The sequence below is a fragment of the Beta vulgaris genome, chromosome 5, assembly GCF_026745355.1.
Source record: "Beta vulgaris subsp. vulgaris cultivar EL10 chromosome 5, EL10.2, whole genome shotgun sequence".
Classification (NCBI taxonomy): Eukaryota; Viridiplantae; Streptophyta; class Magnoliopsida; order Caryophyllales; family Amaranthaceae; genus Beta; species Beta vulgaris.
In genome coordinates this window covers 50,937,636-51,009,724 of record NC_079206.1, presented here as the reverse complement: position 1 = coordinate 51,009,724, position 72,089 = coordinate 50,937,636, and the positions used below count along the sequence as shown (strand labels likewise).

General features: G+C 35.9%; 2 protein-coding genes across 4 annotated transcripts; both read right to left on the bottom strand.

Moving 5' to 3' along the window:
• Positions 1-36,731: 36,731 nt before the first annotated feature.
• On the bottom strand, positions 36,732-38,891 carry LOC130591524 (uncharacterized). The gene is made up of 6 exons (XM_057394865.1): positions 38,589-38,891; positions 38,320-38,499; positions 38,125-38,235; positions 37,974-38,040; positions 37,788-37,886; positions 36,732-36,864 (listed from the first exon to the last, which is right to left on the bottom strand). Exons 1-6 carry the CDS (start codon positions 38,606-38,608, stop codon positions 36,760-36,762), a joined length of 582 nt encoding a protein of 193 aa, XP_057250848.1. The 5' UTR covers positions 38,609-38,891; the 3' UTR covers positions 36,732-36,759.
• Positions 38,892-51,157: 12,266 nt separating this feature from the next.
• On the bottom strand, positions 51,158-61,035 carry LOC104885143 (hypothetical protein). Of its 3 annotated transcripts, XR_007274221.2 has the most exons (6): positions 60,853-61,035; positions 58,253-59,091; positions 57,551-57,709; positions 56,820-57,073; positions 56,347-56,465; positions 51,158-51,399 (listed from the first exon to the last, which is right to left on the bottom strand). XR_007274221.2 is itself a non-coding variant. In XM_010669852.4 (5 exons), the coding sequence occupies exons 2-4, from the start codon at positions 59,084-59,086 to the stop codon at positions 56,825-56,827; spliced, it is 1,242 nt and encodes a 413-aa protein (XP_010668154.1). In that variant the 5' UTR covers positions 60,853-61,034; the 3' UTR covers positions 51,158-51,399; positions 56,820-56,824. The 3 variants fall into 3 exon arrangements, 2 of the variants coding, with proteins under 2 accessions (XP_010668154.1, XP_010668152.1); XM_010669852.4 differs by lacking the exon at positions 56,347-56,465 and having other exon boundaries at positions 58,253-59,086; positions 60,853-61,034; XM_010669850.4 differs by lacking the exon at positions 56,347-56,465 and having other exon boundaries at positions 60,853-61,033.
• Positions 61,036-72,089: the final 11,054 nt, after the last annotated feature.

Here is a 72,089-nt window from a genome sequence, read left to right as displayed (position 1 = left end):
AAGCGGATTTTGAGATCGAGGGGGGTCACCACCGAGCAGAGGGGATTCTCGCCCTAGCCGAGGGGCTTCCGAGAGCAAGGAGTTTGCCTTTGAGCGACATGACCAAGTGCCCGGATTGAAAGCGCTCGCGCACACCAAGCAGTTTAAGGGGGGTCACTCCCGAGCCGAGGGGGTTTCCAAGCTTCCAGCCCTGACCAAGGGGATTCCGAGACCGATGGATGTCACACCCGAGGCGAGGGGGTTCTCACCCTTGCCGAGGGGATTTCGAGAATAAGGAGTTTGCCTTTGAGTGAATGGATGAAGAGTCTAAATCGAGAGCACTCACGAACATCAAGAAATCGAGGTCACGTCTGAGTCAAGGGTTCCAGCCCTAGCCGAGGAGATTCCACGACCGATGGGGGTCATGCGAGCCGACAAGGTTCTCTCCCTATGCCCATTGTAGTAGTGCATGCTCGCTCATCTCTCGTCTCCCATCGCTACCACCAACATTTTGATCTTTATCAACGTGATCTCTTGTTGCCAGCACCACCAATATTTGTCTCATCCCAGCGCGTCTTCATTACTCTTATTAGGATTTTTATATGAATTTTTTGAATTTACAAGGTTCTCGTGAATTTATAGATCTCATTTCTCTGAATTTCCTTTCGTTGGTGTTAGTTTCTTTGTATATTCGTGGCTAATTCCGTTGCTACTTTGTATTTTTTGCTGTTAATTTCTTTGTATTTTTCTATTGGTATTTTTTTTATAATTTCATGGAATTAGTTTTTTTTAATTAGTTTCTTGTGTTATTTTTTGTAGTTTAGTATAAAATTTCTTGTGTTATTCGTTTATCTATGGAGATTAAGAGGTGCCTCCAAATCAAACTCTCGAAAAGTTGAATCTGCTTACCTTGTTCATGGACCTCGATTATTTACTAAAAAATGATTTTGAAAATCATTTTATTCAAATATGATCATTCTATCATTCTACATATCCATATCTTCTAGCATTGCAAGACCCAGGCCTTACATTGCAGTTTTTATCCGTCTTTAGTGTTCAAAGATTCCACAGGGGATTCTTCATTGGGAAGTTGATTTAGCCAAAGTCAGATATCTCTAGAGACCATGGAATTGTTGGAGAGTCCTTGAGAGAAAAGGAGAGTTTGGATCGAAAAATAAAAAGGTTTAAATTTGTGACTTAAATAAATGTAGGTGGGAAAAGGCTTTTACGAGTCTAGGTTCATACTCGAGTCTATGTCAAGATCTAGAAAGAGTATGCTCCTTCATTTCAGAAAGTTAAATCATTAGACCATGACTAATTTGTTTTTATTGAAGTGGTCGGACCTCGAGATGAGGATTCCTACTTATCCTTGTACAATCAGACCATTCATAGTTCTTGATCTAATTTCTTTTTTTTCTTATATATATATATATATATATATATATATTGTGTGGCATATCTTTTGCCTAGGCCGTCCTTTCAGGTTTTCAACCTAGCGGGCTTGGACATACCTTGAAGAAGGAGTTAGGGTTGATGAAAGGTTGAAAGGTTTAATTAGTTGGGCTAATGGAGGATCATGGATTTGGATTATATGGGTTATAGGTTTGATGAATTGAAAAATTATGAGGGGTAGAACTTGGGTGCAAGCCTCCTAGCTTGACTTTTTATTTCTTTGCCTTTAGCTTTTTCTTTTTTTCTTTTCTTTTTTTTCCCGTGCAGTTTATTTTACTTTCACTTTTGCCTTTTCTTTCACACTTTGAATTTTTTTACTTTTCATTTTGGCTGGCATTGATTTATTTTTATATAGCGAGGCTTGCCCACAAGATTTTTGGTTTAGGGTATTGGAAGGTTTGAAGGTTATTTGTAGAGCTTTGATTAGATATGATGGCTTATGGATGATGGAAGAAAGAGGAGAATAATTCTTGAACCAATTTATGTCCTTTTTTTAATTTTTCTTTATTAATTTTTTTCAGATCTCTTTTATTATTATTATTATTATTATTATTATTATTATTATTATTATTATTATTATTATCATTAGTCAAGATCATTAGGTGATACATGTGTCATCATTGAATTAAAAGCATAAATAAAATGACGGAAGGCCAATGAAAATGTGATTATTTTTATTGATTAGAAATAAATAGAACAAGGCTGACATGAAATAAAGTCCTAAATGACATAGACTGGACAGGAAAGGAAATGAAGAAGCTAGGGGAGGGACTCTCATACTCAACCTAGAAAACTAACGTTAAATGACTAAGCCATGGCATTATTTAAGCACTGCCCAAGAGGTTGTTGCTGACTTTTGCTACTGGCGGAATTGGTAGTCTACTATCTTCAACCATGTCCTGTAAGGCGTGCTTCAAAGTCCAGCAGTGCGATGTCATATGTCCATTTCCTTGATGGTACTTGCAGTGGCATTAGAATTCCATTTCTATCTTTTCTCAAGAGCAGGGTCTGGAGTAGGGCCAAAAAGCTGAAGTGCTCCTTTTGCATGAAGCTAAGCCTAGTGAAAGCTTCTTCTAGAGTCATGCCCAATGGAGAGAATGTTCTTTGACGCCCTTGATAACCTTTCTTTTTAGTAGTTAAGGCATTGACGTCGTTGCTTTTAGAACTAGAAGGGTTGTTATTACTCTTAACATAGAAATGTGTAATAATGACACAGAAATAAGACTTTGATAAATAGTATCATAATAGGTTTCAATGATACAAACTTCCTCTATAATGACAAATAGACGAGACTTAATAGTACTGAAATGAGATAAAAACACAAATGAGATATAATGGTATAAAAATGAGCATTAATAGGACCCAAATGAGATATAATGACACTGAAATCAGCAGTTGACAAATAATATCAATTAGGTTTCAATGATATACACTTGCTCTATAATGGCATGATATATAATGACACGGAAATAAAGAGTTGACACATTATATTAACATAGGATTAATGACAAATAAATGATAGATAATGACAACGAAATAAAGAGTTGACAAATAATATTAACATAGCTTAGAAGATACAAGTTTGATCTAGGTTTCAGTGATATTTGGTCGTAGAATTTACCAACCCAAAGTAAAAGCCCAAAATCCATCTGGCAAAAAAAAACAAGCCCCAATATTTGGTCGTAGTAGATGCATTAAAACAACGCATGGTTATAGAATGATAGAAACTGGAGTTATAATGACATATAATGAACTTAACATGACAGGGTTATAGAATGATAGAAACTGGAGTTATAATAACACAGATTTATCAAATAACAACATATCATGGAAACATAATGATACAAAATCAAAATAACATAAACCCATTAAAAATGTCCTAAACTAGAGTTTTAATGACATATATTTCTTCTCTATTATATGTCATTTTCACCATGTTTGTAGTCCACCTTATTCTGAATTGGACCTTAAAATGCGGACTGTAAGTTATTAAATTCTAATTCTGTGTCATTATTTCTCTAGTATAGGTATATTTTTGGAATTTTTGTGACTTTACTACATATCATCAAATTTGTTATTTGTCATTATAACTTCTGTTCTGTTTATTATAAGGTGATTTCAATGTCATGTCATTTTATTGTACGTCATTATATGGGAACAACTCTCTGTCATTTCGTTAACATAGGTTTAAGTATTACAATTTTTCTCTATAATACCATGAAAAAGAGTAATAATGATGTATAATCGCGAAATATTGACACAAAAATATGGAGTTAACAAATAAGGTCAAAAATAGGTTTAAATGATACAAGATTGATCTATAATAACACGAAAATGAGTAATAATGATACAAAATTGAGTAATAATCACAGGGAAATAAGGAGTTTAAAAAGTAATATTAAAATAGCTTAGATGATACAAGTTTGATCTAGGTTTCAGTGATAACCACTTGCTCTATAATGGCATAAATATGAGTAGTAATGACACCGAAATGATAATAATGACATGAAATACTGTAAAAGCCCATAATGCATCTGGCCTTGATAATTTTGGTCATAGTAGAAGAACCGTAACAACGCACGGTGTTTAAATTACTTTGAATCATATGTAAATGAGTAATCATGACAAATAATAATATCAAAATAAGTTTACATTATATAATAGAATGAAAGTGATGGGTTGTTTAATTTGGGCCTAAAATTAGAGGAGGTTCAGTCAGATCCTAGGGTTTCGGTTGAGAAAAATGAATCTTCAACAATCACTACCTGCATTTCAATTAATATTAACATAGGTTTCAATAATATACACTTGCTCTATAATGGCACGAAATTGACTAATAATGGGACAAAAGTGAGATATAATAACACAATAATACGAAGTTGACAAATAATATCAGAATAGGTTTAAATGATACAAGTTTGTTCTATAATAACATAGAAATGTGTAATAATGACACAGAAATAAGGCGTTGACAAATATTATCATAATAGGTTTCAATAATATAAACTTCCTCTATAATGACAAAAAGACGAGAATTAATTGTACCGAAATGAGATATAATGACACCGAAATAAGGAGTTGATAAATAATAACAAAATAGGTTTATATCAACATAGGTTTCAATGATATACACTTGCTCTATAATGCCATGAAATTGACTAATAATGGGACAGAGGTAAGATATAATAACACAACAATAAGGAGTTGACAAATAATATCAAAATAGGTTTAAATGATACAAGTTTGTTCTATAAAAACATAGAAATGTATAATAATGACACAGAAATAAGGCTTTGATAAATAGTATCATAATAGGTTTCAATGATATAAACTTCCTCTATAATGACCAAAAGACGAGACTTAATAGTAATGAAATGAGATATAATGACACCAAAATAAGGAGTTGATAAATAATATCAAAATAGGTTTAAATAACATTAAAACACAAATGAGATATAATGGCATAAAAATGAGCATAAATAGGAGCTAAATAAGATATAATGACACTGAAATCAGCAGTTGACAAATAATATCAAAATAAGTTTCAGTGATATACACTTGCTCTATAATGGCATGAATATGTCTAATAATGAATTGGAAATGATATATAATGACACGGAGATAAAGAGTTGACAAATAATATTAACATAGGATTAATGACACATAAATGATAGATAATGACAACGAAATAAAGAGTTGACAAATAATATTAACATAGCTTAGAAGATACAAGTTTGATCTAGGTTTCAGTGATATTTGGTCGTAGAATTTACCAACCCAAAGTAAAAGCCCAAAATCCATCTGGCCAAAAAAAAACAAGCCCCAATATTTGTTCGTAGTAGATGCATTAAAACAACGCATGGTGTTTCGATTGACTAGGTGTACGGAAAATTTACCAACCTAAAATGTAAAAGCCCAAAATTCACCTGGCCCAAAAATTAAAGCCCAAAACTTTGGTCTTACCAGATGAAACAAAATAACGTTGGTTGTTTATATTCCTTAGAGATTTACAAACGTAATTTTATATTAGAAGAAATCAACACATGTTGTTTATCAACGCAAGGTTGATATATAATAACACGCAAATGAGTAATAATGACACACAATTGAGTAATAATCACAGGGAAATAAATAGTTGAAAAATAATATTAAAATAACTTAGATGATAATCACTTGCTCTATAATGGCATAAATATGAGTAGTAATGACACCGAAATGATAATAATGACATAGAAATAAAGTAAAAGCCCATAATGCATCTGGCCTCGATAATTTTGGTCATACTAGAAGATGCATTAAAACAACGCATGGTGTTTCGATCGACTAGGTGTACGGAAAATTTACCAACCCAAAGTGTAAAAGCCCAAAATTCATCTAGCCCAAAAATTAAAGTCCAATACTTTGGTCTTACCAGATGAAACAAAACAACGTAGGTTGTTTATATTCCTTTGAGATTTACAAATAAACGTAATTTTATATTGGAAAAAATCAACACATGCATTAAAACAACGCATGGTGTCTCTCGACTGAGTGTACGGAGAATTTACCAACCCGAAGTAAAAGCCCAAAATTCATCTGGCCCAACAATTAAAGCACAATCATTTGGTCTTACCAGATGAAACAAAACAATGTAGTTTGTTTATAGTACTTTGAGATTTACGAGTCGTAGTAGATGCAACAAAACAACGCATGGTGTTTAGCTCGACTAGGTGTACACAGAATTTACCAACCCAAAGTAAAAGCCCAAAATTCATTTGGCCCAAAGTAAAAGCCCAATACTTTGGTCTTACCAGATGAAACAAACCAGCGTAGGCTGTTTATATTCCTTTGAGATTTACAAATAAACGTAATTTTATATTGGAAGAAATCAACAAATGTATTAAAACAACGCATGGTGTTTCTCTCGACTAGGTGTACGGAGAATTTACTAACCCGAAGTCAAAGCCCAAAATTCATCTGGCCCAACAAATAAAGCCCAATACTTTGGTCTTACCATATGAAACAAAACAACGTAGGTTGTTTATAGTACTTTGAGATTTACGAAAGTAATTTGATATTGGAAGAAATCAACACATGCTGTTTACCAACGCAAACTAAAAGTCCAAAATTCATCTCGCCCAACAATAAGCCCAATAATTTGGTCTTACCAGATGAACCAAAGCATTCAGGTGGCCCAACAAATAAGCTCCAATAATTTGGTCAAACTAGATGCACTAAAACAACACATGGTGTTTCGATCGACTAGGTGTACGGAGAATTTACCAACCCAAAGTAAAAGCCCAAAATTCATCTGGCCCAACAATTAAAGCCCAATACTTTGGTCTTACCGGATGAAATAAAACAACGTAGGTTGTTTATAGTACTTTGAGATTCACGAAAGTAATTTTATATTGGAAGAAATCAACACATGCTGTTTATCAACGCAAATTAAAAGTCCAAAATTCATCTCGCCCAACAATAAGCCCAATAATTTTGTCTTACCAGATGAACCAAAGCATTCATCTGGCCCAACAAATAAGCTCTAATAATTTGGTCAAACTAGATGCACTAAAACAACGCATGGTAAAAGTGAGTAGAGACACTCATCAGGAGGAGTTGTGACCTCCTATAAGCTTGAGATACCTTCATATGCAATAGTAGGGGTTTGGAGATGGTAGGGATTACGATAGTAGGGGTTCAATCAGTAGGGGTTTGGAAGTAGGGGTTCTATCAGTAGGGGTTGGAATGGTAGTAGGGATTCTATAGATAGATTACCTGTTTGATGGTGTTGATTTTTGTTCGGTCATTAATCGTGCCTTTTATACTAAGGCGTGAAAAGACTCAAGACGGAGGAGTTGTGACCTCCTATAAGCTTGAGACACCTTCACAGTTGTTGTTTCATGAAAAGAGACTCAATACTTTGGTCTTACCAGATGAAACAAAACAACGTAGGTTGTTTATATTCCTTTGAGATTTACAAACGTTATTTTATATTGGAAGAAATCAACAAATGTTGTTTATCAATGCAAGGTTGATCTATAATAACATGAAAATGAGTAATAATGACACACAATTGAGTAATAATCATAGGGAAACAAGGAGTTAAAAAATAATATGAAAATAGCTTAGATGATACAAGTTTGATCTAGGTTTCAGTGATAACCACTTGCTTTATAAATGGCATAAATATGAGTAGTAATGATACTAAAATGATAATAATGACATAGAAATAAAGTAAAAGCCCATAATGCATCTGGCCTCGATAATTTTGGTCATAGTAAGGTGAATGGATACCCCATTATCTAAACAAAAGAAGAAATGATGAAATTGCTTAATTGAATCCGGTACTAACCTCCCCAAAGCCCAGCGAAAGGAGCTTTAAATATTTATCTTAGAAGCTGCTAAATGAAATGGAATTTCTTCTTGCAACTTTTTGTAATTGTACTCTTAGAAGAACTTGTTACAAGCTTGCTCATATCCGTACCTTTCCTGATTTTGTTTTTGTAGTTGTGATTCCCACTGTAGATCAACGCAGATCTACGTTTCCACTTTAGATCAATGCATATCTATATTTCCACTTTAGATCAACGCAAATCTACGTTTCCACTTTAGATCAATGCAGATCTATATTTCCACTTTAGATGAACATCCAAGTTATTAAATCTAACTTCAACCAATCCAAAGATTAAATAATCCCAAATAACAATACTGGACTATTTATTAGACGAGGTGAACCTAAAGTTATATATGCCCTCTTTCATGAAACATAGTCCCATTTACTAATCTTCACGATTTAAATAGGAAAAGAATAAAAGAAAACAAACACGAAAAAATTGCAAAAGCTAAGTAATTCTAACTCCATCCCGTAAATAATAATTATTTGGGCCCATTAAACTCCTCCAACAGTCCTATGCCATTTGGCTCTGCCCCGTCAGCTCCATGGGTCCCACCTATTACAGCATGGCTAGCAGACATTGGGGGATTTAAGGGTCCCACAGAGATCATTCTTGGAAAGGTGTCACCACTAATCCCTAGGTGAGCTATCCCATCCAACAGGTCTTTTCCTAGGGGCTTTCACCACTATAAATACCCCATGTCCCGTCAATTCAAAGGTATTGAATTCTCACCTAACTAACCTGAGTTTCTCACTCTAGACTCTCTCTCTCTCTACCTCAATCATCAACTGACTTGAGCGTCGGAGGGGCAATCCCGGAACAACCTCGGGGTAGTTTTACGTGTTTTGCACGATTCCGGTGAACAGATAACCAGCTCTGCTCAGACTAAAGGACTTGCTCAGCACAGACCATTAACCTTAATTTCTAGACAGAAACAATAATAGTTTTATTTTATTTTAAAAATAGTTTGTTTAGGATAATACTACAAACAAGTATACAATAAACATAACCAATTCAGAATCTTCAAGTTTATGTGATTCTCACAACTATAATTTAATTTAGAAAGGAATTGAATGTCGGTATGTCAGGACTAATCCCAATAACCACCTACGTCCACATGGATCATCACCTAAATAAATTAAGAATAATGACTAATATCGTTTTTCAGAACATCCCTAGCGTGCACACCACTCACTAATCTAATGGGTATCCGCAACGAGCCCCAATAGTATTAGGAGGAAGACAATAATTGAATTTTAACAAAATAGAGATTGAGTGTTGCTGATCTTTAATATTTCCACTTTTATATGATTAACTAGCTATTAGGCCCGGGCTATGCCCCAGGTAAGAAAAAATTTCATTTATTAATATAATACGTTGTGATAATAACACTAAATACAACTTAGCTTAGTGGTTAGAACTTTAGTATGTGTACTTGAGGTCTCGAGATCAAACCCTATACTATGCAATTTCTTAATTTTTTTTATTGTACATGCATTACATGAACTAAAACTCCCTAGGAAAAGCGCCACGTGGCACAGTTTCTTGTTTTCACACGCCTTTTAATATATTTGTATAGATATTTTAAGAGTTATGACAAGGTAAACATCACATTAAACACCAGATTGAAACATCTTTAGCTCAATAATTAAGATAATATAGCAAATTCATTTAATTACATGTTTATGTTGTAATTAATTACAAGTTAATTAAGCACTTAAGTACTACCAATAATGTTGTTAGCTCAAAAAATAATTTCTCACATAATATATATCCAACTTAAACATGTGATCACATAAAATACATGTATTACACATAGCACATAAAGTTTTTAGCAAGATTCAAAATGTTGATGGACATTGTGAATTACGTCGAATGCGTCCAAGTATTGCAATATCACCTAAAACTCGCCTTTTACGAAGTTTTCGTCTACAACAAATAATATTACCTAGATTTAGTTCCTTATAATTATATCCCAAAAAAAAAACCAAAGTTTGAAACTTTAACAATAATTATTAACCAAAATCAAAATAATATAAATTAGTTGTAAGATTTAAAACTAAAGAAACATGTTACAATAACTTAGGAAATGAACACCCTAAAAGAAAGATGCATCTTGTTGAAATAAATAGTCTGTTAAATTCTTTTAAAGTAATCATGAGGGTCATTACATACACCTCTACTTGAGGACAACAACGCCCTCGTTGCGCATGAGAACTTCACATATTCGGCCACAATAACTTGTGGGTTGCCCCAACCTGGAAACTGATCTCATATTCGACCGTGGCTAGTGATATAGCCCCAAAATCCTCCCCCGCTAGGTGGCTAACCTTGGATTAATTATCCAAACGATCAACATACGTTTGTAGGCGCATTTTCTCCTCACTCAAGCACACCCCGAGAAACTTCCCGGGAGGTCACCACCCTTGGACTAGTCCTAGCCAAGCACGCTTAATTACTTTGGAGTAACTTAAGAAATGAGCTCCCTAACACAAAGATGCATCTTGTTAGAATGAGTAGCATTCTAAATTTCTTTAAAATAATCATGAAGATGGTTACACTCTCTATTTTCAGTCTCCCTTCTCTATCACTTTTCATTCTAGTCTCTCCCCTATCTCTCTCCAGTCTCTCTTTCTCTCTCTCTCTTCACTCTCACTTTTCTTATCATCCTTCGTCTTCCTCCATCCTATAAGAAATTGAACTGAGCAATGTTAAATGGTGGTTATGGAAATTCCATTCGAGATTTAAAGTTGCATGAAGTCCAAATTTAAATCTATAATCTGCACGTTGATATATATGTTTGCTTTCCATTTCACCTAAAATTCTAAATTTTTATTGTATATTCAATATCATGGATTTATGGTAAATTAACAATAGAGGTCTCTAGGGATGGCAATGGGGCGGGTTAAGTAGGAGACCCGCCTCATCCCCGCCCAAGTGGGACGAGAATGGGTCTAGGTTTGGCGGGGATGGGGATTAATTATATTACTAATTAAATGCAATCACTAATTATATTATGGATCGTATTATGGAGATAATAAATTCATTCTATTGGGTCGTCTATACGTCTTACTAGAGAATGCTATAGAACTTTGGGTTAGGAAATTATAAACCCGAAACCCAATATAGTGGATCCTATTAGGTCACACATAAAATCTTGGATCAACAAAAGAAATCTAGAGCCCGTATCCTAGGGTGGCAGGCCAAGAGTAGAGGAGAGGGGAAAAAGATTCTAACCTAAATATGCTTATATATTTAGTTAGGGAATAAAAAGAATATACAAGATATCTCTTATTATTCTTCTCTCTCATATTCTTTCCTTAAGTCACAAAAACTCCATTAAAGTAAAAGAAGAATGTCTTCCTTCCAACTAGCACTAGTACAGAAAAGGCAATTTGCGTCGGATGTGAGGCGCCTATTTGCGTCGGACTTTGGTGCGACGCCAAAGCCCTCGACGCAAATGACTCAGAAACGATCTGCGTCGTATGCAGAAACGACGCAGATGGTTCACCTATTTGCGTCGCACCTGTATACGGTGCGACGCAAGTGAATCTTGCCAGCCTAATTCACCAAGCTCAAAGGGTAATGTGCGTCGCACATCGCCTAGGGTGCGACACAGATGACTGATTTGCGTCGCACCTTGGGCCACGTGCGACGCAAATTGCAATTTTTTAAAAAAAAAAAAATTTTTTTATTAAAAAAAAACTAGAAAGCATAGAAATTGGAGTTGGTAGTGGTACAGAAACAGCAAAACGAGAAGTTACATGGTGTGCCAGAAGATGAGTAGAAAACGCAAATTGCAATTGAAAAGGAAATGAAGAACATCACCATTACCAGAAATTACATGAGTAGAAAAACTAAAAAAAATACTAAAACTACAAAACTCAAACACTAACCAGAAGATGAGTAGAAGTTACATGAGTAGAAGTTACATGGTTTTATATAATTTTAATTGAAAAAAATACAAGAAAAAAAATATCACCATTACCACTAACATCAGATCTAAAACTAAAATGAACAATCAAAAAACTAAATCAAAAATAGAAAAAAGAAATTCTAACCCTAACCAGAAGATGAAGGGGAGATAAAATTAAAAATAAAAATACAAAACTCAAACGCAATCTTCATAGCAATCCAGTCGAAATTTCAGATCTTCGAGAATTTCACGTAATTTTCATACCAATCCAGATCTTCACCTCAAACGCAACTACAAGACTTCGAGAAGAACCAGATCTGAAAACGAGAAAAGGTCAAAATAAACAAAAAAATCAGACATAAAGAAAAATAAAGAAAAAGAAAGAATACCTTCACAAAACGAAAACACGAAGAAGAAGAATTCGTCGACCATCTGGATCTGAAATGAAATAACTTCACAAAACGAATTCGTCGACCATCTGGATCTGAAATGAAATAACTTCACAAAACGAATTCGTCGACTTGTATGCCGAAAACACGAAAAGGTCTTTCAATCATCTGGATCTGAAATGAAATGCCTCCCCGTCAAAAAAAAAAAAAAAAAGAAAAGCCTCGCCAACGAGAGAGATGCGAAGCCGTCGAATTCGCCAATGAGAGAATGCTAAAGAGAGATGACAGATGAAGTTGAGAAAATGAGAGATAGCAGAGATGCGAAGGAGAGATAGCAGAAGGAGAGATGCGAAGGAGGTTTGAATGAGAGTGAGAGAGATGAAGGAGAGAGGGTTTGGAAAACGGCTGAAATGTATGGGTTAAGCTAAACCCTAAAATGCGCCTCTTTTAAATATGGGTAACCCATGATCTGCGTCGTGTGATATGGCCCATACGACGCAAATCATAGCCCAAATTTATTTAATTCCAATATGCGTCGCACACACACACGATAATCCGACGCACATTGTACCCATGTTGTGCGTCGCACCCTCCTCTCATGCGACGCAAATTAGCAATGTGCGTCGCATGTGAGGAGGGTGCGACGCACATAACGCGCACCTGCTGGAGATATTGTTTTGATTTGCGTCGCACAACTTCCCAAATTCGACGCAAATCCGAACTGTGCGTCGTTTCCGTGTCTGTGCGACGCAAATTGGGTGACGCAAATCGTCATTTTTCTACTAGTGTAGCATTGGTGGAGTGTTGATCTGGGTTGGTGGACCAAGTAGAGCAATCACAGACGGTTCTTTCTCCGAGTTATAACAAGCTTTGTGGAATTTAGACTACAAAGGTTTATTCTAAACTTTTATGTGATCCTTGATTGTATATGCATATGATCCTATTTTAACTGTTTATGAATTAGATTCATGAAATTCCGCTTATAGTATTAAGAGACTCCTACAACTTTTTGGTGTTATAGGGATAAAAAAAAGTTTAAATATAAGATACATCTAAGAAAAGCATTTCATTAAAATGTGATAACTTACATCCTACAATATGATAACTTACAAAAATTTTAAATTCCCTCCATTAATACCGTCATATTAATTTCCTTCTCTACTAACTTATGTAACTGATCTTCCGCCTCTATTCAACTACCTTAAGCACTAATTCTACTATGGCCTTGCATTCATTCACTTCCCGTAACTGAAGCCTCATCCATTTCATCGTCAATACTACTTATTACTACCATCCTTTGTAATTGATGTTGATCCTATTTCCTTCTCTACTAACTTATGTAGATGATTACTTTTGAAGTGACTACAATTAGTTATTGCTACATGATCTTAGTTTATTTTTGCATTAATCTGTTGGTCTCGATTTTTCGAATTGGATTCCAAGTTATAAATTGTCGTTTTTATTGTTTGCTACCAATTTGTTTGGTTTTTGTCAGGATTTTGATTGAAGTTTTTTTTGGTCTTGAGTACCATAGAGTCAAAGAGTATCACACACAAGCCCCTTTGAAATATTGAACTTCTTCTTGAACATATTAAATTTTAATTTTCTTATTTCTCTAAAATTTGATTGTCACACATTATTTGAAGGTAGTGTATGATAGATCTTAACTTTGTTGATGTATGTCTATATCTAAATCTCCATGAATTCATATTCAACCACTTATTTGTTCTCCAAAACAATGGCATGTCAAGAAATTATAAAGAAAGACTACAAGAAAGGGGATATAAGTGTAAGAATATCATTAGGAATTTGTTGTTTTAATTATGCTATGTGTTGTGCGCTAAAATTTAGGAACTTTGATGGACTTAATGACTTCATGGTTTAACATATTTTGATTATATATAGATTCTAATGAACTAAATAGCTACTTTAAACTCATTCCTATTTATAACATAGAGGTATCATATGCAGTGCTAACTATTATTTATTCATATCATAAAAAGTTATTGTGTCAATGCTTTATTTGTTTCTCTTATAAATTATTAATCTAATAGCGAACTTAATTATTAGTATTTGACTCACTAGGGGAAAAAAAGGAAGGGCTGCGCTTTTCCTAAAAGCGCAGCCCTACTAGTGAAGGGTTGCACTTTTCTTCAAAGGCGCAGCCCTTCTGTTATGTAGGGCTGCGCTTTTGAAGAAAAGTGCAGCCCTTCTTAAAAAAATTTGAAATAAAAAATTCGCGGGCTTCAAATATTAAGCGGGATTCGTCAAATATATTATCCCTCCTTCTCTCTCCTCTCTCACGTCCCTCCTCCATTTTCCTCCTTCTCTCTCCTGTCCCTCCTCCCTTTCCTCCTTCTCTATCATCCTCTCTTCTCTCTCAAAAACTCCCAGAAACGTTGCGACAAAAAAAGCCTGAAATGATTTGCACTAATCATGCCAACGGAGTCCGATTGCCTATTGTGATACCTTTTCGGAAGCGGAACGGGCCAACGAGCCAAACACACCGCTACGCCGTGACGTATAGGCTTTTTAAGCCATCCGAGTTCGTTTAAGGCTCCAAATAGGCATTTTAAGTTTTTCTGAATCTTATTATTTCCTTAATTATGTATTAGGGTTTTGTTTTATATATTTAAACATTATTAGGTTAATGGTTGGAGGCAGTTTTTGATTAATGTTCTTGTATTTTCAGATCTATAATTTCTTAATCTTTGTTTTGATTAATGTTCTTGTATTTTCAGATCTATAATTTCTTCTCTTCTGTATATTAGTTATTGTTCCTTTTCATTTCGTTCTTTTTTTGTTTTGTTTTGGGTTTAGTTGCATTGTAGATCTATAATTTCTTCTCTTCTGTATATTTGGGTTTAGTTGCATTATAGATCTATAATTTCTTCTCTTCTGTATATTTGGGTTTAGTTGCATTATAGATCTATAATTTCTTCTCTTCTGGATTTGGATGGTTTACATTAAAGTTTAATGCAAATGTTAAAATTCAGAAAATGTGAGATTAATAGTAAAAAAATGTCGAAAAAAATTTTTTTTTTTTTTTGGTAGGAAGGGCGTAAAAGCACAGCCCTTCTAGCTTGGAAGGGCTGCGCTTTTACCTAAAAAGCGCAGCCCTTCCTTGTGAAGGGATGCGCTTGTCTAGCGCAGCCCTATTTAAAAAGTGAAGGGCTGCTATTAAAAGGGCTGCTGTAAAAAAGCGCAGCACTACAGGCCTTTTTCAGCGCAACCCTTCTTCATTTTTCCGCTAGTGACTATTTATTTAATGATATAAAAATAACTATCTATCGCAGGTTTTTGTAGGCAAGTGACTTCAAAACATAAGATAAGATGCCCTTATAATAGATGGTTGATGAAATTGCTCAACATGAGCAGAGATATATGAAAAGAGTGAAGATGCAAAGACAACCATATTTCTTTCCAACCATTTGCACAGGGGTAAATTCAAAAAGGCAAGAACGATTGTTTAGTGTCCATGATATAACTAATTAATCCATCATTAGAATGTTAGTCTAAGGAGATTTTAGAAAATGTTTCTCTTTTTGGTTAAGTTTGGAACAAAAGTTTACATCAATGCAAAAACAATGATAGTATGTATTTAATGTACTTTTAGGATAACAATATCTCATACTGTATTAATTTATTATTTGATAGTATTTGGGCCGAATAATGACCAGTCCAATATCATAAGAGAATCATCCTAATCACGGAACAGGTGGCAGTTGTTGGCCCACCTTGGAGTTGACCTAAACTTAGATGTTTAGGGATCCTCCAAAGGTCTGTAAAAGATGGTTATCTAAAAAGGCAACAAAGCCACTTATCCCAAAAAAACACACATCTAATCAAGGTTGCCAGAGAATTCCCAAAAGTATAAATAGTACGATTATTGCACTCACTCTCTCTCTCTTTCTCTCTCTCTCTCTTTTTCTCTCTCTCTCTCTACATCAATCACATCCGATTTGAGCATCGAAGGGGCGATACTAGTATAACCCTCGAAATAGTCTAACCTTATTTTGCAGGATCACAATGTACGAATAACAAAGCTCATGCGTACCTTCTTGGGACCCACACCAAATCTCTCAACTTTCAACAATCCTTAATTTCTTAAACAAAAACTAATAGCATAAATTAATGAGAAAATTCATTATAAAAAGGCTGACAAACTAAATTACAAATATACATAACCCGGAGTATTGCCGGGGCTATTATAAACTAGTTCCTTCAGAATCTCTACTTACAAATACTTTTATCGCAGAAACTTGCCAATGATTATTGGGCGTATTAGTTAATGACGATGATTGTTCTCATCAGCCGGTATAGGTGATGAGCTTGATGGTCTCCTTCTCCTATCATCTGCCAACCTTCTACTTCGAACACTAGTAGTAATAGCTGAATTTTGGCCATCAAAATTTGTGACAGTAACGAATTTCCATTCACCAGCTTTGTCCTTGCTTAGCCACCATCCTTTCGGTTCACCATTATCTAGTTCCATCCAAACAAAAATAAATGTAAAAATACATTTTCTTAGAAAATTACTCCCTCTGTTTTTTTTTGTCTTTCTCACTTTCCTGTGCACATCTCTCAATGCACACTTTTGAACTTAAATATCTTTCATTATATATTAGTAAAAATTATAACGATTGAATATTAATAATGTACTAATTGAAACGAATCAAACAAGATCCCACATGACTATATTTTTTCTTATAAATTGAAAAAAATTGAGAAGATTCTTTGTAAGTATGAATAGTGTCAAGATTCTAAGTAGGAACAATAAAAAAAAACAGAGGGAGTAGTAGTTAAGGAGGTTTATATGAAACAAACAAGAAAAAGCTTGTCAATTGATGCTTATATCTAATTCTTAGGCGATCTCATAGATACAACTCATGTGCGAAGTAGGACTCTATTTTTATAATAGAGGAAACACTTTAGCACCGTTTTTTGAGAACATGGTAGACTAGCTAGCTACTTATTGTTATCACCAAACAAAAACTGAGGGCTGCACCAAAAAAAAAGGAACAGAGAGTTCCAATAATCATGTATTTTTGGTAGAGAATTTTAATATGTAGGGTTAGATGGTTCCAAAAAAAAAAAAAAGGAACAGAGAGTTCTAATAAAAAAGGAACAGGAAATTAAGGATCCTTCTTACAAAGAGATGAGAATCGAACACCTAGTATAAGGTGGGAGGAGGCCTTCAACTACTTGGCCAACATTGATCTTTCTTATCCAAAAAAAAAACATTGATTCTCTCTCACTCTCAATATATATACGTTGCAATTATATTCTTTTTGGATTGGTGTATAAAGATAACTGTTCAATTCCATTGATGACCACATGTGAGTGTTTCATATTGGAGAGAGAGAGGAACGACTGGACCACTTTATAAGCTTTGAAGTTATTTCTTCTATCACCAATTGCTTTTAGGATGAGAACTCCTTGGGCTTTTAAGTGAGATAAACTCTCCTCCTCTTTATTGCGTTACCCAGGCCCTAATCATATTATTTGAGGATTAACAAGATTTTTGAAGTTACATGTAAGATTTGTTAGGAACCATAAGTTTTTGAAGTGGTAGATGACAAAAAGGAGAAAATAGGTAAAACTAGAGAGGAATGGTAAATATCTAATTGGGAGCGGCATCTACAGAATTTGTGTATATAACAAATAATCATGTTTGTTAAACAAACAATATTTGTATTAATTAATTTTTTCCCTAGTTTGCTACTTTACAAATACAAACGTATTTGTTTATATACAAATCAAACACTATTTGTTATATACATTACTAATTGTTAACACTCTTATGAAAATTATCTAATAGCTTTGCCTTTATCATGGCAAAGATTTTAGAAGTTGCATGTATGGTGTGTTGAGGATCAGAAATTTATGAAGTGGTAGATGACAAAAAAAAATGGGGAAATAGGGTAAAATAGAGAATAGGAATGATAAACTTCTAAACAATAGATGTTTATCATTCCTCTAAAATAGATGGTAAGCCATAATAGATGTTTATCATTCCTCTAAAATAGATGGTAAGCCGTAAGTGACAATAAGAACCATAAAATAGGTAAAAAAAATATGGGATCTCCGTCCGAACAAAAAAAAAAGGTAGCAAACAATTAAATAGTAAGAAAATTTATTATCAAAATCCGGGTAGATTTCGCGGGAATAAATTTTTATAATAATTGATTTCTCCTAATAAATTATTTTTTACAAATTACTAGAATAGGCAGTTTAATTTTAACATAAAATTAGACTAAATCAATACTGAATTTTTCTGACAAACTCATTCCATTTCACTTTAGCCCAACACTATTCTAGTCATCCCTTCTCTTCTCCTTCCTTTGTATTTTTTATTCTCGAACTAAAACGGATAATTTCAAAAAATAACTTGATAGTCTTACTGAACGAATTAAACTAACACTAAATGAATTAAACTAGTCATTGAATGGGTTAAAAAAATATCATTACTGAATAAATCAAATTGGTCACAAAATAGATTAAACTGGTCCAAAAATATATTAAATTAGTCACTATATTAAAAAAGGTGGTATGTTCTCTTCTTAATATTGGACTTAGGTCGTACCTAATTTTAATTAAAAGTAGATGGTCTGTTACAAGACCACGTGATGATTTTTTGGGTTGAATCCATTACACACATGGAAGACATTAGACAATGAGAAAAATTTACTGTCAAAAATAATAATGAGAAAAGTTTTCGGTAAAAGAAAAATACCATTAGCAAATGAAGCAGCAGGAAGTGTTGCAAAACCAGCTAAAAGAAACAAAGCTGCTACTAGAACGGATACAAAAAGCAATCTCATTCTCATATCTATTACTATAGGTGGATATAATGAGCTACTTTGATTTCTTCTATTGCCCTCTGGGTTGTGCCTTCTATCTTATAATCTTATGCGCTAGAACACAAGTCCGCAAAAATTTCTGCTTACATTTCAAACAGTTGGAAAGTTGGTGGAAATCGCCTAACTAATGATGAATGGCCAAAATTGACCAATTATGTGTTGTCTTAACCAGATTCACGACTTTGAAATAATACTTGTAGTCTTGTAGACATCTGAAAATACCACCGGGTCTTGGTCAGCAGCATCATTGGGAATTATAATATGAAATATCTTTCTGCAAAGAAACTGGTCTAAGATGAGTGTTCATTGAGAGTCTTGAATCGGAGAAAAGTCCAAGGTCCCAAGTAAGAGGCAGGTCTCTGCAAAATATTATGAGCAGTGATATTTTGGAAAAGTCCTTTAACGCTCAAGCCATATGTGATTGAGGTAGAGAATTCAAGACCTTTTGACTAATGGGATAGTCTCGATTTATAATGGTTGGGACTTCCTATAAATGAAGGAATCTTAGTCAGCTCTAGTTGGTGGAGGATTATATTCCCTAAAAGTAGGAGTAGTTTAGTAATTTCACCACATATGGATTGGTTCATGAAATTGGCCCAAACCATTAACCCCATGCCAAATAATAGGAGTGAACATCAAAATTTTTGGGGCAGTTGATTGGCGGAATAGAAAAATAACAGTTATGTCGAGGTCGAGCGAGACTCGCGAATTTTCATGGGGTGGGTCCGAAGCCAGATCGTAGAATGAAGTGTTCCATGTTAACCAAAGGGCTCATGTAGGCCGAGGAGGTAATGACCGAGCCGAGGCGCTCAAAACAACTAATTGGTCAACTATGCACGCAATGCATGATCAATGCTTGGCATGCAAAAGTTAGGCTCGGAATGGAAGAAATGTGCGCCTGACGCATGCCACGTGCGCTCGACTCACGCTACGTGCGCGCGATGTACGCTTCTTCTACTCTTGCGAGTCGAGGTGGTTTCTAGATCGAGCTAGAGAGGTCACGTTTGAGCCGAGAATGTTATAGCCTCTTCCGAGGGGATTCCATGACCGACGACACGTGGTGACTGTAACAACCTGACTGCTAATCAAAATTCTTAAGTTAAATAATCAATCATTATTAGCAGCCGAACGTAAATAGTCGACGTGATATTGTCGTACTTTCCATTTGAAAAATACAAGGCAAACATAATTTTATGAACATAAAGATATTATGGTTTTTCACCACATACCCCTAACAAAATAAAAAATTTAACATATACCCTCAATGTTTCAAATATTCACCATATAATCATGAGTTTCAGAAAACATTCACCATATGCCATTTTTCTAACGCACGTTAAGTCGACGTTTGCTACTATATACGACTTTGTCATTATTAACTTAATTAACCTTAATCTTTAAAACAAATTAAAAAAAAAATCCCCATCTTTCTCCTCCACTATCAACATTGACTAACTATTGTCGTATGGGTACTTGTTTTGATGGGCTTCTCGAAATTCGGGCCCTTTAAGGATCGTCGGTGGCATCTGTTTTCTCAAAAAAAGTTGTTTTGACGGTGAAATCGACCGTTTATATCATCTCGGGAAGCGTGCCCAAAATACTGCCATATATATTAATACTCGTTTTGATGGGCTTCTCGAAATTCGTGTCCTTTAAGGGACATCGGTGGCGTCTGTTTTTTTTTAAATAGTCGTTTTGGCAGTGAAATCTGTCGTTTAAGATCGCCTCGTGAAGCATGCCCAGAATGTCGTCGTATTGATAACCGTTTTGATGGGTTTCTTGAAAAACAGTTGTTTTGACAAGGAAAAGAGTCGTTCAAGATCGCCTAAGGAAGCGTTTTCAGAATATAGTCGTATTGGTACTTGTTTAAATGGGCTTCTCGAAACTCGTGCTCTTTAAGAGTCTTTAGTTATGGCTGTTTTTTTTTTTCAAAAAAAAGTCATTTTGGTGGTGAAGCATATAGTTTCATTTATTAAAGTTAATTACTTAGAGTTAAGGGCAATAGAGTTAGGGGGATATGTTGATTAGGGCACTAGGATTAGGGTGAAGGAAGGGCTAATTAGGTTAATTAAGGCATTAGGATTAGGGTGGCGAGAGGGATAATTAGGTTAATAATGGCAAATTATAAATAATGCAAACAACGACTTAACGTCCGTTAGGAAAAAGGGTAGTTGCTGCATATTTTTAGAAGTATATGGTGAATTTTCCAATTTGTCAAGGGTATATGGTGCAAAAAACTAGAAATTATTAGGAAACTTTCCAATGATAGCAGGCTCCTATTATTAAGAATTCTCATGTTAGACGATTCAACTTTTTTTTCTTCCCATTGCTAGGCCTGAATTTTCCTAACTAACTGACAAACAAATTTCCCTCCAATTCTAAATTCAATTTCCCTCTAGCCTGACCTGCCTTTCAACGACCATTATGGAATATGTTGCCTTGTGACTGTCACTCACCTTTCGTGTGCTTCTTTTAAATAAATAAAAATCCATGGAAAATTCATATTCTTACTCCATAGCTGTGTAATTTTGTTTCACTTGGGTATGCATTATATATTTTATAAGTCAAAGAACAGTGAGTCTTTCACTTTATTAGAAAAACACATGAAGAGTAGGCATACTAGTAAGAGTATACCAAGATATGTCAATTCATCATAAACATTAATGATGACCTACTGTTTTGACTTAAATAAATCATGGTATGTAAGGCTTATGCAAAATTGAACGTAAGTATCAAAACTTTGCTTGAAATTAACGTTTAAACCTCATTAATACTACATTTGGGTAATTTAGGAAATTTGAGGCCTAACAATGGGAAGAAAAGAAAGTTGAATATACCATTGGGAATTCTCAAGAATATATAGGAGCATACCAGTGGGAATTTCCCTAATAATTATCCATCATTAGTCTTGATTAAACAGAACAAGTCTGACATAAACTTAGATTATAACTAGAAGTGACTACATAAGTTCAACTACTATATTGTGTACTACTCACTGCTACGTTATTCCGTTATCCCCATCAATACCTAAAATTGAAAAGAAAAACGTCATGAGTCGAGGCTCGGTAACATAATATTTTAACAACATAAATTCATTTTAGCTCATTCTATTTATAAACAGGGAGGAAAGAATGAGTAAAACTATTTCACAAACTCATCATGTACGTGTAACATTATCTGCTTTATCATATTTATTATCATAGTTCATTTTATTTGGTAACTTAACTAGTACAATGGAGTGGACGTCTCCCCAAACTATAGTAACATGGCAAACAAGAGGCAACCACCCAAGGACAATAAACCCTCACAAACAGGGTGGTGATAACGCCAAGAATATAGTAGTATGGTACCACCCGATGGACATTAGCCTCACAAAACGAGGGTGGTGAACTGGCTAGAAGGTAAGTGCACGACCCAAAAGAACATAATACTGCCAAGAATCGTCTTTCACTTGAATTTATTATGTTTCATTTTTTTTAATCATATCATAATCATCATGAATAATTATATTCCTTTCATTTCATCAGTAGCATCATCATACTTTCATAACATTATCGTTTTATAATATTATATCGGAAGCTTCTTTTTATCTGCTTTCCGCCGTATCATGATCATCAGAAAACGTTTCCAATCCGGCAATCCATATAGTATAAAGAATAATATTAACATGATCACACAACATACTTTGAAGGGAAGTGCAAGTGTTAGCATAAGACGTTACCTGATATCGTATTAGATTTCTTGGCGGGAAGGTCAACTGTTACTACTACTCATTTATGAAATTCAAATTAAAATAAGTTATGAAAGATTAATTCAACAAGAAAGAGTTAAACTAAGTTCTAGCATGTTAAGTATTAGGCCAACAAGTTAAAGTAACAAATTAAAATGGGTAATTTAATTAGAACTATTAGCTCAATAGCCCAATAAATTAATGCAACAAACTAAGCTAAGTAGATCTATTTTTAGGCCCATAACTTAATCTAACCATCAAAGAGTATAAATGGGCTTGAGTTACTAATCTTAAAACCAGAAGTTCAAATAAACATTAAGACGTCATTTACCGCTGCTCAAGAGCAGGGAAGACCAATCATGACACAAGGACAGGGGCAGGAGGAGCTCTAGTGAACAAGGCAGCGGTGTAGACGGTGCGACACGGCGACAGCAGCCCAGCCCACCGGCCTTCAGTTCAAGTGTACCAGCAAGCAAATGGACCAGGGGTCGGAACCTAAGAGAAAGAGGAGAGAGGATTCAGGGCTATGGTGGTCCTACAGTGGTCAGAGGGTTCACACAATTATTCTCCACACTTGTACATGGTATCACACCCTAGGCTAAATTATTTTTTTCCTCCTCCATGTTTCTTCCTTCGGCCTTTCGTCCTCCACTATGGACGCTGCTCCTACCACGCCTTCTTCCCCTGCCTCTTACTCCACGTCGCCGCCCACGCGTGGCCTTTCTTCTTCTGCCACAGTTGATGCCCCTTTTACGGTGCAACTTCCTCATGGGTTCGTATCCTATGCGTCCAGTCTTGGTGCTTCTTCGTATGATGTTGGCCCGTTGATGCCTCAACCCACACTGCTCGCCACGTTTTACGGCATGCCACCAAGCACTTCCTTCGGCTTGGCTTGTCGAGTCTCTCCGCGAACTCCGCCTGGTTTTCGAGCCTCATCCACTTCGACTGTCTTTCATTCGGCCTCTACTTTTGTGTCGCCCTTAATTTTTTCCCTCCTGCAATTATCCGCTCTAAATCTCAAAAACTTGGTTACCATAACTCTTTCTTCTCCTGAAGATTATTTATCATGGAAAACGCAAATTACTTGTTTGCTTCTTTCCCATCAATTACTTGGTCAGGTTGAAGGTATTGTTTCAATTCCTCCTGCATATGTGTTTTGTGAACATGGTGCTTCGATTCATAATCCTCAATTTTCTAATATTTACGTGTGGATCAACAAATCAAATCTTGGATTTTTGAAATGTTATCTTGTGATGTATTTGTTGATGTGCATGATTTATCTACTTCTGTGGAAATTTGGAATCGGTTGCAAACTCGTTTTATGCATGCTAGTATGGCCCATTCTATGAAATTGAAAGGTCGTCTTTTTCATATTAAAAAGGGTGATTCTCAACCTATGGATGGTTATTTGTGTGACATTATGGTCATTGGTGATTCTTTGGCTGTTATTCAATGTCCTGTTTCGAATCAAGATTTGGTTCAGTATACTTTGTTAGGTTTGGATCGTGATACGGACTATGATCATATTGTCACCACTTTGCTTCATTATCCGTTTCCTTTGAGTTTTGATGATCTTCGTCCCAAGCTCTTGCTTCATGAGCAACGTATCAAAAGCTCTAAGGAGGGGTTGGATTCTTCCTCTCATCATGCTTTAGTTTCTGTCCAGTCCTCTGGTTCTAGTAATTCCTCTACTAAGAACAACTCTGGTGGTCGCAATAAAGGGATGGACAATAAAAACAAAGGTGGTAATAATGGTGGTCGCAATACTAACAATCGTGGAAATGGTGTAACAACAATTCTTGTGGTTCTGGTAACAACAACAATGCCAATCGGAGACGTCACAATGGTATGAGTAAATATTCTAACTTGTCTTCCTATGTATGCCTTGCATTGATCCTATTACTAATGGTCTGTCCTCAACAGGAACTACTTCGCCAAGTGGCAATTTAAACTCTACCCCTACTTCTGATACTTGTGGTCTTTGTTGGTTTCCTGGTCATCGAGCTGGTTATTGTCCTCGGTGATTCAATTCTAGCTTTGTTCCTTCTTCCTCGAAAAGTGTCACTCGAGCCTTAGCTGCATTGTCTGTCGGTGGTGAAGCAAATGATTCAGTTTGGTACCCTGACTCAAGAGCTGCATCTCACATGACTCCTTAGGATAGTAAGCTTTCTGCTATAATTCCTTACTCTCGGTCCAATTCTGTTGTAGTTGGTTACGGTACCTCGCTCCCAATTAAAAGTGTTGGTAATTTGACAATAAAAACTTCTAGTCGTTCCCTCACTCTGTCATCTGTCTGTCATGTGCCTAATCTGAAAGACAATTTATTATCAGCTACCAAGTTGTGTCAAGAAAATAATTGTGTTGTGTGTTTTGATAAAAAATTTATTTTTGTTAAGGACAAGACAATGGGGGCAGTTCTGATTCGGGGATCCATCAAGCAAGGTGTCTATCCAATTCAACCCACTCTTCTCCCCACTGAGTCTTCCGTTCCTGCTTTACTAGCTAATAAGGAGTCGAGCGTTGTTTGGCATGCTCGACTTGGTCACACTTCCTCTAGAGTTCTAGGATCTTTATGTTCAAATAAATCTATCACATGTACTTCTAAGTTTCATGATGATTGTGTTGGTTGCAAGTTAGGAAAAAGTCATCGTTTACCTTTTGAACCAGTTGAACATGTTTCTCCATATCCGTTATATAAAATTCATTGTGATCTTTGGCAATCACCTGTTTTGTCCAACCAACTATATCGTTAATTATTATGTTGTGTTTGTTGATGATTTCTTGCGATATTCATGGATTTAATTATCCTTTACTTCGCAAATCGAAAGTACACTCTCAATTCCTTGTGTTTCAAAAGATGGTGGAAAATTTATTTAACTGCAAGATAAAAATTTTCCAAAGTAATGGCGGTCAGGACTTTGATAATTCTCCCCTTCTTCGACGTTTTTGTGACCATGGTATAGTTTTTCAAAAATCTTGTCCCCATGTCAAGCTCAAAATAGTGTTGCCAAACGCAAACATCGTCACATTATTGAAATGGCTCGTACTATGATAATTTATTCTGATTTTCCTGCTGAATTTTGGGTTGATGCCTCATACATTGCCACCAACACCATAAATTGGTTACCTAGGTCGGTTTTAGGGGGTGTTTCTCCTTTTGCAAATTACTTCATCGTCCACCTACCTATCCTTTTTTGAAAACGTTTGGTTGTGAGTGTTTTTGTTGCTCATGGATTCTAAAATCAATAAACTTCAATTAAATCTAAGTCTTGTGTGTTCATTGGATATGCTTTGGATTATAAAGGTTATCGTTCTCTTGATCCTGTGACCAACAAAGTTTTCATCAATCGTCATGTTCTCTTTCGTGAACATAAGTTCCCTTATCGTACTCTTGTTGGTCTTTTGTCAACTGTGCCTTACACGTCGTCGCTGGTCCTGACTTTTGATTGGAGTCCCACCAATGTCTCATGTGTGTATCCCTCTCCCGTTCCGTCACCTAACTTGCTTGTCTCATTGCCTGGTGGTTCTCGTGTGCCTATTTCGCCACAAAACTAGCCTTCCCATGGTATTGCCTCGCCTGCCACGGGTCAGCCGCGTCCATCGCCACAAAGCAATGATGTTGCTGCCTTGGCCCATGACCAACCAGCGCTCGTTGGGCCTTGATGTGTCTATTGTATATAGATTATTTACTTCAATTCTCTTAGTTTTGATAGTCGTGATTTGATTTGTTTGGAGTTATTTCCGTGTGTTAGATGTTTTGGCGCAGATTGGGCGTTTAGTGCCTTTATTTAAGTTACGGAACAGAAGCCCAATGGTCGCATAAGGCCCGGAGAAGATATGAGAGATTGCACAAGTGATTCGGACAAAATTGGAAGGAAAAGAACGAGAAATCACATTCACCCGGTCGACACGGGCGGTTTACCCCAACCGGGCTAGCCACGAAAGAAGAGCAGCACCATGTTTAATTCGTTTGGCCAACCGGGCGAGCAAAAGGCCAAAAGTGCTTACGCGCCCGACCAGGCGGAGGTGCCCGGTTGACCGGGCAGATTTTCCCATTTTGTTGTAGATTTCAATCAGCGCCGCCCGACCGAGCAGATTTGGCCCGATCGACCGGGCGGTTTTTCGGGACGGTTATTTTTTTTACTTTTTTAGTCGATTTTGTAAAAACTATAAACAGGTTTGTAGTATTTTCGATTAGACCATCTTATATTCTGCTTTTTAAGGGTTTAAACACTTAGTTTTTTTCTCTCTAGCTTTATATTGACTCTTGCCTTCGATTTCGTTTTCATTGTTCTTCAATCATTCGGTATTCCTGTTTACTTTGTTTAATTTGATGAATTCTTCTACTTACATTATGTTTATTGAGTTTATTATTATCATGAGTGAGTAGTCTTTTTCTAGAGTTTAGAGAGGGAAGCCATGTTTATACCTTTTTTATTGTCATTTATAGTTCTTCGATATTTGGATTGAATAAGAGTAATTCCTATTGATTTGTTATGCTTGTTTAATTCATGTAATTGTGCAATATCATATGTTATGTTTAGCTAATAGGAGTTAGAATCGAAAGATCATATTCTTTAGAGGCTTGTTACAATAGGTAGGTTTGATTATGTTGAGCGATCGTATTGGCATATGCTAATCTAGGAGTTTTTATGCCCGATCGTAGGATTGACGCACACTAATTATTCGAACCTCAATCCAAGTATTTTTGAACTATATTGTACTGATCAAATTGGTAAAAGCATGGTGGACTGATCGATTACTCTAGGTTTTTAATTTTTTGATGAACTTCCATCTTTTTGTGTTCAAGATTATTCTAGTTTAGTTGTCAATTATTCAATCAAATTCCTCTCTTGAAGTAGTTAAATAATTGAGCATAAATCTATAGAACTCCTCTCCCTGTGGATCGACCCATATGTGTCAGTTTCTGCTAAACAGACATCGTGCACTTGCAGTATATATTTCAAAACCATCAGGCCTCCCCCCTCCCCCTTCCATGATTATTTCGGGCACGTTGGGTCTTCATTGCCCGCTAGCTCCCGCGCCACTTCACATACGCGCACTGCCTTGCGCGCTGGGCCTCCAGCATGCGTTGGCCCATTCACATCTCCTCTTCCGCTTCTCACCCAGATGGATGCCCCCGGTCCATTTGCTGCTAGCCCTATCCCACTTGACAATGGGCTTCCATCCTCCTTTGAGAATGATTCCCCATCTCTTGTTATTGCCTGCTCTGATGCAGATTGGGAGGGTTGTCCTGACACTCGTCGTTCTAATACTAGTTATGCTGTTTTCTTGGAAATAATTTGATTTTCTGGCACTCGAAAAAGTAACCTACTGTGTCTAAATCCTCCAATAGAGCTGAATATAGGGCAGTTGCTTTCAAAGCTGCATAAACAATTTGGCTCCGAAAACTTCTTGCTGATATTGGCCATTTTCTTCGTCGTCTTGTGATCGCATATTGTGATAATGTCTTTGTTACTTATCTCACTGCTAATCCACTCCATCATGATCGCAGCAAACATTTTGATGTTGATTATCATTTTCTTCGAGAAATGGTTGCCAAAGGAGTTCTTATTGTTCGACATGTTCCTACTCAGTCTCAGTTTGCTGATATTTTTTTACTAAGGGCCTATCACTGACATGTTTACTAAACATCGTTCCAATCTATCCGTTGTCTCACCCCCTAATGATTGAGGGGGTGTATTAGAGTAATATTGAATGTAAAAGGATAGAAGGGACGTTTAATAGTCTTAGTTTTGTATTGTAAACACTATATATATTGAATGTCAGGGCTAACCTAATTATAAGATTAAAACAATTATTCTATACAATTGTTGTAATTTTGTGAGTGGTTTTCATGGTTATTTATAGATAAGATATAGGGACAAGGTCAGGGAAGAATAGGAGGATAATTAGTGAGCTTTCACCTTAAGGAACAAGGAGGTTTTCGGGCAGCAGCGGGTAGAGGACAAGCTACATGCTTATACGGTGTAAAAGAGGAGTGAAGGAGGAAGAAAACAAGGGGTTGTCGTGGGCTTTTGGGGATGCTTTCTTCAAAAAAAATAGAATTGATTTAATTTGCCACTCTAAATCATACATGTTATTGTTAATCTCACACTTAATTAATTTATTTTCTTTTGGATGACTTAGGTTCATAAATATACTTATTTAGCTAATTTAAAATTAACAATAATTTTACCTTCTTAATTACTTCATTAAACAAGTTTAATGTTTCGAAATATTACAGTCACGCCTGAGCCGAGGGGGTCCTCGCCCTAGCTTAGGGGGTCACTCCCGCGCCGAGGAGGTTTCAGCCCTGGCCGAGCGGATTTCGAGATCGGGGGGGTCAGCACCGAGCAGAGGGGGTTCTCGCCCTAGCCGAGGGGATTCCGATACCAAGGATTTTGCCTTTGAGCGACGTGACTAAGAGCCCGGGTTGAAAGCGCTCGCACACACCAAGCAATTTGAGGGGGCCACTCCCGAGCCAATGGGGTTTCCAGGCTTTCAGCCCTGATTGAGAGGATTCAATTCCAAGACCGAGGGGGGGTCAGGCTCGAGGCGAGGAGGTTGTCACCCTTGCCGAGGGGATCCCGAGAATAAGGAGTTTGCCTGTGAGTAACGTGATGAAGTATCTGAATCGGGAGCGCTCACAAACATCAAGCAAACCAAGGAGGTCATGTCTGAGTCAAGGGGTTGCAGCCCTAGCCGAGGGGATTCCACAATCGATGGGGTCCACACCGAGCCGGCGGGTTCTCTCCCTATGCCCATTGCAGCAGTGAATGCTCGCTCATCTCTCGTCTCTCGTCTCTCGTCACTGCCACCAACATCTTCATCTTTATCAACGTGATCTCTCGTCGCCACCACCACCAACATCTGTCTCATCTCGGCGCGTCTTCATTACTCTTATTAGGGGATTTGTGTGAATTTTTTGAATTTACAAGGTTCTTGTGAATTTATAAATCTCATTTATCTGAATTTCGTTTCGTTGGTGTTGGTTTCTTTGTATTTTCGTGGCTAATTTCGTTGCTACTTTATATTTTCGTTGTTAATTTCTTTGTATTTTTCTACTGATATTTTTTATAGTTTAATGTAATCAATTTTTTTTTGTTAGTTTCTTGTGTTATTTTTTGTAATTTAGAATAAAAATTTCTTGTGTTATTCGTTTATCTATGGAGATTAACCGTTACTCCTCCTTTTTCTATTCAAATTTTCTCTATTGATAATGTCTATTTTGTTAATGAGACGCTTTTTAAGAAAAAAATTATATTATTAGGTTTAATTGATCCGATTTTGTACTCTAAACTGGATCAGTAAGTGTTAACTCATCCGATGGTGAACCCAATCAGTTGACTTCCCTCAACCGCCCTGTCCCTAACTGATCTGGTTCATTTTTCGATCAGTTTAGCCTAATTTGACCTGATTAATTAGGGGTTTTTTTCAACTAGTGATGTAATTAGTCGACGACATTGATCCCGTCGCTCCACATCCCACGAATATCACACCGGCACAGTGACAACGCCTTGAATCTATTGTGAAAAAGTGGATCCACAATACCATAGCGCTGATCTTCGCAACACCATCCTTTTCACCAACGTTACACTGCAAGAAACTTGTAAAATATTTTTCAAGATAATAAAGATATGCGAGACATATATCTTGAAAATCAATTTAACCAACTATTTATCTCCAACTTTTGAGATGTTCATATTCTTATTGCTAAAAATTAAAGGACTTGACTTGAAAGACTAACTTTTTAATGTTGATCGTAAAATATCTGAAGAGCCTTGGTCATGTGTCTGTTTGTTGGTCTCATTAACTCCGACTACTATCTTGTGGCTCAATCTATCACCCAAACCAAACCTCTGCCTTCGTTTTGTGAACCTTCTCGCGAGTGTTGCTTGAAAAGAATCAAGAAAACAGAATAAAGAACATATGGGGTGGACTTTGATCCCAACGCTCTAATAACTCTACCACCAAGGCTACGGGTGAAAGTTATTCGGATAAAAACCTAAATTCAATTCGATCCAAATCGAATTAGTAATTCGAATTAGACTCTAACTATGTTCGGATTACATTATTGAATCTTTTTGAAGAATCATATTCTTAGATTGGATTGGATTCAGGGTGATTGAATCCAAAAATCCAAAATAACTAAGTAGTAAATGAAACTAATATTTGTTTGTTTATGATTGGCATAATTGAGTTTTTTAAAACAAAAAAAAAAAACCTAAATGGTACGGCGACCCTTCCCTTCCCGTAAGAGTTAAAAACCTAATTTGCTACTACCTGCTATGTAGTTAAACATGTTATGTTGTTATTGAACCTTCAGTTGTAAGAATTATGAACTATTTTAGAGGTAACGAATTATCAGTTGTTATTAGTTTATTAATGAATGAATTTTTACGGGGTTGTATGAATTACTTATATTATCAAACATTTTATTTTTGATAGTCACACTAAATTTATTTCATAAAACAAAGGAGTTTTAAAAACTTGGATAATTCTGATCGTATCCAATCTGTTGTCTGAAAATTCATATTGAATCGATTCGGACTCAAACTCTATTGGTTTGAATTGGGATTGGAAAATCAAAATCCAAAATTTGTTCACATCAGATTGGATTAAGCCTAAATCCAAAATGCACACCGAACTTTCACCTCCAACCACAGCGACACCACCAAAAGCCACGTGGAAGCTGGGCAGGGTGGTCGTGGCAAAGGGAGAGGTTGTGGCAACCATTAGTGACAACAACAACCTCAACACAACGGACAAACTCATGGCCAAGCCCATGTCCATCCGAATCATGACACAACCCAAGCCCACAACAATAGTGTTTGTCTTTCAATAATAATGGCAGCAACAGCAAGGTTGGGCCATGCCCCCTTGTCCTTACCCAACACTAGACCTGGTTATTGGACGGGTTGGGTCAGGGTCAGTGCGGGTCGGGTCATTAGAGGGTCGCCTCATAAAGGGTCGTAGCGGGTCAGGCCAATTGGGTAGTGTGCCGATAGCGAGCCGATAATGGACAGGTCGGCAAACGAGCAAGAAAAACAAGGAACAAAGAGAGCCAAAAATGAGTTTAAATGAATGTGAATCTGAATATGTAATTGTTTTTACAAAACCTATTTTATTTTTCAAAATTATTGGGTTTCTTTATTGGTCCTATAATAGCCTTATCCAATAATGACCATATCCAATAAAACTGTGTCCCATAAATTTGACTCTAACCCGTTAGCCATTGGGCTATCCTGTCCAATAATCAGGTCTACACAACATCCCTGTCGGGGCCTCGTGCATTCTATTTCTAGCCTCCTCCCTACGCGAATTAGCACCTCAACAACAAGCTTACTATATTGGGCTAGCCCAACACGCCAAGCTTATGTCTCCAACAAAATGGTAGTTTTCATATGTCTGATGATATATGGATTTGAGCACAACTTCTCATATGATCCATAATTCAGGTACTCTCTCCTACCCCTGTTCAAATTAAGCACCAAAAATTATATTATAGTTGGTGATAGTCATTACATCCCAATAACACGTTCTGGTCATACTATCTTGCCTAACAACAAATACTCTTTCATGATGTTCTCCTTGCCCTTCAAATCATTAAAATTCTAACTTCAATGTGAAAACTTACTTATGACAATTTTCTTTCCATAGAATTTGATCCACATGGTTTTTGTGTGAAGCAGTTTCGTACATCGACAATAATCACGACATGCAGTGTAGATAATTTATTTCTAACTTGGGCCACAACTAAATTTCCTCTACAAGGCCAAACTATTTAGTTTATTACTAACTCGAGCCACAATTAAATTTCCCCTACAACTTGTGGTTCCCCGTTCCGGCGTTCCCCTACGGCCTGACCAATGATTCGCTCAAACTATTATAATTCCCTAACTTAAAGCCTCTCAAACACAAGATTTCATTCAAACCTTTACCATAAACCCAAAAGTAAGGGAGCATTTGAGAATGAACTAATGGAAATAAAGAACAGAATATGGTACATGAACAATAGAATTATGGAATTGATGGGGCACTGACTCAAAATAAAGTCAAAATCATATTCCTTCAAAAAAAAAAAAGTCAAATGTATGTAGAGAAGTAGACAGTAAGAACAGAATGTTAGTAAACTAGGCTTGGTTTCAACTTTGAAGTAAAAGAAAAAGCACTTTTTAAAAAGATTTGTCTTTTAGTTTCCCATTTGGCATCTTCAAAAACGTATCCTATGCATAAACAAAATAGAAATTCATGAATAGAAGACCATCACAGCACCATAATCAATTTGCAAATGGTTAGCAGGAGTAGAGACAATTCACAATTTGCTTTAATCCAATAAAATGAGCCATCCAATAATACTTATCACACTATTAGTCCCAAAAATAGACAAAAGAGTATACTTTTTCTGTTACGAACCAAAAAATCAATTAAGTAGCAGAGAATACATGAAAAGAAAAAGAAGCAAGAAGGATAAACTAAGATACTGAAAAAAGAAAGGCAAGAAACCAAAAAGAATTAGGTTCCCCGTGCGATATTGTAGTTTGATTTCAATAAATTGCTAAATATAAGTATAAATATGTACACGACTTGAGAATTTGTAATTCTACACTATTGAAAATGTCTCCTACTATATACAATAATATGCCTCAGTAATAAAATCTGATTAATGAGATTCAGCCATTCAGGTAATGAAAAGGATCATAAGTCCTTTCATCTTCCACAAGAACGGGGGGAGGGGTTTAGATAGGTTATACTAGTCTTATATACAACCAAATAAGCGATGCATGCGTAGATGTAAAAAAAAAATTAGTTGAAAAATTAGCTTCAAATATTTATTTCACCACTTTTTTTTACCACTATAGCATCTTTTTAAGAATTATGATATTAATCTCATAGGGGTATTATTTTTTATTTTAGGTGCCATATGGGACAATGCTCTTGTTATTTTTGTTACAAAATATGTTAAAAAAGATATATCTATTAGATCAAAGTACAATATAAAAACAACATATACCATATATATACTTCCTCCATTCTATTATTGTTGGATTATAAGGGTAGTAGCAAACTATGCACATGATGCATGCTTGATATTTTTTGTTTTCAAACGTAAATTCTAACCTTTTGGGCATAAATAGGAGTAAAAATTTGAACATTACATAATTTTTTTTTTTTTGAAAGAGAAATTTCATTAATTGAAGGCCAAACGGCATCTACAATAGGTATTAAAGGAAAACAAGATACAATTAAACAAGACTAAATCAAATTCGTCTTCGAAGAAATACATGAACCAGATCGAACAATACAGCACAACCCTCTTGTATTTGCTGAATCAAACAGCTATTGATGAGGAAGTCTATCATTCTGATATAGTTTGGGAAGAACATTTTTGATCGAGTCAGGTTGATCGCATCCGAGATTCCAATACCTTCATGTTGAGTCTCGAACTTCAACCAATGAGAATAATTTCTCATACCTAAAAACAAAAGAACCATACTCACAACTCCCATAGGGGAGAAGGAGATTTCCAAAACAGAAACTAAAAACCCCATAACAGGGTTTGAGAAAATCTCATAAAGAGAGACTAATTTATTGAACAAAACAAGAAAATGAATTAAAAACTAGAAATAAAAGGGGAAAATGGGCTTACCATGGATGAAAACATCCATGGCAGCCCCTAATTGATGAAGAATGGGTAGGGGAGGCTAGGGTTTGAAAGAGAGAAAAAGATAGGGGAGGCTAGGGTTTTTTCCCGAAAGTTTCTGTTTTCTTTTAGATTCGTTTGTTGAACATTACATAATTCCTTAGCTAAATTTCGTAGGTAAACTTCTATCATTTAACATTAGCTTCTTTTATTAACTTTTTTCACTTATTCTTTCTTCTAAGTCTTTAAAAGTAAACTTGATTAATGATAAAAGAATGTTAGGTAGTGAATTTTTTTGGATTTTTTACGTTGTATAAACATAGTCTTTTGTGTTAAATGAATTATTCCACTTCAATTTGTTAATTGATTGAATTTTTCTTTTTGAAATAATACTTAATTGTGTTTGTGAATTGATTAATAAGATATTTGATTGATGTAATATTCCTTTTTACTTTTATCAACATAATGTATTAAATCGTATAGATGTTTCTTTTTTTGGTGGTTCAATTATAACTTAATTGCCTTCAATATTTAAGTTAATTTTTAATGCTATATTTTGAGTTTGAATTTGTTGTTTTCCTTCATTTTGGAAATAGTTGATTTAGTAATGAAAATTAAGTAAATTTATAGGGGGGCATTGTAGCTCTCCTTCCTTTATATAATAGAGATACAACACATATTAAGGAGCTTATATGATGAAAACATAAATAAAGAGTAATTGAAAGAGAGACTTATGTGATAAGAAAGAGAAAGAGAGAATGCATTGCTTAATAAGTAAATGATGTAAATTTTCATTTTTTGATAATTAAGAAAATGATGCGATTCGTGTTTGGCTCCTCTAAAACTGTAAAATACTCTACAACGTAGAGGTTGAGCAATATCAATCATTGAATAAAGAATCAATGGCTCATATGTTCTTTTTTCAAAATCCCCCCCCCCCTATTTTTTCTTATCAAAACTCCCCCTCCCCCTAATTTTTCCCTACCATTAATATGAGCCCTTGATTTTAAAATGTATGGTCCATATACAACTCTACCTCGTAGAGTTTAATTATAATTCTAAAAGATCCGGACTCAATGCAATTTATATGAAATTTCCTATATGATGCGATTATAATGGATGGAGGAAGTGATATATACTTCCTTCATCACTCTACAATATTTCTACTTTCCATCTACAATCCATTGAACTTATCCTACTTTTACTTAATTTCTTATTTATAGTTTGTTTAAAATCCACATTTACCCTCCTTTAGCACATCATATTGGTCCCACTTTTAGTCTATCATTCTTAATCAACTTTCTCCCGTGTATCCAAAAGATCAGAGTCGTTTTTTATGTTGATGTTACGCGCGTACATCAAACCATTATTAGTAGAATTTGTTAAGCGCTTACATCTATCAGTTATGCTATCCTTAAATTGCTTTTAGATGAATTGATTAAGAGTTGAAGTATATTAATTAGGCGCTGAAGTATATTAGTTAAGGGGCTGAAATATATTAGTTCAACACTGAAGTATATTAGTTATATCATAGAGAACAAATTATAATGCATCTTCTTGGCCCTAATTTTAATATTACGCATAAATAATGCTCTCTTTCTTCTCTAATTTCAGTTATATTCAATCCTTACTCAACTTCTTTTATCTAGTTGTCTTTTGTAATTGATATTTTAGATTTATAAACAAGTTTTTTTTTCGTTTTATATTGGAAACGAAATAATGCTCAATATATCTTTACCAATTATAAAACAACACTAACTAATGTACTGAATATGTTAACTAAAAAAATAATTTAAGTCTACATATAGACACTAGGGGAAAAAACAGAAAGGGCTGCGCAGGAAGGGTTGCGCTTTTCCTAAAAGTGCAGCCCTACATACACTAGTGGAAAAAAGCAGTAGGGCTGCGCTGAAAATGGCATGTAGGGCTGCGCTTTTTGAGAGCAGCCCTTTCCATCGCAGCCCTTCACTATTCAAATAGGGCTGCGCTAATAAAGCGCAGCCCTTCACAATGAAGGGCTGCGCTTTTTTCAAAAAAGCGCAGCCCTTCATAGCTGGAAGGGCTGCGCTTTTTTGTATAAAGCGCAGCCCTTCTAAGCTAGAAGGGTTGCGCCTTCTTCACTAGCGCAGCCCTTCTTCTTAGAAGGGTTGCGCTAGTTTAAACTAGCGCAGCCCTTCACTATTTTTTTTTTTTTGCGTGCACACAGCCTGCACATACACAGCAGCACAGCCTGCACACACACAGCAGCCCCACCCCCACCCAAACCTCCATTGGACAAAAAAAAATGCAAATTGCAATACGATAATATATGACAAGTGGAGAAAGGTAATAATTAACTTCAAATTATATTAATAATGTAAAAAGTGTACATAGGATTGATAGAAACTAGTACATTGTTGGAGCTAAATCTCATCCTATGCAATCATCGGTAATGTGGGACGCCAACTTATCCCGAACTTCGTCAATTTCTTCTTTGGTGAAGTTCCTCAAACGTGGTATGGAATTCGCATAAACCTTGCAAAACAACCAAGGAATAAACATATACAAAAATTCAATCATTTTACCGTAGTTAGTACTTCTAAAAATGACATATACCTCCCGAAATGGAATCAAAATCAAATGCAAGCCTAAAAGTCTACATCTAGTTATAATATATCTCATATAATCATGTTCAAAGAAAATTTGGGTTAAATGCTTAATAAGTACATTTTGGGAGCGAAAAGCCAAAATAGGCCGGAAATGGCCTTTTCGTTCCCGAAATGCAACCAACAACAAATGCAAGCCTAAGAATCTACATACTAGTTATATTATGACTCATATAATCATATTCAAAGAGAATTTGGGGTTAAATCACTTCATAAGTACATTTTGGGAGCGAAAAAGCCAATATAGGCCAAAATAGGCCGGAAATGGCCTTTTCGTTCCCGAAATGCAACCAACAACAAATGCAAGCCTAAGAATCTACATACTAGTTATATTATGCCTCATATAATCATGTTCAAAGAGAATTTGGGGTTAAATCACTTTATAAGTACATTTTGGGAGCGAAAAGGCCAAAATAGGCCGGAAATGGCCTTTTCGTTCCCGAAATGCAACCAACAAAAATTAAAGCCTAAGAATCTACATACTAGTTATAATATGCCTCATATAATCATGTTCAAAGAGAATTTGGGTTAAATCACTTCATAAGTACATTTTGGGAGCGAAAAGGCCAAAATAGGCCAAAAATAGGCCGGAAATGGCCTTTTCGTTCCCGAAATGCAACCAACAACAAATTAAAGCCTAAGAATCTACATACTAGTTATAATATGCCTCATATAATCATGTTCAAAGAGAATTTGAGGTTAAATCACTTCAAAACTACATTTTGGGAGCGAAAAGGCCAAAATAGGCCGAAAATGCAACAAACAACAATTGGAAACCTAAAAGTTACATACCTTTCGAAGATCACCAACATCTTTGCAATAGTTGACGATATCGAGCATGAACCTCATGACGTAATACCCACACGCAAGTCCACCTTCTTGTACCGGACACTAAAATTCACCAAAGATGCAATAAATGACATGTTAGATGTGTATTATGTGTTTGTATAAAAGGATGCAAAAAATTACTCATGTTACCTCGACTAAATACCAAACAGGAGCTTTTCCTTGTCGAAGTCCAGATGCAGTAATCTTCTTCATCACACTACATCAATACACATTATTATAAGATTAGATGTACATTTAATATTTAATAAGCTAAGTGTGCATATAGTTTCGATTAGGCTACCTATTTAACAATGATTTGACTAGTAAGGACCGTATTGTTCCTTTACGCAAAGAATCAAAGTGGTAGACTTCGTTACGTGACAAACATATTGCAATGAGTGTCCAATGGTGCCTACAACAATAAAAATGTTATTGTTATCGTAGAACAACTAATAGGTCAATTTAATTAATTAAAAAGTCAGTTTAAGAAGCATACGATTCAATGTAAGGAAGAAGAATGATCTTATATCCAAGACGAGAACATGCGTTCAAAGAATCCTTGAGATATACTTTCACCTCCTTTTCGTTTTGTACGCAACTGTCATCTCGTACAAAGCTTGGACATAACCAACCAAAGATTGGCTGACTAGATCGCCTCACATCATTGTATAATAGCCTGAGAATTCATATTGATAAAAATAAACTTACTTATTATGGAAGTTATTATTAGTTGGATTGAATACTACTTAATTAATAAAGTATTACCTCATGAATGTTTGTATCATGGAAACATTCAACTCTTCCCCAAGTAAGAATTCTTTAATATCAACCTTAGAAATGAAGGTCGATGTTTCCTCAATGTAATGGAATTGGTGGTGACAACTTAATCTCAATCATTGCTTCATCGTCTGCATCGCTAATGCACTCATGTAGCCAGAAGCACGGTTGAGTAAGGCCTTGCACCACCTCCATATCCGTAATGAGTGGAGACTTTGCCGTAGAATTCTTTCCCACTTGGGCACGTCGGCCTCCCTGAGGTGAAGCTACCTTCTTTCCCTTCCTGTCGGCCTTCCCGAACCCTAGTAATTAGTTAAATTAAAAGATATTACTGACAATCATATATAGGAACTATAAAAGAAAACTATGTATATAACTTATGTTAGACATTGTACCTGATCTGATAACCGCACCAATGCACGCGGCCATAGAATATAATTGCCAAGGGAATCAGACAATAACTGTAGACCAACTCCTGCATTCGGCAGCGGAAGAGGAAATGCTTCGAAACCGGGCACAATGTCTGAAACGCTGACCACATAGTGAATATCAGCGACTGGCTGGTTGTGCAATAGTGGCCGGTCCCTAGGGGGCTGTACAGATCCATAAGCCACGATAATGAAACTACCATGACCATCTCCTTGATTACATAGCTCACATGGTGTCTCTTCCTTTAAAAAAAAACTCTATTCATAGTTAGTCTATGAAACAACATATTTAAGAACAATAGTTGTGATATTAAATGATTACCGTGAACTCCGGATGTGGACGAGGCTGCGTAGGAACAGGCTGCATAGGAATATTGCCCTGCGTGAAAGCACCAAAAGTCGGTAAGCCTATCTGCGCCAAAATGGCGTTGAAATTCTGAGTCATCTCCGCTCTGAGCTCCTCCCGAAGTTGGGCTTTCATAGCCTCCACATATGTGGAAGGTGATGAATTGACACTGGAGGTAGTGGATCTTGACGTAGAGGTGTATTGATCACCATACACCTTTCTCACCCCGAGGCGGACACCTCCTACGCCCCTCACACGTCCATATTGGTACCGTCCTAGAGTCTCGTGTAAGGCATCAACTTGTCTTCTAGGAGTGAACTCACCAGCTGCCTCCTTTTCCTTCAAGCCAATCTGCATAATGATAAGAGAGATATACTCGTGAGCGCACAAGTTATATTATTATGTAAACCTTATCAAAAACTTATAATATGTACTTACAATGGCATTAGCTATCTGTTTTGTTCCGGGATCAGGTATGACTCTCTGTCCCTTTGCATCAATCCCATGCATGGAACACCACCAATCGAGCACTCTATCTGGTTGCCGCTGTGCAACTGTCGTCGTAGAGCTAGTGCCCGATGTCGTGGTCAACGCAATCGTGGGGTAATGGTCATACATCCACGATTCTCTCGCCTGACCATACGACTGAGAACCCAGATGGTGATAGTGCTTCCTAGATTTTGCATTCGCGCTATTTTTCTCACGAGTTGCCTGAAACACACAAATATAAACAAAGGTTAGATATGGTGTTATATAATATTGGATCTAAAGTATTAAATCTTAGCTAGTAAAAAATTCTTACAACAACTTCTGGGGTAGTTGTTTTTTGTGCAACAAATGCATGCCACTGCTCAGCTGTGATATGCCTCCATATCTGATATGGAAGCTTGGAGGGATCCTCAAATGATGTGTCCTGTGAAGCCTCAGAAGAAGGTGTTGCACCCCCGTCGTAGATTTTCTTCTTCTTTGTTCCCCGACTTTTCTCCGCTTCGTGATCCACCCCGACACTAGCTTGGCCTTGAAGTCTCGGAACCTTTGGGCAACCGCGGATAGAAACAAATTCTTCTTCGCTTCATCATTTGGAATATGGAATTGATTCTACAAAGAACGCAGGGGCAGCAGGGAGGGTGGTGCAGGGGGGTGCAGGGGCAGCAGGGGGGAAAGGGGGGGAATGGGCTGCAGGGGGGTGCAAGGGCAGCAGGGGGGAAGGGGCTGCAGGGGGGGTGTGCAGGGGCAGCAGGGGGGGTGCAGGGGCAGCAGGGGGGAAAAGGCCAAATAGGCCAAAATAGGCCGGAATTGGCCTTTTCGTTCCCGAAATGCAACCAACAAAAATTAAAGCCTAAAAATCTACATACTAGTTACATTATACATCATATAATCATGTTCAAAGAAAACTTGGGGTTAAATCACTTCATAAGTACATTTTGGGAGCGAAAAGGCCAAAATAGGCCGGAAATGGCCTTTTCGTTCCCGAAATGCAACCAACAACAAATTAAAGCCTAAAAATCTACATACTAGTTACATTATACATCATATAATCATGTTCAAAGAAAACTTGGGGTTAAATCACTTCATAAGTACATTTTGGGAGCGAAAAGGCCAAAATAGGCCAAAATAGGCCGGAAATGGCCTTTTCGTTCCCGAAATGCAACCAACAACAAATTAAAGCCTAAAAATCTACATATTAGTTACATTATACATCATATAATCATGTTCAAAGAAAACTTGGGGTTAAATCACTTCATAAGTACATTTTAGGAGCGAAAAGGCCAAAATAGTTACAAATTGGAGAAATTACACAGACCTGAGTTTATGTCTCATGATTTATTGAGCTTCCGCCTTTTCTTAGGATCCTCAAGTACATGTATCCCTTCCGTGTGATCTACACGCATATAATTCTCCGACATATTTACATCATCTTCCACACGAATTTCAGGATAGGTAAAGGGGGGAGGTCCTCAAATGCATCATATTCTTCCTCATTATCAACATCACCAATACCGAGGATACTCCTTTTACCAGGTACAACAATTGACCACTTATGATCAGCAGGATCAGTTACAAAAAATACTTGCTTGACTTGTGATGCAATTACAAATGGCTCCTCAGTTTCACGTAGACGACTAAGGTCAACAAGGGTGAAACCGCAAGGATCATCGTTTCTTACACAACGTCGATTATTGTCAACCCACGTGCAACACAAGAGGCAAATATTAAAAGTACAGTAGTCCAGCTCCCAGATTTCTTTATTCGCCCATAATAGTTGCTTTCAGCATGTACAGGCGACTTATCTTTCGAGCTTGCATATTGTGTAGACGACGCCACAAGTGAAACACCACTATTTTGTTGCGATCTTGACTTGAGATCTTGACGTTCAGTCCAAAACATATACCCATTAATATCATAACCCTCATAAGAGCGTACAGCTTCACGAGGACCAAATGCTAACCACTTGACTGTTTCAGGAACACTTTCATCCAAATCATTGAGTACTCGTTTATGAAACCAATCAATGAAAGTCTTGTTATGCATTTGCGTCAATGCCCTCACTCCTTTTCCAGGATTGCTAACACGTAATTCCTCCATATGTTCACTTAAATAAGGATGGACATCTGGTACGTGATGCAATACAAATAAGTGAGCTTGTTTACGCTTTTCTACGGAAGGTGTGATCAATTTTGAACCAATTGTACCCTTGCCCTCAAGTCTGCCCTCGTGTCGGGATGTCGGAAGTCCAACAGGATCAACACTAGCAAAATACTCAGCCACAAAATTACTGATCTCTTCACCCACAATCCCTTGAATTATACTACCTTCTGGTTGTGCAGGATTACGAACTTTATCTCTCAAAAGGATAGCACCACCTCAAAAACACTGGACCACACAGCTTAATTTCTCGAACTAGATGGACAATGAGATGGACCATAATGTCAAAGAATGCGGGGGGGGAAATACATCTCAAATTTGCATAGAGTTTCAACTACTCTAGCTGCAAGGAATCGAGGGTCGACGGGTCTAGGACTTTGCTGCAGATTGAATGAAAAAATGAACACAGTTCTGTAATGGTGTGCCTCACATGCTTTGGAAGTATCCCACGAATTGCAATCGGTAAGAATACTTGCATCATGACATGACAATCGTGCGATTTCATACTCGATAACTTCAACTCACCATTTAAGGTAACAAAGCGCTTCATATTCGATGAGTAGCCAGTAGGGACCTTAATGCCATACAATGACTCGCAAAAAATCCGTTTCTCTGCACGCGACATCGTGTAGCAAGCTGGTGGCAAATAATTCTTCTCCGAATCCTCCACCTTTTTACTTTTCTGAGTTTCATCATCAAACCTTTCCTCCCCTCTTTTCTTCTTCCTTCCGTCCCTTTTCTGAGCCCACAACTCTGGTCGAATCCCCTCTTTTTCCAAGTAAAGTCGTGACGCCTTAACATCTTTTGTCTTGCCCGGAATATTCATAAGTGTCGCGATAATAGCTTCACAAACATTCTTCTCTATGTGCATGACATCCAAACAATGTCTGACCTTTAGATCTTTCCAATATGGGAGTTTCCAAAAAATGGACTGTTTTTTCCATAATCCTGTAGGTCTATCAACCTCACTAGCAGGTTTACCAAAGACTGTTTCAATGCCCTTCACCTGATTATAAACTTCAGTACCAGTTAATGGTCTATGAGCAACTTCTTCTTCAACCGTCCCATCGAATGCCTTCTTCTTAAACCGATAGGGATGGTCGCGGCTAGGAGCCTTCGTGTGCGCATATACACATGTTTGCAGCCCTTAAGGTGTGTAGATTTCATGTCATCTAAACAAATCGGGCAAGGTTGTTTTCCTTTAGTCTTATACCCAGATAAGTTCCCATAAGCTGGATAATCGTTCATAGTACAAAAAAGCATGGCACGCAGAGTGAACATCTCATTAGCATACGCATCAAATACTAACACTCCTTCGTTCCACATCTTCTGTAAATCTTCAACAAGCGGCTGAAGGTATACATCTATGTCATTTCCAGGTTGTTTGGGCCCCGATATAAGAAGCGACAACATCATGTACTTGCGTTTCATGCACAACCAAGGAGGCAAGTTGTAAACCACTAAAACTACTGGCCATGTGCTATGCTGCGAGCTGAGATTGCCAAAAGGGTTCATGCCATCCGTACATAATCCAAGCCTCAGATTCCTATCCTCATTACCAAATGACTTATGCACCCTGTCGATAGTTTTCCACTCAGGCGAATCAGCCGGATGCTTGAGCAGACCGTCTTTCTTCCTACGATCTGCATGCCACCTCAAATTCTTCGCATCTCCTTTAATTGAGAACATGCGCTTAAATCTAGGTATTATGGGTAGATACCACAACACCTTGGCTGGTGGTCCTTCACTACCTCCAGCTCCTTCACGCTTGTACCTCGACAATCCACAACGTGGACACTCATGTAAATGCTCATACTCATTACGATAAAGCACACAATCGTTAGGACAAGCATGTATCCGCTCGTACTCTAAACCCAAAGGACACATCAACTTCTTCGCATAATAGTACGACTTTGGCAGTTCATTTCCTTCAGGGAGCATCTCAGCTAAAACTTCCAACAACGATGTGAAACTAGAGTCCGTCCAACCAGCGTTCGACTTAATGTTGAACAGTGTTACCACCGCGGAAAGTTTGGTGTACTTTGTACAACCTGGATACAACGGCTTTTCAGCAGCCTTAGACATAGACTCAAAAATACGAGGTCGTCTACACGACTGATCTTCAACCTCGTGTATCATCTCGTCTACCCGATCCCTATCATCATCTCCAAATTCATCATCCAAATTCTCATCCCCTAACTCATCATCATCCTTCTTTTTTTCTTCACATACATCATTCTTTAATCCAGAGCTTCCCATATACCTCCCCTGCTCACCATGCCAAATCCATACGTGGTATTGAGGCCTAAACCCACGGCGAAAGACATGCTCCCTAACCACATGTATACTACTAACCTTGCTCACATTTCTACAATCCAAACAAGGACAATAAAAGTCGACTGCTCCAGAGGATGTTTGATATTCTAATGCACTTCTACAGAATTCCGAGACCCCATTCACAAACTCAATCGATTCACGACTACCATACATCCAAGTACGATCCATCTCATTCAAGAAGACCACCTCTAATAATTAAACACAACATTCATTATAATGCATCAATCATTATTAAAGTACACACACTCACATATTCAAATCACACACGTATACAACAAGCTAAGATAGTCACATGTTCAATTGTATGCATGCAGTCAAAGGTCCTTATCACTCCAACCTAACCCATCCTTGGACGTCTAATCTCACTAGTGAATATATGCCAACTTTTCAATTCTAAGGAAAATCCGGCAGCATTTCCCTACAGTTTCTCCAAGTACACAATGTAGATAATTGCGTATCTACATATGTACCCAGAGAACAATGTAGCGAAACGATAAGCCAAGATTTTCCTCAGAATTGAAAAGAAGAAACACATCACCACCTAAGTGAGATCAAACGTCCAAGAACAGTCCCAAACCGGGGACTATTCAAGACTTACTCCTAATGAGTAAGTCTTGAACGGGTATCTAGGCATATATGATGATGATTCAAACAACTAGTTATATATTTTCATATATATAGCTAAATCACATTGCGTTTTCATACAATCTCATATCAACAAATAATATATATACATTAAAAAAAATACATATATAATCAATAAATTATCAACTTTGTCTACATGTTAAAGTAGTTACCTCTTAACACCAACGACGAGCAATGAAGAGAAAAGAGATACTTGGAACTTTACTTGCCTTCCTTAGCCTCTTCTTCCTACAATTGGAAAAACCCACATTGCACATTAACCATTTAATTCAATTAACAAAAATAAAAGTAACTTAAAAACAAAATTAATCCATACCTAATTAACCACTCAAATGGTGGAAAAGAGAAGAAAAGAGAAGAGAAGAGAAAAGAAGAAACTAAGAAGTGAATTGTGGTGCGCAAGGTGGTGGTGCGCAAGGTGGTGGTGCGCAAGGTGGTGGTACGCAAGGGGTGGGGCACAATGTGGGGGTGTTGCGCAAGGTGGTGTGCGAATTGTGGTGTTGTGCGAAAAGTGGTGGTGCGCGAAATGTGGTGGTGCGAAAAGTGGTGGTGCGCGAGCAAAGTAGTGGTGGTGCTCGAATTAGGGCAGCAAAGTAGTGGTGGTGGTGGTGGTGCAACACTCGAAGAGAAAGGGGGAATATATTTTCGCACAACTTGGGGTAGTAAGAAGTGAAAGAGGGAAAGTGGGAATGAAGTAAGGCGCGCATGCATAGAACATATCGAAAAAAAAAAAACCCAACTAGTAGGGCTGCGCTAGTTTCAAAAAAGCGCAACCCTACCTAGAGAAGGGCTGCGCTTTTTAAAAAAAGCGCAGCCCTTCAACAATAGGGTTGCGCTTTTTTAAAATGCGCAGCCCTACTTGCGCAGCCTTTCTGCTTTTTTCCCCTAGTGATAGCAGAAGGGCTGCGCTTTTTCCTAAAAGCGCAGCCCTTCACTTAGTAGGGCTGCGCTTTTAGGAAAAGCGCAGCCCTTCTGTATGTAAGAAGGGCTGCGCTTTTTTAAAAAGCGCAGCCCTTCTGCTATGTAGGGCTGCGCTTTTTTAAAAAAGCGCAACCCTTCCTGAAAAAATTTGAAATAAAAAAGTTCGCGGGCTTCAAATATTAAGCGGGATTCGTCAAATATATTATCTCTCATTCTCTCTCCTCTCTCACGTCCCTCATTATTCCTTTCCTCCTTCTCTCTCATCCTCTCTTCTCTCTCATCCTCTCTTCTCTCTCATCCTCTCTTCTCTCTCAAAAACTCCCATAAACATTTGCGACAAAAACCCTGAAATGATTTGCACTAATCATGCCGACGGAGTCCGATTGCCTATTGTGATACCTTTTCGGAAGCGGAACGGGCCAACGAGTCAAACTCACGGCATCCGTGATGTTTAGGATTTTTAAGCCATCCGAGTTCGCTTAAGCCTCCAAATAGCCATTTTAAGTTTTTCCGAATTTTTTTTTCCTTAATTATGTATTAGGGTTTTGTTTTATGTATTTAAACATTATTAGGTTAATGTTTGGAGGTAGTTCTTGTATTTTCAGATCTATAATGTTCTTGTATACTTCTCTTTTTTTTTATTAATGTTCTTATATACTTCTCTTTGTTTTGATTAATGTTCTTGCATTGTATACTTCTCTTTGTTTTGATTAATGTTCTTGTATATATACTTCTCTTTGTTTTGATTTAATGTTCTTGTATACTTCTCTTTGTTTTGATTAATGTTCATTGGTAGGAAGGGTTGCACTTTTTAGGTAAAAACGCAGCCCTTCTAGCCATGAAGGGCTGTGCTTTTACCTAAAAAGCGCAGCCCTTCTAGCTATGAAGGGTTGCGCTTTTACTTAAAAAGCGCAGCCCTTCACAGTGAAGGGCTGCGCTTTTACCTAAAAAGCGCAGCCCTTCACAGTGAAAGGTTGCGCTTTTCTAGCACAGCCCTACTTAAAATGTGAAGGGCTGCTATTGAAAGGGTTGCTGTCAAAAAGCGCAGCCCTACATGCCTTTTTCAGCGCAGCCCTTCTTCATTTTTCCACTAGTGAGATTTCTAGCTCTAAACTATTGTGTTAAAAATACTTAACTAATTTGCCAAAATTATTAACTAATTTGTCAAAAATATTAACTAATATATCATGAATAGGGTATAAATGCTAAAGAATATTAACTAATCCACAAGAGTTAGTAACTAAAGATATGAAAGTGCTAACTAATATTTCGATTCACAAAAACAAGTGCTATATTAACGATACAATTAGAGTTTGTCATCCAGATTTCTACTTACATAGAATACCTTATTTCAGTCAATAAAACAAAGAAAATATCTTAACCATCACATTACACATTCCAAAAAAAATCCAATTTCTACGCAACAAATTTTGAACCACCACCAAAACAAAAATAGAAAATGGAATAATAACAACCCTAAAATCGGAAAATAAAGAAGAATAAAATATAAAAACGAAGCAAGAATAGAAAATGGAAAAAGAACAAAGAAAAGTAGAAGCAAAGTAGAAAATGGAAAAAAAATATTTGGGTTGAAAATGGTAAGAACTTATTGTAATGGGAGTAAAAAATGAGAGAGTTAAAGAGAGAGAAATGACCAGTTTCTAGAAATGAGAGCTTGTAGAGGAAACGGGCATAGGAGAGAGAAATGATCATTTTCTAGGAATGGGAGCTGGTAGAGGAGACGAGCATAGGAGAGAGAAATAAGGGTTGGTTGAAGAGAGAGAAATGAGGTTGGACCTTGGTAGAGGATAAGAAAAATATAAATTGAGGGAAAATGTGATGGTTTACTAGCATAACTAATAGATCCAACTGCTTAACTAATTCCGCTGTTAGCATTACATCAATTGGTCTCACATTAACACCAATGTAACACCGTCTTTTTCAAAAATTTGTGTATCCAAAAACCTAGAAAAGGCTCCACTTGTCACTCTTTCACCTCATTTCCTCAACTTCCGTTGCTACTCCAACTAGGAAATAAAGTAAAATTGTTTTTTTTTATCTAAAACTCTAACCTCCGCTACCCCTTCTTCATGATGCCATGAATAATTTCATCCATGGTAAGCCACTTTTTTCCTTTTACTTTCAGTTTTTAGTTCCTTTTCTTGTTTTGTTGAATAAATTAGTATCTTTTTATGAGATTTTTTCAAACTCTGACATGGGGTTTTTAGTCTCTGTTGTGGGGATCTCCTTCTCCCCTATGGAGTTGTGAGTATAGTTTTTTTGTTTTTAGGTATGAGAAATTGTTCTTATTGGTTGAATTTCAAGACTCAACATGAAAGTATGGGAATATCGGATGCGGTTAACATGTAGCTCGATCTAGAATGTTCTTCCCAAACTATGTCAGAATGATAGACTTTCTCATCAATAGCTGCTTGATTCAACAAATACAAGGGGGTTGCACTGTATTATTCGATCTGGTTCATTGTAGTTTCTTCGAAAACGAATTTGATCTAACCTTGTTTAAATTGTATCTTGTTTTTCTTTAATACCTATTGTAGATGTCGTTTGGCCTTCAATTAATGAAATTTCTTTTAAAAAAAAATAAAAATTGTTTTTCAATTTAAAGGATGATGTAACTCGTGTATTCCACGGGTTTGATAACAAGTTATGGGAATCATTCATTACAGATTTTTTTATTTGTTATAAATAGTCTTGTAATATTATTTACTTATTGGTATTATCCTTTTATCCTTCTTATTAAAAATAGTCAAAAAAAACTCACAATGATATTTTGACATTTTAAGAATTAGATGAACAAACTAACACGCTGATCAATAAATCATCAACCAATACACTTGTCAAGCGGTTCATGTCTGGTTAAGTTTAAAGCCACACGATTGCAATTTACCAATTGTTAACGTTGGGATCAAACAATACTTATTTTAAAACCAATAGTATTCGAATTAATTAACCCAACGTACTAAGATTCAGATCTATTAGTTATTATGTCAATTGTATGGGTCATTTGGTCTATTATTAGTTAACTTATTTGAATTATTTTATTAATCATATTATTTTTCGAGGGGAGGACCAATTGAATCAAGTAACTTTCAATTAAAGTCTACATCAAGTCATGTAATGTATTTGTAGTTCAGTTCAGGTAATGTAATATAAGACTAATCATTTGTATCAAATTTAGGACGGTATAAACCCCAATTTGTATCCGTAAATCTTTAACATGTCACATACTCACACAGGAGTGCATGCTTTCATATTGTATGAATTAATTTCCCTATATATATACTCAAGCCTTAGGGCCTGTTCTCCCCACCTTATTTTCAGTTCAGTTCAGTTCAATTCAGTTCAATTCAGTTCAATTCAATTCAGATCAGTTCTGTTCAGATCAGTTCTGTTCAGATCAGTTCTGTTCAGCTCAGCTCTTGACAATACTTTTACACTCACATATCACTATTCATTTCAGTTCAGTTCAATTCAATTCAGTTCAATTCAGTTTAGTTCAGTTCAATTCAGCTGTTTTATGCCGAAAAGAACAGGCCCTTAGTGCAATAACTAAGCTAAATGAACCTATCTATCCACATACTATTTCCTCACTATTTTACACTTGCAAAAGATGAGTGGCTAAAAGCAAGGATTCTCCCACTCCTTAACGGGGGGCAGAGAGGTAGAAGTGGGCGGTTCAAATCCATTGCAAAATTGTAGTATAATCAACAAAGTAAAGAATGGCATAAAAATGTCTATTTAATTGACAATAATATTCTTCCCAATCCAAATGATCTGTTGTCTAACACATAGAGTAGTAGCTAATTCTCTTTAACTCTTTGGGCATATTGACCTCTTTTTGTGCGCAAAGTTGGAACCCACATGCTATTCTTGTAAGTCTATAAAGTTAAGGTAAACCCATCTTAGTGGGAGAATTAACATGAATTTTAAACATCAATAATCCAGCACAATTGGATCTAATTGTATGATAAAAATTAGAGAATAATGCCTAGATAGGGGACCATATTTCTGCATGTACATACATCTTCCATTACTGGTACACTAGTCCTATATATAAACTAGTACCACCATGTCAAGTATGGAAAAATTCCCTCATTCTGTCATGATATTCACCACTTAGATCACTCTGAGAATCGAAGATCTCGATCATGTCGAACGAAGAAGGAGATGAAGAAGAAGACGATTGTCTAATCGAGTATTGGGTATGAAGATGATCGATTTCGGAAGATTGGATTGATACAAAAAAAAAAACAAGATGATGTAAACTTTTTGACCAGAACCAACAAGGTCATAAGGCAAGTCTTCAAGGCAAAGGGAAGGCAACGCCTTTCTTCCAGTTTTTTCTTATTTGTTTGTGTTTTTCACTTGTTTGTAATAGTAGGAGCTAGCTTGCTAATGCTCCTTTATCTCACGTACTAAAAAATACATGTATGTGATCTTACTCCTTAGGTAATACTGTGTCTGCACTCTGCATGGCTAATCACTAATTTTAGTTGCTAAAGCCATCTTTATGTTTTGTTTATGCTCTACTAAACTATAGCATGTTTCTTCTACTCTGTATTTCTGAGATTTGTAAAATTTAGTTTCTATATATTAAAATTGTAAACCACATTAAGAGGGTGTTTGGTATGAAAACTTTTGATGTAGGAAACGGATTCAAATAAGCGTTTCCATTTCTAATTGTTTGGTATGAGTGTTAAGTAACAAATACCGTTACCGGAGGGAAACATAATCCCCCATTTGTTACCCTTATGAAACTAGTGGAAAAAAATCACGTTTCCTTCCTCAATCATAAACCTCTCAATTGTTTCCATTCCGCTAGGATACCAAACAACTATTAAAGGTAACGGTTATTATTTTCATTTCTCCTCCTTATCAAAATCCATTCCATTCCGTTTCCATTAATCTTATTCTTACCAAACCCCCCCTAAGAATGATCTGTGTTTCTTCTTTCAAAGTCAACCAACTTCTAGAGCGATGAACCTGTCTTATCAGCAACAAATAAAGCTTAAGGAAGCTAGTATGATTCTCAATGGTCTAGGAAAATCTGGTGCATCTTAGGAAAAAATAAATTTAAGTTGAAGAATTACTGTCAATTTTGGGTAATTTCATGCAAGTTTAAATTAGTATACATTGGCATATGGTATCCACTATCCAGCGTTTCTGGAAGTATTGCTTGATTACTATGATAAAAGCTTTAAGATACAGCTAAATGCAGAAAATTGCAAAATTATTTATCATATTTAAACTCTGTACTACTAGTATTTATAGATATATAGGCAAAATAAAAGTATCTAGAGTTCATCATCGTTTAGGAAAAGGACTATATTTATTACGCATACATCATACATCAGATTCTGGAGAGAAGTTCAACTATATCGAAATCCAACTTCACCTGGAGTACCCTGATAGTGGCTTGTCCAAGCACGAAACGGACATACACGTTCTCAATCAGCTATATGTGGAAAAACATAAGAGAATCAACAATTAGTTGATACTTGATAGAACATTAGAACATATAATTGAGTTCAATGATATATTGATGACAATATTAAACATGTCATAAAACTCAATCAACCATGAATGCAAGATTAATTCTCTCTGAGGTTGTTCTTTCTTCTCTCCTTTCATTCATTCATCCTGTCTATTACAATATCAAGCAGTCACTATATATATGACGGCTGTAAAATGAGAATCCCTAGGTCATTAGGACAAGACCAATTAACTAAGGACAGCTGGTCAGCTACCAGACAAAAGACATGATCATAACAGACAACAGACAACTTTACAGACCATGATTTATACTGCACCCACTACTCCCACCAGTACACTCCTACTGAGTACTGAAATAAATGAGGCCTTTTCTCAACACTCCCCCTCAAGCTGAGAGTGAGGAGAAGGCTGAACTCCCAGCTTGTGAAGGAGAAAATGGTGTTGCTGTGTGGGAAGAACCTTGGTAAAAACATCTGCCAGCTGCTGTTGAGAAGAAATGTAGGTGGGTTTGATCACACCATCTTCAGCTTTATCTCTGATAAAGTGACAGTCAATGTCAACATGTTTTGTGCGCTCATGGTGAACTGGGTTGGCAGCTATGGCCAAGGCAGCTTGATTGTCACAATGTAGAGGAGTGGTCCCAGTGGACTTAATTCCCAAGTCCTTCAGTAGTTGTTTTAACCACATAACTTCACAAATTGCTAGGGCCATTGACCTGTATTCAGCCTCTGCACTACTTCTAGCCACCACACTTTGTCTTTTTGCTTTCCATGATACAGGAGATTTCCCAAGAAGGATGCAAAATCCTGAAGTAGACCTTCTAGTGGAAGCACACCCTCCCCAGTCACTATCACAGTAGGCTTGGAGCTGAACACTAGAGTTGTTAGCAAGTAGAATACCCTGCCTAGGACTCCCTGCTAAGTACCTCAATACTCTCTTAGCAGCTTGCATGTGAATGCTTGTAGGTTGATGCATAAACTTGCTGAGGACATGAACTGTAAAGGCTATATCTGGCCTAGTAAGTGTTAAGTAGATTAGCTTACCTACCAGCTTCTGATAGGGTTCAGCATGAGGCATGGGATCACCTTCCCCACTAGTGAGCTTTACATGAGAGTCCATAGGAAGCTTGAGAGGTTTGCACTGCAGCATTCCATAGTCTTTTAGCAAGTCCATAACATACTTCCTTTGAGACAAGAAGATCCCATCTTTACATTGGTCAACTTCTATTCCAAGGAAGTACCTAAGAGCTCCCATATCTTTCATATGAAAGTAGGTGCTTAGGACATCTTTAGTCTCTTGAATAGCCTGAATGTTTGGCCCAGCAAGGATTAAATCATCCACATACACCAGTATTACAAGAAGAGTTTCTCCACTTCCTTTCACAAACATAGAGTAGTCAGACTTGGACTGAGTGAAATGATGATTTTTAAGGGTGGTGCTAAGCTTAGCAAACCACTGTCTTGGTGCTTGTTTGAGCCCATACAGTGATTTGTTGAGCTTACACACTCTCTCACTCATGATAGCCTTGTTACTCACATCATTCTGATTCACTTGAACCCTAGCTCCTGCACCATAGTATCCTGGAGGAAACTTCATATACACATTTTCCTGCAAATCACCATGAAGAAAGGCATTTTTAACATCCATTTGATGTAGGTGCCAATTCTGAATGGATGCAACAGCAAGTAAGGACCTCACTGTAGCCATCTTAACTACTGGAGCAAAAGTTTGCTCATAGTCTATCCCATATTTTTGCCTATTTCCCATAATCACCAGTCTAGCCTTGTATCTATTCACACTCCCATCACTATGGTATTTTATTTTGTACAGCCATTTGCATCCAATGGCTTGCTTACCAGGTGGTAGAGTTGTGATGCTCCAGGTGTCATTCTCCTCTAGAGCACTCAACTCCTCATTCATTGCCTTCACCCACATGGGATCACTAATGGCTTGCTTGTAATGTTTAGGTTCATCATGGTGGCTGGTTTGAGAAAAGAAACAGGAGAAGGTAGGGCTGGTGTTAATGTGGATGTTTTTGTGAACAGGGGTAGGTTTTGTGTTTGCAAGGGTGAGAGCATTGGCAGTTATGTAGTCTTGGTGCCACCCTGGAACTTTATGAGCTCTAGTAGACCTCCTTACTTCAGGTTGAGGCACAGGTATTGTTTCACTCTCATGTTCCACATTCTCTTCATCATTTCCTTCACTCACATCCTCACTATCAGGACTAGGGTGCACCCTTACATCACTCACAGGTTCAGTTTGTTTGTTTTTGTGGAACAGTTTATAAGGGAATATGGTTTCATAGAATTTTACATCTCTACTAACAAAAATCACATTGTTAGTAAGATTAAGTAACTTGTATCCCTTCTGTGACTGGGGGTACCCCAAAAATACACATGGTACACCCCTTGCACTGAATTTGTCTTTCTTCCTACTAGGATTATAGGCAACAGCTAAACAACCAAATGTTTTCAAATGAGTGTAGATGGGAGAAGATTGATGAAGTACCTCATATGGGGTTTTGTCACCCAGAACTTTGCTAGGAAGTCTATTTGTGATATGTACAGCACACATAGCACAATCACCCCAATATTGCAAAGGTAAGCCACTTTGGAACCTGAGAGCCCTTGCCATCTCCAGTATGTTCCTGTGTCTCCTCTCTGCTCTTCCATTTTGCTCAGGTCTATCCACACAGGATGTTTGATGCCCAATTCCAAGCTTGCTGAAAAATGGTCTACATTGCTTGTCATCAAATTCCATAGCATTATCAGACCTAAACATTTTCACCTGTTTTCCAAACTGAGTTCTACTCATGTTCACAAAATTTTCAATAGCACTAAAGGCATCTGACTTGTGTTTCAGCAAGTGTATCCAAGTCACCCTGCTGTGATCATCTACCAAGGTGAGAAAGAATCTGTGATTCATTCTTGTGGGCACCTTGTATGGTCCCCAGATGTCCATGTGGATCATGTCAAAGCACCCTGCCATTCTGGACTTGCTCACTGTGAATGGAAGCCTTGTGAACTTTGCAAGAGGACAAGTTATGCATACATCATCTTCTCTTTCACTCTTGTACCCTTTCAACCCTTCGATCTTCTCAATTTTCTTAAGTGGAGCATGTCCTAGCCTCCAGTGCCATAGAGTGGTTGTCTTCACATTAGGCACATTGCTTAGAGTTGCTGGCACCTCAAATTCTGTATTCACATTCATTGCTGTCATTTTTTTCTCATCTCCCCCTGCCTTCAATGTCTCCAATTCACTCATTTTTCTCCACTCATTTATCATTTTGCTCACAGGAAGGTTTACTAGGTAGTATAACCCATGTAGTGCTTTCCCTACACCACAAATTTTCTTGTTTTTCTTCTCTTGCAGCACACAGAACTCAGAGTGAAATTCTATCTTTATATTGTGATCCTTGGAGAGTTTTTGAACAGAGAGAAGGTTGTGTTTGAAGCTCGGGATGTATAGCACATTCTTCAGCAAGATTCCATTTCTCAGCCTCACATTTCCACTGTGAGAAATTAGAGATGTCTCACCAGTAGGAAGATTTATCTTCTGGTCTCTGGTGCATTCCACAACATCAGACATTATCTCCTTGCATCCAGTCATGTGGTCAGATGCACCTGAGTCTATTATCCATTCATTTCCCTCTGTTTCAGCAAAGTTACAACTCACCATCCCAGCATAGCTATACTCCATTTCATCTTCTGTATCAGAGGATCCACCCTTAGATGGAGTAGGTAGCATTTTCATCAGCTGTTCTAGCTGTTGTGCAGTAAAGGTGCTTCCACTTGCACTGCTACTTTCACCACTACTTCTTACATTTGCAGCTGTTCTACCACCCCTACTGGTTCTGCCACCTCTATTCCACCTTCCTCCTCTACTGTTGTTTCCACTTTCTCTAAACTTCTCTTTCTGATCTCTCTGAGCCTTTGGGTGTCTAGCTGGGTACCCAATTACTCTCCAGCACTTTTCTTTGCTGTGCCCAAATTTCCCACACTCAGCACATGTTACATCACTTCCTTTGCTCATCATAGCTGCTGACTCCATCTCTTCCTTGACAGGTTTGAGCACATCTCTCTGGCTCTCTTCTTGATGGAGATAGCTGCAAGCAATGTTCAATGTTGGAAGAGGATCCATCATGAGCAAGTGACTTCTTTGAACTGCATATCCCTCATCAAGACCATTGAGGAACTGGAAAAGCTTCAGTTCTTCTTGCTGATCATTGAGAGCTTTCAGAAATGCACTTATCTCATTATTCACAGTGGTTATGGGTGGAAGTTCCTTCAAATTCTCTAACTCTTCCCACAATCCATTCATATCTGTGTAGTAATCAGTGATGCTTCTTCCTTCTTGCTTCTTTTCATACAGCTCCTTGTTAAGTTTATACTTTCTAGACCCATTTGCAACTGTGAACCTTTGCTCTAACTGACTCCATATAAGATTTGCTGTATTCAGAAACATTATGGATCTTTTAATTGATTCACTTACACTCCCTAATATCCATGATATTACCATATTGTTACAGGTGTCCCAAGCCTCCTGTTTTACAGCATCTGAACTATCTCTCTTAACCACTCCAGTGACAAATCCCAGCTTTCTTTTTGAGGCTAGCCCTATCTCCATGGATCTCTTCCATGGTCTGTAGTTGGAAGCTCCTTCAAGCTTTTCCACACTCACAGAATTACTTCCATCAGAGGGATGGAGATATAATGGACTACTTGAGTCTATCCCAGGAACCATCCTTTTAATACTAGAGAGATTATACTAGGCAGAGAAATATTTCAAGGCTAAAGATGCAACTTTTATCTACTAAAGATTCAAACTTTACACATTTAAAAACGAGAGATAATATTACTTACTAGAAGTCTTGCTAACAGATTGAGTGAGTAAGGAACTGCATACTAACCTTGCTCTGATACCATGATGACAATATTAAACATGTCATAAAACTCAATCAACCATGAATGCAAGATTAATTCTCTCTGAGGTTGTTCTTTCTTCTCTCCTTTCATTCATTCATCCTGTCTATTACAATATCAAGCAGTCACTATATATATGACGGCTGTAAAATGAGAATCCCTAGGTCATTAGGACAAGACCAATTAACTAAGGACAGCTGGTCAGCTACCAGACAAAAGACATGATCATAACAGACAACAGACAACTTTACAGACCATGATTTATACTGCACCCACTACTCCCACCAGTACACTCCTACTGAGTACTGAAATAAATGAGGCCTTTTCTCAACATATATGCATAAACTCAGTTTAACAATAAGAAGTGGTCTATGATTCCACTACCAAGCAGCATCCATCTGCTTACTTTCTGAACTATGTGCATAAACACAAAGTGAATTGAAGAGCAGAGAAATCTTACAGAAATTAGAGCAATGAGAGTGATTTCTGGGTTGGTAATTGTTCAGCAACCAAAATGTAGAAAAGGCCCATGACTCCAGTGTGTTTTCGAGAACTGCTGTAATTTGATTCTAAAACCAGGGTCTCTCCATCATATATCTTGATAGAGCCGGGATCAGGGTAACAGGTGGACATTCCTACAATATATCCAGACTCATTTCCGGCTTCAGTTCCCTTCCCATAAGATGGTAGTGAGGAACAAATTACCCGTCCATCCTGAATTCAATTTTTAAAAAACATTTCATTAAGAAAGTAAGTCCACGTACCAAATTACGAACAATAAAGCATAGAGTATGTAAGGCCATAGAAGACACATATAGCGCATGTTTGGCTCAACTCATGGGAAGGGAATAAAATCAATTAAAGGGAAGGAATAGTTGCAACAATTATTACCGTTTATTGGGTGTTTAACCCCACCAAGTAGGAAACAATTTTATGTGCGAGGTTGAGGAAGTTAAAGTAATGTGTTACCATAGGGTTGAGGACCGAGGAGAGTATTAACAGGGTGGAAATGATTTCCCTCAAGGAACAAAATCCATTACCTCACCCATCATAACAAACAGTATGTAACTGAAATAGTTTCTTGTTTTCATTGCCAACGTTAGAACATTTCATATAAAACATGCTCATAGCTTATATAAACGAGAAATGACAGTGGGCACTAGTGAACTAGAGATAGATCACCATATTCACCTTTCTATAAAGTGCTGAACCTATTCCTCCTGAATGCTGATGGGCAACTCCATAAATAACATTTCCACCTCTTGGCATATTGAAGCTCATCCTCTTGGTGTCGATGCATCCATTAGCTGACACAGTAGATGAATCACATTGACTGATTTCATACTCTACCTGCAGGAAATATTTAAAAAAAAAAAAGAAAAAAAGAGTTTAAGAGACATAAAAACATCCTGCATTCAAACTGGTTTAAATGCTAGACTGAAGCACAAAAAAGTTTGAATACAAGGGAATTTTCACCACCTGCCCATCAGGCTCAAGAAAAGTCACCATATACGCCTACCTTAAGACAAATGCACCATATATCCTTTGTCGTAACCATTTACCAATTATCCTTTACTAAACAACGAACATCAACTGTCACGTTAGGTTGTTTGATGTTACTGGACGCCTAGAAGCTGCTGCCTTTTCAGCTTCTTACACTATTTCATAAGTTTGGGAGCATATTCGTGTTTATATGCTAAAAATAGTTGACGTCAGTTGGTAATTAAGGGTAATTGGTGAATTATATTGTAGCTTAGTGTCTATGCATTTTGTCAAAATCAATGGTATGGCAATAAGAAAAACGAAAAGTCAAGTTATATGATGAATTATCTCAAACCTCGGAGGTAAATGGTGAAAATTCCTTAAAAGAAACTAGGAAGGAAAAAAACTTACCTTGCAGTCATGCTTCCCGTTGGATGTCTTCCAAGTATCAGTAATATCAAAGATGTAAATTTTAACAGGGAGAAGTGACTCAACCCAATCAAACCACTTGACAGTGTATCTCAGGTACAACTTTCTCGGTGAATTTGTAAAACCTTCCTTCACTCTACATTGTGTCTGATCATAGCAACATAGCAAACCTCCTTCATAATCTGGCCTTAAGGGTCTGCCATATTCATCTATAGTAACATTGTAGAGACTGCACTTGCACTCAGTACAACCCAACCTATCTACCGCACCTCGAGTATCAATAGCATGAACATTCAAAATCCATCTCTCCTCATACCCTGGGGGTATTTCAGCTGCATTACCAGCCTCTATTGCGTAAGGATCTGGCACGTGTGTGGCTGTTTTCCGGGTTTCAGATCCCAATCCAAAATACTGTCCAAGATTTTCGCACACTCCTGTGTTTCTGACCCACATGAAATCTGACTTGTCAAGAGAATTTGGATTCCTGCTAAGCCCTTTATCCTCAGAACCTATACGTACATAGTATCTCCCAACCAGCCAGTGGTGGAGGTAAGTGTCTTGAAGGGAGACTGGAACTCCATCCTCATCAACTACTTCAGCATTGAAACTCTTAATGCCAATATGACCTCTAGGAAAGTCGATGTTGTGATAGAAACGGTTTATCACTGTACCAGGTTTCATAACAAACTCGGGTGACAGATAAACAGCTGATTTGATCATGGTCTCATCTTGGATAATTTGCGCCTTTATAATTTCACAAGATAGGATTAACAATGCAGCTAAGCTGTAGACCCATGGTACTTGACACTTCACCATCTTTACTGCATAGTGCAACATTCAATAGGTCAAAACATTTCAAAAAGGATTAATCTTGATATCTTTGCATAACAGTGTTGGACTGGTCAAAAATTGCCGAGGAGTACTTAGCATTGTTCATTACAGAATAATAGTTGGTTCTGTAACATAATGTTCTTATAAGCAAGGATTTAGAACAAACTACTGGAACAATCACATACTAGGATTTTAGTAAGCACACGATTTCTCAAGTCAACAAACAATGAGCATTTCTAATCCCACTTACACATGTGTCCCATAAGAGGGGCAGACTAAAGAAACAGATAAATAGGTTTCAAGTTTAACATCTAAAGCTAAGGGAGAATACATATCACAAAAAGAAGTAAACAGTTTCCAGACAAATTAACATTAGAACATGAGCATTAATAAATAGACTAGGAATCATATTGCTCCCAGTTTTCTACAGGGTATAATAGTATTTACATATCCCATATGAATAGTCCCGTATTGGTTTTTCCAACAATAATTTTTTAATAGAGTATCCAGTTTATGTTATGAGACTAATGAGAGTGTTCAGTCATGTCAATGGCCAACAAACTATGGAATTGCATACAACAAAAAACACTATTTTTTTTTTTGGTGTTTGCACCCGGTTCACCCTTCGGGCTACATCGAGGCCAAGTTCGGGGTGGTTAGGTTCCATTCATCTTCCAAGGGTGTTGCGGGGATTCGAACACAGGTCCGTCCTTACCAAAGCCAGTTCCCATCACCACTGGGCCAATACTTACTTGGTACAACAAAAAACACTATAACTAGAAAAGAAGGTTATGTTTAAGCAGAATTCTCCTTAATGGTGTTCTGGTTCTATATTTCTTCTTCTTAATTACTCCCTCCGTCTTTTTTCACTTGTTAGATTTTCCATAAATAAATCTCTCTTTTTACTTACTACATTTCTTTATTCGATAACCTTGACCTACCATACCAAAATTCCCCATTTTGTCATCTTCCTATCTAACACTAAAAAAATTGTCATTTTCCCATAAAGTTGTAGTCTTCACCAAACGCTCCTCTCCTACATACTTGTACCCACAACAATATAGCCGTAATTAATGACGGAGGAAGTAGGTTGGGAGAATCATAGATCTCATACATGTGCTTTACCATATCTATAACTAGTGTAATATCATGCACCCTATCCATTTCAAATCAAAGTAAATTTCCAAATAAATTAATAGGTTCCTATTTCGGCATATATATCCTTTCTACCTCTTTCATCATCCAAAAAGTAAAGATTATCATTTCTTTTAGTCTCCTTCCTCTTCTTTAATAAGTGTGCTAAGCGTAAGTGTTCCAAAAAAGACGAAGTTGATGTTAACTAAATGTTATATGGGACTTAGAAAATCAAAAATAAAAGTTTTTCCGATTTAGCCAAGTACTTTATCATGCAGGTACGAAGAGAAAGTGGCGGTGTATGAGTGTATCTCTTTGGCCACCCAAATTAGTGTGTACGTGTATCTATGACCGTGTCTAAAACTAGCAATTGTTAAAAGAAGAATTTTGTTATGTGTATCTTATGACTTTGTTGTTAATTAAGTAAAACATGTTCCTCATTGATTGAAGATAAAAAAAAAAACTCCTCTTTCAGATAAGAATGTCTAGTTTCAGATGGAAAAATCAGTATGAAATATAGTTGTGGCAGTACAATTTATCCAACAAACGAATCAAACAAACAAAGATAGTAGCATATGTAACTAATTAAAATCACAGGAAAGCAATATATGGCGTACCTGATGGTTGAATTATCAATTACCAAAGGCTGATGGTTGCGAGAGACTGAATCAGATGATGGGAGAAGACGAGAAGTTATTGCTTGTGAGAAAAAAGGAAGTGAGTGAGAGTGACCAACTGAAAGCGTAAGTTCAGGAACTAACTAGTACACTGCTCACAATTCGATTGGAACTCTTTAAGTTAAATGAGCTCACTGATGACGAATGTGCAGAAGGTTTCTTGCAATATGCGCCTTCTGATTTTGTCTAATTCCGGAATGATGGCCCCAGCCTAGTAAGATAGTGTTTCATACTCCCTCCGTCTTAAAATATAGTTTTTATTTTTCTTTTTTTACTGTAATTTATGCAAGTAGAATTTAAGAGAAATAGTAAAGATTTTTTATTTATTTAAATAAATATTATATGGGAAAAGAGGATTTTAGGAGAGAATGAAAAATAAATGGTGAAAAAGCATTAATTGTAACATTTTGGTTGAATAAACAAAGGAAAAACCAAAATTTAAGAAGCAAATAAATGATAGTACACGATTTTTCTAGACAAATTACGAAAAAATATGTAACTAAATATGGAAATGGGAATTATATTTTGGGACACCCAAAATGAAAATGGGAATTATATTTTGAGACGGATGGAGTAGTTCCTAGTAGAGGAGGTTTGTGTTACCTCTTTTTAAAACTAGTCTTATATGTATGATATAGGTACAAAGTCGAAGGATGACTGATAATTGTTTTGTTATTTGTTAGATCGATTTTCCCCAATTTGTCAATTGTGCGCATGGATATGTATGTAGAGGAAGATGCACATGGGTTAAAACGCATGTCAGCAAAACATAAAACGCTGATTAATTAAACCAACGACCCAGGAAAGGAATATCTGTTGATCTCCAATAAACACCGAAAAAGATAAAACTTATTTATTGAATTCATAACTTTCATTTTTCCACACCAATTTTCATAGACTTTCTCTCTCTCTTCTTCCCAAATCCTCCAACATCTCTCTAACTTCTCTCTAACCTCTTTCATCAAACTCTTCAAATTCTTTATTTTCTTGCAAAATTTTCGTACATGAATATGCATACAATGAGTCGCAAAGCAAAATCAACAACATAAGGTATTAGATCTATTTATTTGATACGAAAATATAACAAATTTTTACATTTTGCACTTACGTTTTTTTCTTCTTTTATGGTGAAGATCTTGATGGTGGTTTGTGAAAAAATGAAAACAACATTACAATTGATGTCCCAATGAACGAAAGAGAGAGTCTAATGAATGAAGGGGATGAACAAGTTCGACTTCAAGGGAAAAAATGCAGCAAAAACCAGGTAATGTTCATTAACTGTAAATATATATTCGTTGTATTATTATAATGTATTCTTTTAATTCATGTTTATCATATGTTTATTATATTTAGCCATTTACTTCCTCTGTTTCGATTTAATCGCAACAATTCACTTTTCACGCTTGTCGACACATAACTTTGACGGTTAATATCTACTATAATATGTATGTAAAAATTATAAAAAGTTGATACTACGAAAGTATTTAATGAGACGAAAATCTAACAAGATTCCACCTGGCTATGTTTTTCATTATGTATAAAGTTCAAATCTTAGTCAAAGTACATACTGTGAATAGTGCAAAATGTTGACTATTGCGATTAATTTGAAACGGAGGAAGTAATTTATTATGTGTTTGTTCAGATGTTAGGTATACTTGTTCATATGTTTATTGTGTCTTTGACACATATATGTTCATTGTCCTATTAACATATGTTAGCTGAAACACAAGTTGATCAGATGTTTGTCACATTTTAGTCATATGTTCATTATGTGTTTGTAAGATATTTAATAGAATGATATGAATTAATGATGGATTAATTATCATATATTTGTCTATAAATGTGTGATATTTGTTCAAATATTATTTGTATGATTATGTGATGTTTATTGTATTATTTAACAAGTACAAGGTGCACATTTTTAGGCCGATTTTTATTGTATTACTAACATGTTCGTTTTAGTCACATGCTCGTTATATTTGGTCATATATTTATTTTGTGTCTCGAAGCATGTTTATTGTATTATTAAAATATGTTAATTGTATGTTTGAAAGATTATGTTCATTGTATTATAAACTTGAATAATTTCGTTTTAACTAATGCTCTTTCATTTCTTGTATTAGTTCAATTCGACTAGTTTAGACAACTAATGATACGGTACGATGTCAAGATCTCACAGATCAAATCAATCGAAAATGGGAGGAAACTCGGAAGCAAGAATACATTCCTAACGAACTCAATAGTGTTTAGTTCTTTTGTAAGACTTTTGAGTCCATATAGGACATATTGTATTATTTTGGTTATATTTCTACCTTTGGACACACTACATTTTGAATTAACCATCTTTACAACTATTCAGTTGGGTTATCCATTATAGATAGTATGTTGTTCATTACATAATCATATTTGTACATTACAAAGAATAATAATGACAACATAAATATTCATCACAATGAACATCTAAGTAATTTAGAAAAACATTTTTGCAGAACTTGGGTGAACAAACTAACAATTTGAACCAATAGTATAGTAAATTTCAAACATATTTGGGTATCGTTTGGTTGCACTTGAGAAGTTGATCTTCCCTTGATTTTTCACTTCCCATGAAATTTCACTTCCTAGGAAGTAAGCAAAATTGTTTGGTAGACTATGGGAAGATGGAATTCCCATGGGAAGTGGCACTTACCTAGGGGAAACTAGGTAAGCAACTTCCCCCATTGTGTGGGAAGTAGAACTTCCTAGGAAGTTCTACTTCCTATGCTCTAGTTAAACAAACATCTACTTATACTTACACTTCCTAGGAACTTGCAATTCCTAGGCAATTGGATGTCAACCAAACAAGGCCTTGAAATTTGAATTTTGAAAATTAGCGGCAATTTTGAATTTTGAAAATTCGTAAACATACTTAATTTTGGAATAAGTCGAAAATGTTCAATCCAAAATCGCAATTGTTCATTCAACAGAAAGATTGTGTTTATTGCTAAATTTTCATAAATGTTCATTCTGAAATTGCAAATGTTCAATCAACAATAGCGTGTGTTCATTATATTACAATGTCCATTGAAATAAACTAGATGTTTATTGGTTTACAATGCACATGGTGTGAAAAAGATGAGCAAAGAAAAATTGAGGGGTGGGTCCCAAAAATGTTCATTCCAATATTGCAAATGTTTATTGGCATAACAAAACAGTACTATTTTGTGCCATGCGCACCTTCGAATTTGCAGGTTTTCCCTTCGAATTGAGGTGGTAGGTGTTATAATTTTCTTTTCTAATTAGGGTTATATTGGTCAAAAAAGGTGGACATCAAAGTCTTCAAGAGTTCCCATGTATAATGGAAATGAGTTATCAACAACCAACTTGTAAATGACTTCAACTTACCTACAAAAACAAGGAAATTTTGATGGAAAATGATTCCAATCATGATCGTTCTGCCATTTTTTGTCTCAACTTTTGATTAATTTTAATGGCGCCAACTATTGCTCATTATTTACCAAAATGGTTCCAATGAACCGATGATTGATTTTACTAGTTAAACTATTTTTTTATTTTCTTTTACCGGTTTTCCTCTTTCTCTCTCCCCCTCCTTCCTCCCCAGCCACTCCTCCTCTTCCCCCTCCCCTGCCACCTTATCGGCATCCACTGCTCACTAGTAGAAAAAAATGTTAAATGACAAAAAAAAAAAGCGAGTCGGTGGATCACGTACATCGGATCAGTTAACATTGACCCGGTGGGTCATATTGCCCGAATTCCGAAACAATTGATGAGTTTCTTTTTAAAACGCGAGTATCCCTTTTCCTCTCTTCATTACTCTCTTCCTTCACGGTTTAAGGGTTTTAAAACCCTCTCCTCTCTACTCCTCTCAAGGCATATTATGACTAGTTTTCCTTGCTTTTTTCTTTCTTTTCTGAATCATTGTTTTGAAGGAATATTCTTTAGTTTTAAAATTTTCAAAAGCAGTAATTGGACTCCACCATATCAATATACCATTATTACTTATCTCATCAAAATCAAACGTGGGCTAGAATATGTCCACATTTGCGATAATTTAATTACTATGCTGGGTCAAACCCTTTCAATTTTCATTAGTAGTTGGACACTACGTTCTAATTGTGAAGTATCATTTGACTCCGCCAGTGCAAGTTTATGTAGATTATACCAAGTATCTTTGATTTAATGGTATAGTTTTTTATCTCTCACATGATAGATTAAGGTTTAAATATCGGTGGAAGTAAAATTTTCAATATTATTGTGGGGTTGGAGTTGGGGTTGGAGCTTGTTGGATCTCTGAGTGAGTCGTTCTGTATGAAGGCATTTTAGAGAAAAACCATCTTATCATGAAGTTCCCGAAAAGGGACTCCAAAAAAAAAGTTTATGCATATCATATAAATAGTAAATTAGTAATATGTAAATCGAATAAAATAATAAAGGTAGAAGTGTTGATTCGTAATTTGGTATGTGGTGCCTGATGGACTAACTCAACTAATTAAGGTATATGGATTTCAACTAATCATTAATGGAGTATGTAGCTTAAATGTGTTGTAACTTAAAATGATAATGGAGCTCGCTCATAAAAAAAAATGATGATGGAGCATGACAAGTTATATGAGAATTTTCGCTATATAATAATTAATTTGAAACACAGTTAAGACGGTCCTAAAACTGTCCAGTCTTGAGTCAATCCTGGTATCCGAGCCAAAAAATGTTGGGGTAGGATATGTCGATATTAAGTATAAACAGTTTAAATACTCATACTAGTACGACTAATTATGCTGAAAATATTTCATGGGTTCTTATTTCGTCATTTAGTGTTTCTCGTTTTTTAGCCAATTTGATGTACTTCGTTATGCACATGCTACGTAAAACTTATATGTTTTGTTACTCATCATATGTACTACTACATTTTATTAGATTAGTTTATGTTTTGTTTATTTAAAAGAAAAATCTATTATCTTTATTTATGCTACGTTTAGTTTAACTATCTAGTGTTAGTAGTTTTCACTAAAAGTTACCTACATCATATAAGTATATAATTTTGTGGGTTTAGTAATTAGGTAGTTGCACTAAGTGTTGTTCAGACGTTTCAACCCTTGTTAAATCCTTTAGTCAGCCGTTAAGAGGAGAAAAAGTGGTCCCGGTATATGCATCTATTTAACTATTTTATGCTTTAAATTTTATTTACTATATGATCATGGCTACTTTTTGTAGAAAGTTATTTTCATATGATAGTGATAACTCAAACATATAGTACATAGTAAGGAGATATCTTTTCCGATTAATTTTTAAAAGTGGACTATACCTAAAAAACAAATAGACACAATTTATCAAATAGGAAAACTTGACTTTAACCGCCTTTTCTATTAAGCATCACGAAAGAACTACAAGTTTAAATCAAATTCCTAAATAAATATTTAAAAACATATAGATATATTCATTTTGGTATGATTCAAATAGCTTTAAAGCCTCTGTCTAGAGAAGGTCTTGATTGTCCAATATATATAGCTTTAAGAGATAACCGCTTAGTTGGTTATAAAGATTCTCTTTAGCTATGATTCAAACTAATATTTGTGATGGTCCCATTTACTTCAATTGTTGTCCAAACTTTACAGTACACTTAACCGATCCATGGATACTGCACACTTTAGTTTTAGATGTCCACCTTTCAAATAATTCAACAGTACAATTTAGGGAACATATTAAAATTTTCGCATTAATTTATCGTGTATATTTTTAGACTATTATCTTTAGCTAAATCCAAAATGTTTACTTCATCCCACTATAGATGAAACAATATTATTAGAAGTTGAAACTGAAAGTGCAGCTACTTTTACTCCTAAAAAGTTAAAATGGAATGAAAGACTATTCCTAAATAATTTTTAATTCGTTATAATTCTCCTCCTAGAAATATTGCCCAAAAGAAAATTGATCAAGTACTAAAAAAAGTTAGGTACTAATTTTGAAAGAGCTAGACCATCAACTTCCTATGAAAGTGCTCGACCTTCATGCGAAGAAAACTCATTTGATAATCCTCGAACGTCTACTTCTAAAAAAATTCATTTTGAGGAATCTTCAAAATTCTGCTATAAAAACCCAATATCTGAACCAGTAGGAGAATCTTCTACTAATTTAAATTCGCCTACTTCTTCAACCATGAAACTATCTACCTTTTCCTCTATTAATGTTATTGAAAAAAAAATTCAAAAAGATTTAGAATATATACATAATTATTTTGATTCAAAATAAAAAAATGATAAAAAAGACTGATTCTTTGGATGTTTTGATCAAATTGCTAGAAACCATGTTAGACTAGAATGGATTTATGATATGAAAAAAATTAGAAATTAACATTTCTTTTTTCACATGGTTCTCACATATACCATAAAAAACAATATATTCGATCCATTCAACAAAAATCAAATAAATTGGACAAGTAGTTTAATTCAAAGTTGGATTTTAAAAGATGGAATAGTTAAATTTATTCATCCTCCCTTAACTGAAATTCAAGTCAATAATAATGAAGGTTCCTTTGTTATGTCCCCTTTTAAAAAAGGTAGAGAAGATGACAACTCCTCCTTTGCTTAATTAGGTGACATTAAAAAAAAAAATCATCAAAATAATTATTCAAATCAGCTTCTCACTACTATTTCAAAAGAGGTAGAAATATTATCTACGCAACTAGAGTCCAAAAAATCTCCTAAAATTAAAGACATTGCATCAAAACTAGAAATATTATCTATAAATAATTATCTACAAAATTAATTAGTACGTATCATTGTTTAAAGGTTCCCTATTAGGTCTAAAGGTTTCTCTAAATTTTTTCTATTAATAGTTGGAGGAGGTTGAATTTTAGGCAGCACAAAAACTACCTAATTCTCTACGTCTTTCTCTTTTTCCAATGAATATCTACTTTGAATTGCTAATTATTGACATAAAAAAATTGCTTCTTTTTTAACAAAGAAAAATATTTGTCCATAAGTCATACTATCATATGAAATGTCATATTAACCTACACTTTCTTTTAATTTTAGGAATATTCTTTGATAAAAAAAATGAGAGACCAAATATAAATATTTCTTTCCAAAAGAATTGATTGCAATCACATTGTCTAAAAATAGTACTAAGGAATAATATATTATTATACCAACAATAATCATCAATTGTAGGACATCTAAGATTAGTAAGAATCACTTGGATTGATCACATTTCTTCATTAGGATTTCCAATAAAATACATAGCAATCATATTAGTAAGAATTAAGCTTCCACCTAACGATTGTTGTTCAATTTCTATTTTGATGTGATTAAATATTTGAACTTTTGTTTCTATGTTAATATTATTGTCCCACCAACCAATTTCTTAATTGACTGGTAAAACCAGCCGGTAGATAGACTCATTAATATGCTTCCTGCATCACACGATGAAATAGATGTGTCAATCCGACTAAGTCAATTCATCCTTCCAAATAGAATTTGGGATCTACCGGCTGGTTTTACCTAAAGAATCATGTATTCCCTTATATTATTATTTTCACTACTCTAAGGAATATGGGCCTTGTTTGGTAAGTTGATAATTTCTACCTTTGAAAGATTAATTGATTGTTGGCTAGGTTCAACAAATAAGAAGGATTGAAATAAAGAAGAAATTAATCTTCGATTGTAAGTTGTATGATCACTTATTTAATCCTAAGATAGAAAGGAATGAAGTTGTGAATGTTTGATCATATATTATCTGTATTGCTTGTGTGTCATAATAAGTAATAATTGGTAAATCATGTAAAGTGAAACTTGGATAGTAATTAACTTTAGACTGGATGCACGTCTGAAGTTGGACAATCAGGAGTTGGGGTACATGGTGGTCGTGCCATGGCTTTTTCTGGGAATTGGATTGATCACCGTTCTTATACTTATTAAAAAGGTTCCTCAATATCGTATGTCATTATGGAATACGGAGTCGCGCCCATATTTTGTCTTCCTAGGTGAAGGCTGATTTTTAAATGAGACAACTCGGTCCAATAACTATTCCATCAAAGTATTAAAAAGAGTATTAAAGTTTAGTTCAGTAAAAGTTATCTGAAGATAATTATATTGTTATGTTGTTATTTATTCATGCTTATATTTATTAGTATCATGTTGGGAATGTTTATTTATTATTATGTAGTACTCAACTTTGTTGACTACGTGCTTTGTTTGTATGTGTTGATCATAGTTTTGCCTTATTAATCCTGTGATGACCCATTCTTGGTGAGCAGATTCTTTAGTGAATTGACATCTACAGGTGTGCAGATGATGCATCATGGGTTCTGGGAATGAAGAGCTTGTGTAGCAGATTAATCTATTTATTGTTTTAATAGATAATTTACCTTTAAGTTTGGTTTGAAGTTAAAGTTAACAACATTGTTTGGTTTTAACGTTGTTTCTTTTATTATTATATTTCAATTCTAAAGTTCAGTTATATGTTTTCCGCTGTAAAATTTTGAATAAGCCGATACGTTATCACACGGACGATATTGTTTTGATGATTCTTTAGGTTTTATATTGAAAAGGTATTTCAGTAAAGAGAGAATTATCGGGGTGTTACAATTCAAGCCAGTAGACACAACACTACCAGCTTGGTCCCTATCAAAAGGAGGGAGAGACAAAATGACATTCTTAAAATAAGAGGCTTATCCATAACGCAGTTAAAGAAGCAGGAAAACCAAATTAAATTTCTAAAAAATGGAAAAGAACAATATGAGACAAAAAGAGAAAGTGGAGAAGGATACCTTCCCAATTTCCCTACCTTCCTTTATATAGTGCAGCAAAATATCGAAGAAACGAGCTAACAATTGATCCCAATTGGGCAATTGTTTAAGACTTACCATTACATTAAATGCTAGGGTTTGCTTGTAGCAATAAATGAAGCAGGTTGAAGCTTTAGCACGCCAAAGCTTTGAAGAGCAAAGGACGAAAATCATCCCCAAGTTGAAATATGCAGAAGCAAAAGCAATTACACCACTCCCCTCACTTTAACACTCAGACTCGCATTTACTGAGGAAAGAGACTCACTCAAGCAAAACGCCCCAAATCGAAAAGAAACCCTAGCAACATAGAGATAACTAACCTTCTTAACGATTTTTTTTGACAAAAGGACATAAATTCATCATTAAAGACTAGCAATATGAGCCAGAAGCAGAAAATTAGCTGGCGTTAAATACACATCAACTTTAGATTTGCAGGCTAGGCTGCTCAGAACTAATTTAGGGAGGAAGCCTAATAGCCACATTTGGAGATTAAGACAACTCTTAATTAGATATATAGCGAAATTATTGCACAAGGTTTCGTAACATCATGCCAATAAAGCAAAAAAATTTATTTGAACTAGAAGGGAGCGAATTCACTGAAGTAATGAATTGGGAATTATTAGGCTAGGGTTCTTTAGAGGGGGAATTGGGGCTTTTTACTTTTCTCTCTTTCTTTTTCTCTATCTCTTTCTAGCTTTTTCTCTCATCTTTTTTTTTTCCCGAAAGATATTTTTTGTTTTAGCTATACTATCGATGATAGATAATAACAGTTAAAATTGAAAATCGTTCACGAGTAAATTAAAATTAAAAAAAGAAAGATAAAACAAAAGCACATAGATATGAAAGTAATCTTTACAGTTATGAAGAACATAAATTTGCATCAAATTTGGGATTATAAAAAGCAAAAAATAGAAAAGAAAGACTATTTTTGAATTTGATTTTCTTGGATAAATGAAGATAAATATATTTGCAATTATGAACTAAGTTGCTAATCAAATTAGATAAACTTAGCTTGACAAAAGAGGTGATGATGCAATACTTTATGAATAATTTTTTAGTACTATGTTTGTTTAATTACTTGGTTCCATTTTATTCAACTTATTTTGATTATTTGAATTTATCTGAACTATTCTGAACTTATTTTTGCTGAAAATAACTTCTAATAAGTTGAACAAACTAGAGCGTTTGAAAAAAAACTGTCAATTTAAACTACTATAATGAGTTGTTGCTGCATGTAAAACTAGCTACTTGACATTACGAAATATTACACTGAAATAATTATTGTGGCACACATCGTGTGCTTAGAAAGCTAGTATTATATGAGTAACCCCATTTATTTTTGAGTAACCTCGTTTAGTTTTTGGAGTTACCTTGTGTAACACCCCCAAATTACTCACTTTTAAATAAATAATTTAATAAATAATATTTGAGTAATTTAGGAGTATTACCGCCACGTGACTAACACGCTTTCGGCAACCAACTACTAACTAACCAAAATAACTTGCAGCGGAAGACTTTAACCAAAAATAATAATACTTCTTTATTAATAAAAGTAAATATTGTCTCAATACTAAAATAAATGAAACACTCTAATCTAGGTGAAGATCCCCTTCCTAGTATGCTCCCATGCACATCCAAAATTCACCTGCAAATCTGCTTACCAAAAAGGTAAACAGGGCAAAGCCAAATAGGAAAAAGAAAATACGTGTCAGTATAAAACTGAGTACGAAATGTACTAGATAAGTAACACATTTGTTAGTTCGTAACAATTTTTCATTTCGAAAACTCCATCACCAATAATTCAAGAATAACTCTTTAAGAATAAACTATTTTCAAACACTTAATAATAATTCAAGAATAACATTTTAAGAACAAACTCTTTCCAAACACTTGAATAATAATTCAAGAACAACCTTTTAAGAACAAACTCTTTCCAAACACTTGAATAGTAATTCAAGAATAACCTTTTAAGAATAAACTCTTTCCAAACAACTTGGATTAAAAATAATCCTGAAAACAATTCCTCTTCTTATCTCCCTTCTATTTTGCTAAGTGTGCACACCCCCAAGCTAGTCATCCCATCACGGAGCTATATCAAGGGGTAACTATAATTGCCAACAAGTGGACTTTGAATCTCTTGATATTAATCAAGCGGAAATAATAATAATATGACTTGTAAGTCATGAATAAACCTCCTTTCCTCATAAACAACTTTTTGAACATTCAAAGTTCAATAAAAACCAATCAACCTTTCCTTGTAAAAATAATTTAATTTTCCAAAAAGGATAACAAAACTTCTATATAAAATGATTGATAAAATCATTCCTTCTTTTCACTTTCAAGAGTGAATAATAAAACATTGTAACCATTTTAAACCAAATTTCTAAACCAATCCAAC

Bases quoted from the DNA above. Each gene is read 5' to 3' on its own strand.
- LOC130591524 (XM_057394865.1), bottom strand. From the start codon at position 38,608: ATGATACAAACATTCATGAG. The intron at 38,041-38,124 runs GTAGCCTAATCG...GTATTGATGTAG, and splicing joins GTCAAATCATTGTTAAATAG to TGTGATGAAGAAGATTACTG. The intron at 36,865-37,787 runs GTATGTAACTTT...TTGTTTTGCAAG, and splicing joins ATGTTGGTGATCTTCGAAAG to GTTTATGCGAATTCCATACC.
- LOC104885143 (XM_010669852.4), bottom strand. From the start codon at position 59,086: ATGGTGAAGTGTCAAGTACCATGGGTCTACAGCTTAGCTGCATTGTTA. The intron at 57,710-58,252 runs GTAAGTTTTTTT...TATTTCCTGCAG, and splicing joins ACGGGAAGCATGACTGCAAG to GTAGAGTATGAAATCAGTCA. The intron at 57,074-57,550 runs GTGAATATGGTG...AATTGAATTCAG, and splicing joins GTTCAGCACTTTATAGAAAG to GATGGACGGGTAATTTGTTC.